The 56,739-nt window shown below is 46.5% G+C and overlaps 1 protein-coding gene across 3 annotated transcripts; it reads right to left on the bottom strand.

Annotated features, from left to right (window-relative positions):
* Positions 1-7,720: 7,720 nt before the first annotated feature.
* On the bottom strand, positions 7,721-55,776 carry LOC129713410 (zinc finger MIZ domain-containing protein 1-like). Of its 3 annotated transcripts, XM_055662450.1 has the most exons (21): positions 55,665-55,776; positions 52,489-52,594; positions 39,525-39,669; positions 37,943-38,060; positions 34,845-35,053; positions 34,545-34,743; positions 33,176-33,448; positions 32,136-32,318; positions 31,855-31,926; positions 30,229-30,400; positions 29,082-29,223; positions 23,879-24,089; positions 22,220-22,325; positions 20,256-20,416; positions 19,872-19,939; positions 19,388-19,456; positions 18,087-18,325; positions 17,324-17,484; positions 14,719-14,964; positions 11,738-12,526; positions 7,721-11,231 (listed from the first exon to the last, which is right to left on the bottom strand). In XM_055662450.1, exons 1-20 carry the CDS (start codon positions 55,677-55,679, stop codon positions 12,419-12,421), a joined length of 3,003 nt encoding a protein of 1,000 aa, XP_055518425.1. In that variant the 5' UTR covers positions 55,680-55,776; the 3' UTR covers positions 7,721-11,231; positions 11,738-12,418. The 3 variants fall into 3 exon arrangements, with proteins under 3 accessions (XP_055518425.1, XP_055518426.1, XP_055518427.1); XM_055662451.1 differs by lacking the exons at positions 7,721-11,231; positions 52,489-52,594; positions 55,665-55,776 and adding an exon at positions 49,948-50,095 and having other exon boundaries at positions 11,375-12,526; XM_055662452.1 differs by lacking the exons at positions 7,721-11,231; positions 52,489-52,594; positions 55,665-55,776 and adding an exon at positions 49,703-49,852 and having other exon boundaries at positions 11,375-12,526.
* Positions 55,777-56,739: the final 963 nt, after the last annotated feature.

The raw sequence follows: 56,739 nt of genomic DNA, 5'->3' as shown, positions 1-56,739 counted from the left end.
GATTAGGAAAAGGGGAGATGCAACGAGACCTGGGTGTCATGGTACACCAGTCATTGAAAGTAGGGATAGAGATATTCCTTCAGCAGGCAGTGAAGAAGGCGAATGGTATGTTAGCATTCATAGCAAAAGGATTTGAGTATAGGAGCAGGGAGGTTCTACTGCAGTTGTACAGGGTCCCTGGTGAGACCACACCTGGAATATTGCGTACAGTTTTGGTCTCCTAATCTGAGGAAGGACATTCTTGCCATAGAGGATTTGAGTATAGGAGCAGAGAGGTTCTACTGCAGTTGTACAGGGTCTTGGTGAGACCACACCTGGAGTATTGCGTACAGTTTTGGTCTCCTAATCTGAGGAGACATTCTTGCCATAGAATTTAGAAGATTGAGGAGGGATCTTGTAGAAACTTACAGAATTCTTAAGGGGTTGGAAAGGCTAGATGCAGGAAGATTGTTCCCGATGTTAGGGAAGTCCAGAACAAGGGGTCACAGTTTAAGGATAAGGGGGAAATCTTTTTTGAGGAAAACTTTTTTTCACACAGAGAGTGGTGAATCTCTGGAATTCTCTCCCGCAGAAGGTAGTTCAGGCCAGTTCATTGGCTATATTTAAGAGGGAGTTAGATGTGGCCCTTGTGGCTAAAGGGATCCGGGGGTATGGAGAGAAGGCAGGTACAGGATACTGATTGGGGATGATCAGCAATGATCATATTGAATGGCGGTGCAGGCTCGAAGGGCCGAAATGGCCTACTCCTGCACCTATTTTCTATGTTTCTCTGTTTCTAAACCAGCATCTGCAGTTCCTTCCGACCCGATAAGAAATAAAACAGGACATGATAGAGCCTGAAAGGACACCAAGTGAGGGAGTAAGTCAGGCAGCATCTCTACCCTGGGATGCAGACCACCAGACCCTGGGGATTTATCAGCCTTCAGTCTTGGTTTCTTGGTCCTCCAAATTATTCCAAATGGAATTTAAACTGGAGGTGCAAAGATTATAGAGGAGCAGCTCCTCTATAATCTTTGCTTCAGTCCCATCAGTCTACCCAACACCATTTCCTGCCTAATGTGGATTTCCTTCAGTTCCTCCATCACCCCAGATCCTCTGGCCACTACTATATCAGGAAGATTGTTTGTGTCCTCCTTAGTGAAGATGGATCCAAAGTACCTGTTCAACTCATCTGCCATTTCCTTGTTCCCCTTAATAAATAAATTCACCTTTTTTCGTCTTCCAACTTTGGTCTTAACTAAATTTTTTCTCTTCACATACCTCAAGAAGCTTTTCCTATCCTCCTTTATATTCTTGGCTAGCTTACCTACGTACCTCATCTTTTCTCCCCGTATTGTCTTTTTAGTTATCTTCTGTTGCTCTTTAAACATTACCCAATCCTTTTGCTTCCCGCTCATCTTTGCTATGTTGTCCTCACTAGCACGAGCTACTGGAAGCAATCCAGAGATAACCACCTTAGAAGTCCTGCGTTTCAGTCTTCTTCCTAACTCTCTGAACTCACGTTGGAGAACTTCCTTCTTCTTCCCAATGTTGTTTGTGCCTACATGCACAACTACTGCCGGCTGTTCACCTTCTCTCTCTCGAGGATGGTCTGAATTTGGCTCGTGACATCCTGAACCCTGGCACCCGGGAGGCAACAGACCATCCTCGCGTCTCGTCTGCCGCCAGAGAATCTCCAGTCTGCTCCTCGGACAATGGAGTCACCCACCACTATGGCTCTGCCCGACGTTGGTCTCGCCGGTCGAATACCATCCCTAGGATTAGAACCACCAATGTGCCCGCCGCTCAGACTGGAAACATAGTCTCCCTGGACAGTTCCCAAGGGGGCGTACTTGTTTTCATTAGGCACAGCCACTTGGGTATCCTGCACTCCACGGTTACCACCCTTTCCCTCCGTCACACACCTTGGTTCTTCCCGTAACCTCGGCGTGACTACCTCACTGTAGGTCCTGTCCAGTAAACTCTCATTTTCCCAGATGGAAGTCATCCAGCTGTTTCTCCAGTGCCCCAACACGGTCCTTCAGGAAGTGAAGCTGGACATACTTGCCACAGTTGTAGCAGCCAGAGGTTCCATCCGTGTCCCTGGGCTCCCACATTTTGCAAGACTCGCACTGTCTCATCTGTCCTGATATGTGTTCACTGCGTCCCGTCCTCTCCAGATTTTTGCATAGCCTCCTCTCCTCAGCCTCCTCGCCAGACTCACACTTTACTCACAAGGCACTTCCCTCCCCGAGCAGCCTTGCTTATATTGACTGATAATTGCCTAATTTACCAATTTACAAAACAAATGCCTCAGTTTTAAACTGTTTTTCCCCTGTGACTTACTCACCTTCCCCATGGGTTTCAGCCAATAAGCTCTTCTCCCTGCTTCTCTTTGATTGCTGGTTGTCCAAGATCCACATAAGGGTCATTGAGGGAGCACCGGACAGACCGAAGTTGAGGGACTGAAGGACATTGAGGGGGTGAGGGAACGCTGCTCATTGAGTGTCTGGTGGATGCTGAGGGAATGAGGCGTGCTGAGGTGATGAGGAGCTCTGAGGAACAGACAATCCTGAAGGATTTAGGGACGTTGAGGGGGTGAGGGGCCAACTCCCGAGGGTGACCCCTCGCACAAGGGAAAGTTCGCACTCCCAGGGGCAACATGAGTTTAGTGAAAAAAGATGTTGGCACTACTGCGTATAACACCAGCAATATTGGTTTATTCCCAAAGAACCGCAGATGCCAGTTTACAAAACAAGACACAATGTACTGGAGTAACACAACCGGTCAATCTACAACAAAAGTGCAGAGTGAGAAGCAGTTATTGCTCCGTCTGGTGGTGTAGATTTCTGTACCTTTCGCCTCACAGCAGCAGGTAGAAGAAGGAATGACCAGTCTGTTTGTTAAATTTGTTATAAAGGCCAACATGCCATTCACTTTCCTCACTGCCTGCGGTACCTGCATGCTTACTTTCAATGACTGATGGACAAGGACACCCAGATCTTGTTGTACTTCCCCTTTTCCTAACTTGACAACATTCAGGTGATAATCTGCCTTCTGTTCTTGCCACCAAAGTGGATAACCGCACATTTATCCACATTAAACTGCATCTGCCCACTCACCCAACCTGTCCAAGTCACCCTGTATCCTCATAGCATTGAGGACATTCCTGTTTTAATATGGAAGACTGCATCTTAAAATTTAGCACCCTACTCTTTTATATGCGATTGCATTATTTTCACCTTCCTTCCCGAAGCTCTGGAACGGTGTCCATCAGTAGTAGCTTTCAAAGATCATCCCAAAGAGGTATTGGCATATTATCACTAACCAAGTTCAAAGATCAAACGAGGAGGTTGCTCCGTCTGATGGTTGTTTCACTAGGTGGAATTCTTCTTTGGAAGCATTGCTTTTAAGTTGATAGTTTTATCAAAGAGCAGCAGTTCTCTGGTTAATATATGTTGCTAAATAAATATCACCCACACACAGGGCAATACAAAACTTATCACTCATATATTCCCATCAAACCTGATGCGGTAACCTTACAGTGGTTATCTTTTAATGAGGGAAATTATCCAAACCCAATAGGTTATGTTTAAGTAGAAAACTTAATGCTCTGCTTGAATTGTGATTGTGTAAACTAGTTTCTATGTTTGTCTATTTCTAATCAAGTAGGAGGTCTGACAACAATACATGCGCCTCAGACTGGTGTCACTGCATTCAATTGATCTTAATTGAAGGATAGTAAAGCCTCAGGGCGCTCAGCATCGCCACTCTCACCCCAACCATGGTTTTACCACAGGCGCTGGCCTCCGTTGCTGAAGGATGCACCTAGGGTGACTGATCACCACCCCCCCCCCGGACATTGTTTTATTCAAATCGTTTGCTATGTCGCTCTTCAAGGGAGATGCTAAATGCATTTCGTTGTCTCTGTACTGTACACTGACAATGAAAATTGAATCTGAATCTGAATCTTTATTGCCACGTGTACCGAGGTACAGTGAAAAGTTTTTGTTGTGTGCTAACCAGTCAGCAGAATGACAATACGTGATTACAATCAAGCCATTCCGTGTACAGCTGAAGCAGAGATGTAAAGAATGGAGCGATTATAATGTGTGATTGGTGATCCACTTCTAAGAGTGGCCTCGTTTGGGCGCTACCTTGGATCCAAGCTGTAGTTTATTTGATTATTCTCCACAGACGCAGCATTGGCTATCTGTCATGCTGGTCGGTCAGGTTGTCTGTATTTTGGTCAATGCTTCATGGTGCACTGATATGATGGTCTTGGCTCAATCTTACTCCCCTGACCTGGAATACCTGTTCAGAAATTCAGTGTGGCAGAAATGTTGATCGAGGACAAGGGCACCAGCTTCCGCATTTGGTTACCACATTAGCCTCATCAATTCCCTCGGAAACCACAACACCAGAGTGGAAGTAAGTCAGCCTCCTTCCTGAGCCATGGTTCTAAGGATAGGAAAAATCAGGAGAATCATGGAAGAACCATATTCAAGAATAAGTACATAGTTCCCTGAAAGTGGCGTGACAGGTAGATCGGGTGGGGAAGATTTTTGGCATGTGGGCCTTCATCAGTCAGGGAACTGTATAGACGTTGGGAGCGTTACGTTACAGTTGTACAAGATGCTGGTGAGTCCGCCCTTGGAGCATTGCGTTCAGTTTTAGTCACCTTGCTATAGTAAAGATGTCATTAAGCCAGAAATACTGCAGAGATTATTTATGAAGATACTGTCAGGACTCGAGTGCCTGCACTAGAGAGGTTGGGCAGCCTAGGACTTTATTCCCTCAAGTGCAGGAGTTGGGATGATATTATAGAGGTGTATAAAATAATGAGGGGACTAGATATTGTGAATGGTCAGTTTTTTACCCTTGGTAGGGGAATCAAAAAAAAGAACTAGAGGTGTGTGCGTATGCGTGTAAGAACTGCAGATGATGGTTTAAATCTAAGATAAATACAAAAAGCTGGTGTAACTCAGCGAGACAGCATCTCTGGAGAAAAGGTGATGTTTCAATAGACAATAGCTGGAGGAGTAGGCCATTCGGCCCTTCAAGCCAGCCTTCAATGTGATCATGGTTTATCATCCCCAATCAGTACCCCATCCTGCCTTCTCCCCATATCCCCTGACTCCGCTATTTTTAAGAGCCCTATCTAGCTCTCTCTTGGAAGCATCCAGAGAACCTGCCTCCACCGCCCTCTGAGGCAGAGAATTCCACAGACTCTCCACTCTCAGTGAGAAAGTGTTTCCTCGTCTCCGTTCGAAATGGCTTACTCCTTATTGTTAAATTGTGGCCCCTGGTTCTGGACTCCCCCAACATCGGGAACATGTTTCCTGCCTCTAGCGTGTCCAAGCCCTTAACAATCTTATATGTTTCAATGAGATCCCCTCTTATCCTTCTAAATTCCAGAGTGTACAAGCCCAGCTGCTCCACTCTCTCAGCATATGACAGTTTCGGACCTGAAACGTCACCTATTCCTTTTCTCCAGGGATATTGTCTAATCTGCTGAGTTACCCCAGCTCTTTGTGTCAATCTGAAGGCAGTTCACTCTAACAATACTTATCTACCAACAATAAGACATAATTAAATATATTTTAGTTGATACAAATGTGTTTTCATTTCTGTCAACAGTTTTAATGAAGATGTATTGTTATGTGAATGCACATTTATTAGATAAATATGTAATATCACCTAACTACATACAATTCCTTCACTTAGAAAACATTAAGATTTCTTTTGCATTGAGTATAGATGTAAGAAATGAACTCGATACATACAATATACGGACAAATACAACATTCAGCAGTTGCATGCAGGACGCACAATTTTTTTAAACTTTCATTTACTGTACAGAAATGCTAAAAGAAAAGATTTTTTTACAAAATATGAAATTTACACTTTCTTTCCATCCTAATTTACAATACATGTAGTAGCACCTCAGAAACACAGAGTTGGTGAGTCATGAGCTCATATACTGAATAGACATTACATTTTTCATTGCCTAGTAGCAATTGCTGGTTACTCTGCCAATACCTTGTTTGAGAAAGTTTAGATAGCGTCTTGTATTATGCCAAATTGCACAAACTAAATAAATTGTAATATATTATAATACAATATTGAAATAAAAGGAAATTAAATCCTGAAACAAATAAGGATATGTCAGATGCAGTGAGAAGGAATCCTGCAACATCTATTGAAACATTTCAGGTTTTTATAATTGGCTGTCGACTACTTATATTACCTCTGAGTAAAATTGAACTCGAATTTAATTGTATCTTTAATGATATTCGTGTATTTATACAAAGAACCATGGAATCTGTGTGGTATTATGACAGTTCTTCTGTGTAACATTCCACATCATTAAGGCATGTCACCCAAAGTCAATGCTTTTGAACTAAAGATGAGATTGGAAATATATCCATGATTTTATTAATGAATCCTGATGCTGCCTCATCAATAAATAATAGGATTCTAAAATGCAGTGAAGCTTTGAACACCGATCTATTTTTATAACCATTTCATGGTTGAGAATTGAAAGGCCATATCATTATGGTATAATTGGTGATTTAATCATTCTGATAACTAATCAACATGAGTTTGTTAATTATGTGAGTTTGACAAAAATCCACTGAGATTAAGGATGAGTTGTAAACAGCAGCTAATGGGTCAATGGCTAAAGTGAGTGAAATGGTATCTGTTCCATTGCAAACTCAGCCTTCAGTGGCTTCACAACCACCGCAACTGTTCCATTCGCAACTCTAGCTCAGCCTCAATCGGAGTTCAAGCTGACAGTGAATTGATTGAAGTTTAAATTTACTGTTTGGTATCAGGGAATCATTCACTCATTGGGTATTTTTAAGGCGGAGATTGAGAGATTCTTGATTAGTAAGGGTGTCAAGGGTTATGGGGAAAAGGCAGGAGAATGGGGTTCAGAAGACTAGATGGGCCAAATTCTGTTCCAATGACTTATGAACAGTGCCCATTCTGTTTTTATGTAGATATTTCAGGTTGGCTGATAATATGCAATTAAAGACATGCAATTAAAGTGAACATTTAAGCACCATTCTTTCTATTGTCTACCAATGAGTTTAATCTCAGAATTGGTATTTCCCATCTCCTAGATGGCCTGTGCACCTCCACAACCAGCTACTGGGCCAGCTAGTAAACACACAGGTAAAAATATTTCATAAAACCAACAGCCCTCCATTGAAGGGTGTAGATAACTGTATTAAATTTTATGGTAACATTTTCATGATCAAGTCTCTTTGCCAATTTTTAAGATATGTTGACTTAAAGTGAGTTGGGTTCAATCGATTTCAATGTTTCATGTCCGCGGTTACATGACTTCCTTATTTAAAAGCTCTACATTTAAGTAGTTTGTGTATTGCAGAGCGAATAACATCCATGTAACTGGGATTTAACCCAGATGACACAAAATACTAGGGTTGTGATGGAAATAAATGTGGGATGTTCTTATTAACACTGCCCCAGAACATATTACTGCTCCGAATATGCCATTCTTCCACACTAAATTACAATTCTCACTTGGTGGTCATAAAGACTGCTTTGGAAAATGCACAATGATCTGAATTTAGGTTGGAAAACTCTAGATGTAGCTTTATTTTATACTGTTATTTTACTGCTTTATGTGTACCAGATTGTTTGATCATTTATACTTTTATTCCTGATAAAATAGTAAGCAATTGACCTTGTTTTAACTGCAGTGAAATAGTAAGCAATACAGAACATCCAGACTAAATGTCACTTATTTTTGCATGGTGCCATAGGCTAGAAATGTTCCACCTTTATTCTGAAAGCAAAGATACTTGTCCTCCATTCCAGATCAGCAAAGCTGGACCTTTGTTAGGAGGTGGGAATGTTTAAAGGAGACTCCAAAGAGTCTCATGTTGAGCATGCATATAGTGAATTCAGATTAAAAATAAATAGAAATGTACCACAAGGGACAACTTCCAATATAAATGTAAACAGGGATAGGTAATTAGCATGTTAAGCAGTGTATCTGGAATTCTCTTCAGCATCATGTTAGTCAATTTTACTTGGGGAGAAAATTCGGGTATGACAATTGCTAAAGAATTCAGAGAAAATGAACTGCAGATGCTGGTTTATGAAAAAAAGGTAACTCAGCAGGTCAGGCAGCATCTCTGGAGAACATGTATCGGTGATGTTTTGGGGGTTCTAGGCAAGGGAGGGAAGAAATTAATGTACTAAAATAATTTGTTAATTACCATTTAATGTCCTCACCAATAAAACACGTCTATAATTAGCTTGTAAAAATTGCATAAAGTCGTTTTGAGAGGGGTTTGGTATTTAAGCCCAATAGAGAACTCTCAGTGGGGTTTTGTGTATTCAAGAGGTCACTTGTAGATAGTTGGTAGCTGGAGACTATGCCTTGGTTGAAGTTTACATATTGGAGAAAGAAAATGTTTAAGAAACTGTGATATATGTTGGACTGGAAGCAGAGTTTGAGATAAATCTGCAAACATGTGGCTCAACTAAGCTTTTCTATTGGTGCTAAAGAGTTTTAAGCATGTATTTAACGGCAACAATACACATTAACAGAGACCACCACAGAATATTATATACAGTATTAAGCAGGAGCATGCAAATCAGACAATTGTTTTGGTGTTTAAAAACAGAATTTGCTTGTATTTTCCATAGATAATCTGATGGTAACATTCTAAAGCACTCCAAACTTAACTTGAGCAGAATAATAAGAGGATCATTTAGGTATATAAAAAATAATTTTCCCAAAATCAGAAGTTTTACTGGCACTTGTAAAGTTATTTTCTTATAAAGTATTGTTTTACTGAAAATACCAAAGGATTTTATCTGCACACAGCATTTGGTGTATGTTCTACAGCCAGCCACACGCTGGAAACCAGGTTCAGCACAAGTATTTCTTGTACAAGAATTATTGTGGCATATTTCTTCCAATAAAAATAAACTACAGATGTATAGTGAAGAAATTACAGTGATAAATGTTAACAGATTGTGGAGATAACGGATAGCTGACTGCTGTTAGCTGTAAAATAAATAGCAAAGTCGCACTCTGAGGTGTGAATGTTTAAAGGAGACATGCACTATAGTGAATTCAGATTAAAAATAAATAGAAATGTACCACAAGGGAAGACTTCCAATGTTAAACTGGGATGTGCATTAATAGGCTTTATTAACATTCCATTAATGGCATAGTGAATCCAAGCTATGAGAGCTGAAACATGTTGAAAGCAAGCTGGGTCAAGCCTACATAATGAGAAAAGTGGCAGGCCATAGTCCTAGGAAGGACAAAGTGGAAGACCTGACTTGGTACATATATTTACATTTTAAGGTTGCTTTAAGAATATACATGTTTTGGAAGACTAGAAAGTAGAGATATGTGAATAATTTTTGAAGGGAAGACTCAGCTGTCCAGGTACTTACTGTGTATGATTTTTGTTTAAACCCAGAACATTTCAAAATAGACATTGATCTAAGGAAAGATAATAGAAGTAAACAGCCAAATTGCATTTTGGAATTTGCAGAGGGTGGTGGATATATGGAACAAGCTTCCACAGCAAGTTGTAGAGGTGGGTGGAATATTTTAAATACATTTAGACAGGTACATGGATTTAGAGGGATATGGGCTAAGGAATGACAAATGGGACTAGCTTAGATGGACAACGTGTTCGGCATGGATTAATTGGACTGAAGAGACTGTTTCCGCGCTGTATAATTAACTCTAGGGTACTGCAAATCTGTAAATATCTAATAAGTATTGAAATTGATTGCTCATTGAAAATGTTAAAACTACAAAATCAAAGTTTTGTAAGGCGCGGTTTGAGGTATATAGAATTAGTGGATAGATTTAGTCCAATGACTGGAAAGGCTTGCCTATTTTCCCCTATCTTTCTATTATCTTGAGATATTAAAACCTACAGCTGCTGATCCAGAAATCTAGCATCTTATTGAAGAAGATTTGCTTGGTCTTGGTGTAGATCTCTACTTTCATTTTAATTAAAACGCACAAGATATTGCTACTGTACTCTAATGTTCAAATATATGATGTAACCAGCTCATCAGATACAGATTATTACATCTTTCCACATTATAACACAAACAACATGCAAAGGCAGAAACTAGAAGATAAAATATTATAAATTAGTTATTCTGTGTAACCCTATGGCATTGTTAAAAGGCTAGAAGGATAATTGGCATGTTGTGATTGCTCAGAGAGCCAGTATCAGCTTGACAGGTTGAATGGCTTCCTATGTTTTAAGACACAATTAATATACGAGTTGGTGTGTAGTTGATTAAAAAACTAAACTTGGGACCTATAGATCACTTTTCCTTGTTTAAAACTTTCCTCTCGTTTTAGACCAGTTTCCCTCTGGGGATGAATAAAGTTTTATTGTATCTTTTCGTGGATTGGGTCTTATTTTCCACATTGCATGTGAACAGCATAGATAGGGTGGGTTTAGAGGGCTAATGGGTAAAATGCAAGCAAGTGGGACTGGTACAATATGCCAGTTTGGTTGGCATGGACGAGGTGGGCCAAAGGGCCATTGCTGTACACTAAATCTGATGTTTATGCATCTTTGATGTCCTCCTATCCCATCCAACTGTCCTAACATTCTACCACTTGTGCTACTGCTTTCGCTGTTGCAACCTTTGACATTTGCAACACCTTTCTGTCTATAGAATTAATTAGGATCATCTTAGTGAAAACTGGCACAGATATGCCAGTATTTCCCTGCTTCTCTTGATTTTGTGAGCTGATGAAAGAGTTCCACCCAAAGCTATCTTTCTCCAAATCACTTTCTGCATGTTCAGCATTCAAGACTTTATTGTGACTTCATCGATTTCTAATCCTATTTCATATTCCAGATGAGTGACATCACTATGTTGGACTGGTGTAGAAGCAAGACTTTGTGAATAGAATAATTTACGACATTTAAAGTCAATTTAACAGGAAACAACTGTTTAAAAATAAAAAGCTAAAGAAATGAAATAATGAGCTTTATTATCTTATAAATTTCAATACAACCCTATATAATTCTAATAAAGGGGATTATTTCAATAAACTTAAAATGAAACCTAAACAATTTTAATTTACTTATCTCAACCATTTTAAATAATCGACAGATATCCTGAACAGCTGTAGCCAAACAGGACTAAAAGGAATGTACATTTTCCATTCCCCTTTTCTTCACCCTTCACCCACCCTGAAAGGTTATGGAAGTAATCTGTAAATACAAATTTCAGGATGATGATTAATTTCTGCAATCATTGTATTGTTTTAAACAATCTTTCTCATCACAGTGTATAAAAGGAAAATGGGTTCTTTCACCTGTAATCGCTCATCATTAGCATTAAAATCACTAATAATCAGTGGGTGATGTTATTTAATTTGCCAATTCTACAGTACATTAGATATTTAAAAAAACTTTTGGTGCCACATGGACTTGGTACAAAAGACACAGCCTGTAGAACAGCATTGGTGTGTTCAGATAAGTCTACATAAAAAATGTGGAATGCTCTTTTTTTTAAATGAACAAAAATGGTAAAAGGGTTAGGTCAATTGAAACGGGGTAACAACGCAGAAATGTCATTTAATCACCTCTGTGTACTTTTATATTATAATAAACGACAACCAACATCTTTACCACAGGTTGTGAAATGCAGGCAGTGATACTGTTTCATTACAGCTAGAAGAAATCCTTTCTTCCCCTCAGTGCCGTAGTGTCCCTACCTTGGTCTCTAAGAATCATTTGTGCTTTTTTTGTTTTGTACTCGAGCATGATTTTTTTTTTTTTGATTTTTTTTTTTTGCATTTTCTTCAGTGATTTTTGTGGATGTAGTTAGTGTGTCTCCATCATCTCTGATGTCTGGGTATCCTTGAAAGTCATTGTACTTGAAAAAAGGGGAGCTCGCAAATTCTGTTGTTTTTCCAACTTCCTCATGGAGCGAGGCATTAAGTCCCGAGGAAGTCACGGTCCTTGCATCAATAGTGAACGTGGAGAATAATCCACAAGATTGCTGAACTGAATAACAAAACCGCAATTAGTGGCTCCAAGGCTAATTGCTGCATTGAAGTCTTCCCTTCCTTTTGCCTTCAAATGCCTTGAAATCCGGACAAGATTTGTGGCAAAAAATTATTCCGCCGATTCTTTGACAACTATTGGTAGAAATTAGATTTTCGTATTAGCTGGATTCTTCTAGTTTGTCAACATTTCAAATCTGTTCTGTGTTCTATCATTCTAAAATGTGATGGCATTTTACAATGGGGTTTGCAGGATCTCCTACCAGTACTGAACACAGAGATATCTGTCAATAGGTTTTCACTGTCAACAGTGCAAGGCAGTGTGGAGTCTCAATTGAGCTTCATAGACGATGAAGCTAGAGTTAATATGGTGGACAAAAGGGAAGAGTTTTAGTTGTTCTCAAATAAGGAGAGAAGGTCATCGTTGCTGTTGTTTGGCATGTCTGGTGGTCCTAGATAGGAAAGCAGCTCATCTGGGTTTGTAATCTCTGGAAGAAGCTGGAAAACAAAAGCAAGAAATTGTTTCTCATTTCATGACAATTATTTAAACTCTGTGGATTTAGAGATGAAACAGTTTACAGTTTTAAGACAAAAGAATACGCTTCAACTTTGAAATGCACATCTCGATTTGTCAGCTTTGCAGAGAGCATTATTCACAATTCATGATGAAATTCAAAAGGAAAGTGCGGGCGGTGGGAGGGGGCGGGGGAGTTACATTTTCATTGTTAATTCCGGAAAGCACTTCTGACCCCACAAGTAAAGTTTTGAGGCAAAGTCTCATTGCCTCCTGAGATCCAAACTTTATATGCCATACATAAGCACATGCATATCCTTGTCCTCACTGCAACAAGACGTTGTTGTGGTCCCTAGTTCTACTTTATTCTTTGTTTCATTTGATTCTGCAAGATTATTTTGTCCGTTTTTGATGCCAAAGATCGTAAACTGCAACTTTTCGATTCCTGACTGTTGTGCCACTTTGTTCCTCTGATCCAATCACTCCTTGCAGTTGCACTCCACACTGTGTGTTCATCATACCGTTTGCTCTTCTCCTTTCTGATCCTGAATGATCAGTCTACAGCTAAGGCCTTTATTTCGTCCCATCTCAATTAATTGCAGCCTGACAAGATGATGGATTCTTCCTCTGTTGCCTCTGCACCACCTTATTTTGGCTAGGTGTCCTTTTCTCAGACTGTGGATCCTTTCTTCCATCTCCAGAATTCCCAATCCACCCAGCCCCCTTCCTCTTGCCTCTTACCCTCTGTCTATTCCTTGCTAACTGCCAACCAGCCGCTTTATTTTGTCCACTCACTCTAACCTACTCACGTGAATGTTCAAGTCGACTCACCGAGAACCCATGCTGACATCAAACCTGCTACAAGGGTGATGCTAGTGTACTCTTGCAAACTCTTATCTTCATCTTGCTGTGAGGCCAACAATCAGCTCTCAGACATGTCCTCATATCTCCTTCTAGACCTTGAACATCAAGCTGCTGTCTGACTCACGTGAGCTCAATTCCTTCTCTCCACAGCTTCCCTTCTCATCTCGTACTGCTCATGCAGCACAGCCTGCTTCCAACTTATTCCCTAGATCCACAATCCATTATGCATGGGTAGACTCATTGTACAGCCTGCTCTTGTCCTATTGAACTAATCCCTATGCCAACCATTATAGACAATAGGTGCAGGAGTAGGCCATTCAGCCCTTCGAGCCAGCACCGCCAATCACTGTGACCATTCCACCCTGATCCTTGAATCCCAGAGAGTGCAGATTATCTCCACTCCTTTCCCATTCCTTGGTTCCAACCAGTTCTTCTTCACCATGGATGCACGTCTCTCTGCACTTCCATTCCTCATTGGAAGAGTCTTGAGAACCCTCCACGTTTTCCTTGACCAGTTCCTCTTCAACATTCTCATTCACTCCTTCAACTCCACTCACTTTCTACAGATCAAAGGTGTAACCATGGGCAGTACATGGGCCCAAGCTATGTCTGTGATTTTGAGGTATCTTTGTTTCAGACCTACTTGCACCCACTCACTCAACTCTTTTTCTGGTACATCGATATAAATATAATTGTGACTTTTTTTTCCTAGTGTAATCTGGCCTGCTGGGCATGTCCCACAGTTTGGCAATTAACAGTACGTTACAAACAAGGTATCATCTGATTCCTACCCCTATATCAAGTCATACGGTCTCTCCCTATCAAATGTTTCTGTCCTCCCCACCTTGTCTGTGACTGAAAACTAACTTGTTCCTCTGTCCCCATTGAAGGGACCCAGACCTGAAACCTTGGCTGTTTCTCCTTCCACAGATGCAGAGTAGTTCCAGCATCATCTGTTTCCTCAGTTAAATTTAAAACAATGTTATGTTTTAAACATTGCCTCGGACAGTTCTGGCCTCTGATTAAAATTAAAGCTATGATGCCAATGACTATTTCAGAGTCTAATCTGTACTTCTGGCATGTACCTTTCCAGAATGCTGTAAAGTGTGGGCTAAATCAGTTTTGATGAATGGTAATCATTCTTGCAATATTAATATTTTACTCCAGCATGTCCAAGCTGCTGAGTGATTGCTTTTTTTTTTTGCTCCTTTTTTAAATGAATATTCGTACGACTGATCTATTATCTATTATTCACTTAAAGAAAGCTGCTGATGGCAGATGTAAACATTCATGAAAATATTGCAGGACTTACTTCCAGAGAAGGCTCTGGAACATCAGCTGCTCCCTGACCTCCTGGTTGACCTTCCATCACTGAGGATGGATTGAAGGTTAATTCACTGTGGGAGTGGAGATTGGAGCCGGTTTGCTGGAGTTGCCGTGAGTGCTGGGCCAGGCTTCTGTGGTGCAGTAGCTGCCCTGACTGGTTACCAAGGTGGGCTACATGGACTCCTTGCTGCATAGAAGGGTGGGATGGGTCTATTGTAGCAGAATGCGGAATCTGTGGAGAAAAGATAAAATAATGAAATTTTAAAAATGGGAGATTTGAGAACCATTTACATAATTCAACAGACAAATGTAAAAAATGGAGCAGGAACAAATACACAAATATTTGCCAATAAATGTATTTGCACCAATTTTTTATGCTGCTGTACTGCTTTGACTTGCATAGAAAATGTATCACACCAGTAAAGTGTGTGCACAGTTGGTCAGGTAATAACAACAGTCTCCAGCCCTTAACAAGGCACTGTGTTTAGCAGCAACAGCTGCAGATGAGAGAGGCAGGAGTGGACAGCCATGTAGATAGAGCATGTTTCACTTACAAACACATTCAAGTACTTGTTGATAAAATGGAGGTGGCCATGCAACAATTCCATCTTATCAAGTGTGTGAGTTGGAGGGCGACAGCACACCATACACGCACGTACGCACGCACTAAATTAATTTAAAACAGCCTTGGGTTTACAATGAAACTATTTTCTTTCTATATTTCAGTCATTAACTGAAGGGAAGGAGGCAACTGGAATGGGAGAACTCATCCACAACAGCAGAGAAGGTCCTCCAAAGAGAATTGTGGTCAGATTCCCAAATGGGGGCTAGAACTGAGGAAACTCACTCACAAAGCATGGCTATGTTTTGCTCCTTGTCCACCCATCATTTGAAGTCTATGATCAATACAACTCACTTGTAAGAAAGAACTGCAGATGCTGCTTTCTGATTAGTGTAACTCAAACTGCATAAGTGGGTCCTTTTGTCCAGAAGCATCAAGATGACAACTTATTTGTCCAAATCTACTGTGATTTATCATTGTTGGATAGCCTGAGTGGGCACTTGTTTTAGGCGATCACGTTCTCCCGCACTAACTTAATCACCAGCATGGATCAGCAAGGCTGAAGACCAAGGAGACGATAATAACATCTCCCAGGATACTGTTAGCATAAAGTTGAAGACATTTTAGTCTGCTCAAACCTGGAATCATTGTGGATTTGTATGTTTAAGAAGGAACTGCAGATGCTGGAAAATCAAAGGAAGACAAAAATGCTGGAGAATCTCAGCGGGTGAGGCAGCATCTATGGAGCGAAGGAAATGGGGTCTGAAGAAGGGTCTCGACCCGAAACGTCGCCTATTTCCTTCGCTCCATAGATGCTGCCTCACCTGCTGAGTTTCTCCAGCATTTTCTGTCTACCGTGGATTTGTTTGGTCAGTTTGGCTGCTTGGGTACATGATGCCAGTATAATTACATTATTACGTATAACCTCCATGAAGTATTTGAAATTAAACGTTGCTTGCAATTCACTATAAGCAATGTTTATTGGTGATGGAGAGGAATGGCATGATGGCTGCTGGCAGTGACAGCAAGTCTGCAGTGATGTAGTGTCATCCTCTCCACATCAAAACAAGCTGAAACACACAACTAACTCCAAGAGGCAAATTGACAACCAAACAAAAATCGTAATAGGCTTTACCCTGCAGAAGAGTCTTAGTTTAGTTTAGTTTATAGATTCAGCGTGGAAACAGGCCCTTCGGCCCACCGAGTCCGGGTTGACTAGTGATCCCCACACACTGACATACCCTACACACACTGGGGACAAGTTATATTTATACCAAGCCAAATAACCTACAACTGTACGTCTTTGGAGTGTGGGAGGAAACCGAAGATCTCGCTGAGGTCACGGGTAGAACGTACAAACTCCGTACAGACAGCACCCATAGTCGGGATCGACACGGGTCCCCGGCGCTGCAAGCGCTGCACGGGAGTAACTCTACCGCTGTGCCACCGTGCCGCACAGTAATCTGACTTGCAATCGAAAACATGGAGAAAAATGCCAGAAATTGCTTGACATGCCGTTGTCAAAGATCCAGCGCATAGTATGCATTATATCATCATAAATATTTCTCCACAATGTCAGTTGCACACATTTAAATTTGCTGCCATCTCTATATACCTGAAGGTATCTACATCACTATTTATTTAGTAAGTAATCACCTGAGGCAGGTAAAAGAAAAATCAAGAAATAAGATTGTAGGGTGCTTTTTTTATTAATCAACTTTCTAAAATCATTTTAAGAATGATAAATTCAACATTGACAATAATGAGTTTTGATATTTCTAAGCGGTCAAAGTACCAAATAAAGTAAGACACAATAAACTGGAGTAACTCAGTGGGTCAGGCAGCATCTCTGGAGGAAAGGAATAGGTGACGTTTCTTCAGAAATGGTTTATCAGCATCTGCATCTTACCATATGAAGTTTCTGTGGATGATGGTCTCGGATTCCTTAAGTGGCTGTTTAACCTTCTTGGCAACTAATGTGAAAGGGGACAGCTACTAATACACAAGGCACTATGATGCAAAGACTCACCTGATCTGACATGGAGTGTCCAAGGGGTTTGTCGGGAGTCATATTAGGGATGTCTGATGGATAGGTGACGGGTGGCCCATGCATAAACTCGTTAATAGGAGTGTTGGTAGAATTGCCATGGGGAAAATCGGGAAAGTTCCCCTGCCCAGAATAAACCGAATCTGTTCAAAATAAAAAGTTACATTTTACCAGCTCTTGCCTGGAAAAGCACACTTAACCAAATGCACTGTAACTTTACACCACATGCTTCAGTCTGCTCTTGCCTGAAATAGAGGCCTGTATGAAGCAATACTTCACACCTGTTACACACTTCAAATATTCTTTCAATATAGCTTGCAACTACACACGTTTTACAGTCCATATTATCAGTTCTCCCCAAGAAACCTCGAGTTATAGAAAGTAGTAATGTAAAAACAATTGCATCAATGGGGAAACTAGATATTGCAAAGTAAAATAAAGTTATTCTTCAGAGCAGGATTTTCAAACATCAAGGTTATTTTATATGCCCCTGTTCCACTTAGGAAGCCTGAACGGAAACCTCTGGAGACTTTGTGCCCCACACAAGGTTTCCGTGCGGTTCCCGGAGGTTTTTGTCAGTCTCCCTACCTGCTTCCACTACCTGCAACCTCCGGCAACCACCAGCAACCTCCGGGAACTGCACGGAAACCTTGGGTGGGGCGCAAAGTCTCAGGAGGTTTCCGTTCAGGTTTCCTAAGTGGGACGGGGGCATAAGATGTATATAGATGCAGATATATATACTTACTCTGGTGAGTGTAGTCGTTGTTACTGTTGCCCCCCGGTGGCAGCGAGGGATAAGATGTTCCTGGACCAAGGGCTGCAATCATGTCCACCACATTGGGCATGATCATCTGACTGGGACTCATGGTCTTGCACCTTTTGGCCACGGGGCCATCAGGGTCATCCTTTATGTGGATGTCCGACTTGACTGGTACCGGCCTCCAGCTGCACGTAGGGTCGATGGTAACCTCCTCAAACTCCGTGCTAGCAAAATTAAACAGAAGATATTCCCATTCAAGTATTTTCAGCTTGCTGTATTCGTAGCATTCACTTCCATTAAGCAGCTCCTTAAAACCTACAATTTTGCCCGAGCTGTCGACCATTTGTTCTGATGCGGATTTTGTGCCGAATTTTGATAAAGGTTAGGATATTCCAATATATTATCAGCGCGAGTTGTTATGTCCCGGCATTCATAATGCATAATAACATCTTAACATCCTTTCACTCATTGCTTAGCTAATTAAAAATCTTCAGGGTTCCAATCCCAGAGTATAGAATCCACTATTCCTGACTTATTAATGGTAAATGTCCATTTAGAAACATAGAAAATAGGTGCAGGAGTAGAGGCCATTCGACCCTTCGAGCCTGCACCGCCATTCAATATGATCATGGCTGATCATCCAATTCAGTATCCTGTACCTGCCTTCTCTCCATACCCCCTGATCCCTTTAGCCACAAGGGCCACATCTAACTCCCTCTTAAATATAGCCAATGAACTGTGTGGCCTCAACTACCTTCTGCGGCAGAGAATTTACTCATATTGCTGTAAAATACTACGTACCATACAGTCTTTGTGCAAAAACCTGGGGTATAGATTGTGAAAAACAATTCTCACTGCTCGATTATTACATCAAAATCAGCAGAAATTCTATTTTTTTCAGACTTCCCCGTTTGTCAAAGTCTGGGAATAGATTCATATTCTGCCCTGTTCTTCCCCAAATTTAAAATGTTTCCATTCAGTTAATCATTGCTAGGAGTGGGATGAGCAGAAATGTCTTCATTTGGAATTCTTGGTCACTAAGGTTGTTCAGTATGTTTACAGTAGATTTTTGATCTTTAGGGAAATCAAACAATATGGAGCTTGTGCAGGAAAGTTCGGTTGTGGGGGTAGGGTAGACGATGACCAGAATTACACAGCAGAAGGCAGGATTGGAAGACCATATGAGCTGTTCCAGCTACTGTTCCTTGTGGCTGTAGTGGCATCCACACCTCCATTTTAAAGAAGCATGTCTAGGCTACAAACAAAATGGTAATATAGTTACTTACTTTTGAATGGCAGCCAAGATGCCCCACATATACTGGTCGACTTCCAGCCCCTCTAGCAGGGCAGCTTTACTGTAGAAATAAAGACTAAAGTTAATAAGGCAGCCTGGGTTAGGGTTTCGACCCAAAACGTTCCTTCGCTCCATAGATGCTGCCCCATCCGCTGAGTTTCTCCAGCATTTTTGTCTACCTAATAAAAATAATGCTTGTCCAAGACTGACTGTTATGTCGTGATCCATGGGGTGTGCAGATATCAATGGCAAGTCTGGGCCAGCGATGCTAGTCCCACTAACTATCATTAGTCATGGACAAAGCTAAGATACAACAAAAATGTTATGCACTCTAGAAATTCCAATGAGACAGAAAAGGGAAGGCTATTGAACGGCTTTTTGAAACATAATTAACTGTCAAATGTAAATGTTTTTGCATGGACAGTTGTACAATATCTTCCCACAGAACAAGTGAAGAGATTACACTTTGTACTCACTTGCAGACCGGGCATCGCCATGTTCCACGTTCACAGTTCAACTGTAGGTAGGACTCGAGGTCAAAGCACTGGTAACGAGAAGAAAGCAATTATTGATATCAGACTCAAGAAGGGCTTTGGCCCGAAACGTTGCCTATTTCCTTCGCTCAAAAATGCTGCCTCACCCGCTGAGTTTCTCCAGCACTTTTGTCTACCAGTGCAAACAAGATGAATGTAAAAACAATACCATCTCCCATTTTGTTTCTAACATGCACTCCAGGTCAATCAAAACAGGGTAGAGTCACAAAGACCTGGTTTGTACTTTTTCTCTTATTTTGTAGTCTCCTTTCTTTTTTTGTTTTGGATTTTACACCTCTCTTGGCCCAATTAATAGGTTCTACTGACCTGTATGTGTTTGCAGTCGTGACCTCGAGCTGGGAGTTGGATCCGTCTGAACGTAATCGGACATTTTAATGAGACTTTAATTGCTGTCTGTTCCACACCATCCTCCCCGTTCAGTCCTGGGTTACCGGAAGACACCACACCACTGTTGAAATTCCGTTTAACTGATACATGGGGAAAAATTAAACATAAAAATATTGTTCAAACTACTTGGATTCTGCAGAATAAATAACAGCAGATATAACTTGTCACTTGCTTGCAGTTTTGTAGTACTTCCTTGCATCAACCAGCTGATATTCATGCTAATATGTGGTGGGCAATGACTCATTTTCACAGCAGTGAGCGGCCAATTAGCCATCAAAGAACCCATCTTTAACATCCACCCACCAGGACATCTTTCTGCACCAGCCAGATAAATACTAAAGCAAGCCAGCGGTGTGAATATTGATTTCTCAAACTTCAAGTAATCCTCGAATCCCCTCTCCCTCCTTGCCACCCCCACCCAAGTTGAACCAGCTTCAAAGCTGTCTCGTTGAGTCTCATTGTAAGTCTTTTTCACCGAGCCCACAGCTAACAATCTGAATAACAATCTAATAACATTCAGATCGGTCTGAAGAAGGGTCTCGACACGAAACGTCACCTATTCCTTCGCTCCATAGATGCTGCCTCACCCTCTGAGTTTCTCCAGCATTTTTGTCTACTTACAGCTAACAATGGCCTATTTCCTTTATCATTGTTACTTTTTGCATATCTTTCATTAATGTGTTCTGTATATCTCCCTACATCACCATCTACATCTCTTGTTCCCTTCCCATCCAACTCTCAGTCTGACGAAGGGTCTCGACCCGAAACGTCACCCATTCCTTTTCTCCAGAGATAACTTGAAAGCCTTTCAGATGTTCATGTGTCTGTTATGCTGGGCAATGTAAAACTGTAATCCAAGCAATACTGAAGATACTCAAATGGAAAGCTAAAAAATTAGTACGTTTGAAGATGTCAATAGGAATTTTAAACATGTGAAGTATTAAATAAAATAAATTAAAGATAAATTGCTGCAGAATGAGAGTGGGGTGGATAATATAAACGGGTTCAGGGTAGTTTTTGGAGGGAAGAGAAAATAATTAAAATGATAGTCAATCGTCAATAGACAATAGGTGCAGGAGTAGGCCATTCGGCCCTTCGAGCCAGCACCACCATTCACTGTGATCATGGCTGATCATCCACAATCAGTACCCCGTTCCTGGCTTCTCTCCATATCCCGTGACACCGCTATCTTTAAGAGCTCTAACTCTCTCTTGAAAGCATCCAGAAAACCGGCCTCCACTGCCTTCCGAGGCAATGAATTCCACAGATTCACAACTCTCTGTGTGAAATAGTCACACTGCTCTGAAACAGACGCGTTGGCCCACCCCAACCATCAGTTTTTCATACTCCCCCCCCTCCACAAGAGTCTATCCATCACCTACACACAAGAGGATACTTAGTGGCCAAAACCCACCAAATCCACTTATCTTAGGGATCGTAGTTCTGTGGAATAAAGAGACCAGGGGATTTTAGGAACCAGTGGCTATTTCCTACAGATGATTATACTGGTCTTGAAAAATTGGGCAGCACGGTGGCGCAGCGGTAGAGTTGCTGCCTCACAGCGCCGGAGACCCGGGTTCGATCCCGACTACGGGTGCTGTCTGTACGGAGTTTGTACGTTCTCCCCGTGACCTGGGTGGGTTTTCTCCGAGATCTTCGATTTCCTCCCACACTCCAAAGACGTGCAGGTTTGTAGGTTAATTGGCTTGGTATAAGTGTAAATTGTCCCTAGTGTGTGTGTAGGATAGTGTTAGTGTGCGGGGATCGCTGGTCGATGCGGACTAGGCAGGCCAAGGGGCCTATTTCTCCGCGCTGTATCTCTAAACTAAATGAAACAATTCTTAACCACATGCTTCCCCCTTCAGAAGCCGAGAATGACTCACTTTTAGTTATACAATGCTCTGCAGGCAGTAGTCTCTTCTTCAGGAGGCCTTGTAATACTGACCGCACTGATGGCCTGTGAACCAACTGTAGCACAAATAGATGTGACTGCAAGATAAAGAGAATAAGCATCAGTTAACAAGAGGAGACTTACAGCTGGTTCAACCGGGATTGGATTCAATCAAATGTTTATTTTAGTGCTGCAGTTTATATTAGAGCTGCATGATTGAAAGTGGAACCTTTTCCTGAATGCAATAACAACTATTTCCTAGTTTGTCCACAACCCTTCCTGGCTTGTTCAAACGAGGCAACTTCCACGTCAGCCCAGCACCAAATCAAGGCAGACATGTTTAGTTCGCCTCTTGCAATTGGGAGCAGAATTAGACCAGCCCGGCCCTCTATGGATTAAGTTTGCGGATGACACCAAGGTTAGCTGGGGTCCCAGACTGTCAAAGTGTACAGAAGGATATAGATCAGCTGCACAAATGGACGGAGAAACGGCAGATGGAGTATAATCTGTGCAAGTGTGAGGTGTTGCACTTCATGAGGTCAAATACAAGGGAGAAATATACAATGAATGGCTTGGAGCCTCTACAGCATCGATGTACAGGGGGACCTTGAGGTCCAAGTCTATAACTCCCTGACTGTGGCAACACAAGTGGACAGAGTGGTACAAAGGCGCACGTGTGTGCTTGGTTTCATCGGTCGGAGCAAGTCAGGAAGTCACGATGCAGCTTTGTGGGACTTTGGTCAGGCCACATTTGGAGTATTGGATGCAGTTCTGGTTTCACCCATTACAGGATGTGGTGAAGGGGGGTCACCAGGGGGTGAGGGGGTCACCAGGGGGGGTGAGGGGGGTCACCAGGGGGGTGAGAGGGGGTCACCAGGGGGGGGTGAGGGGGGTCACCAGGGGGGGTGAGGGGGGGTCACCAGGGGGTGAGGGGGTCACCAGGGGGGGTGAGGGGGGGGTCACCAGTGGGGTGAGGGGGTCACCAGGGGGGTCACCAGGGGGGGGGGTGAGGGGGGTCACCAGGGGGGTGGTGGGGTCACCAGGGGGGTGAGGGGGTCACCAGGGGGGGTGTTAACTACAGCGAGCAGGTGGCCAGACCAGGATTGTTTTCTCTAAAATGTCGGCAGTTGTAGGGAGACTAGATGGAAGTATTTAACATTATGGGAGGCATCAATAGGGTGGACAGTCATAAACAAAGATCCTATAGCGAGCAAGATAGACCACTCGATGAAACATACGTAGTGCGGTCATGGGCAGATTCACGGTTCATTTTCGGCCCCATTTCCGTAACCGGCTTCCGTCTCCGCACCAAAGATCCCGTAGCGGAGCAAAGATACTAGTGCGGAGACGGAAACCGGTTACGGAAACATCCTCGTAAAAATAAAAGTTATTTGGTAAAAATCTTCTCCTCATTTTCAGAATTTTGATTTATTAACACAAACTGTTCCCCTGCAACGTTGATTACACTGCGAGTCGGGTCGGGTTACGGAAATGGATGAAAAAAAAGGCCCACGTTCCGATCCGTTCCTACTGCACGTCAGCCCGTTGCGTTTAGCAGGAGTGGTCTATCTTGCTCCGCTATAGGATCTTTAGCCATCAGCTCCACAAGCTGGGACAGGGTGTAGATGATGGAGAGAGTGCTGGTACTCACACAACAGCAGGCGGTAACAGTGATTTGGATTGTGTTCCTCCCAGGCTGACACACGTGCTTCAGGTACAGCGGCTTGTGGGAGCTTTTATTGTCACCTCGTTCAATGCAGAGAGGAGTGGCGTTCACGCTGACCTGGACCGAGGCTGGCCAGTTAGTGTTCATCTGTCGGTCCTCATGGTGGTAACACTTGAACTGAAGCTCCAGGTCAGGCCTGAAGGAAATATTTGAACAAGTTTGCTTTATAACACATCTCTTAAATTGAATAGTTTAATTCTGAAATCGGAAAGATGAGCAAATGAACACACTCTATATGTAACAATCTCTTATTTCTATTTAGAGTTATATTGGTTTTACTTAAAAAAAAACTTGTACTTGTGAATTTCCAATCCAGCAACATATGGGTGCCCGTACAAGGAACAGTGCGTTTCACATTCAGAGTTCCTGATGTCAGCATCAACCATTCCATGTGTTAAAAACAAGCAGGGCCCAGTACCTTCCCACACACCCACACTAGATCCAGCATCACCTATATACTGAAGATAGACACAGAGTGCTGGAGTAACTGAGCGGGTCAGGCAGCATCTGTGGAGAACATGGAGAGGTGCCGTTTCACAGAGTGCTGGAGTAACACAGCGGGTCAGGCAGCATCTGTGGAGAACATGGATAGGTGACGTTTCACAGAGTGCTGGAGTAACTCAGCGGGTCAGGCAGCATCTGTGGAGAACATGGATAGGTGACGTTTCACAGAGTGCTGGAGTAACTCAGCGGGTGCAGCAGCATCTATGGAGCTAAGGAAATAGGCAACGTTTCGGGCCGAAACCCAGAAGGGTTTCGGCCCGAAACGTTGCCTATTTCCAGAAGGATTTCGGCCCGAAACGTTGCCTATTTCCTTCGCTCCATAGATGCTGCTGCACCATAACTCAGCGGGTCAGGCAGCATCTGTGGAGAACATGGATAGGTGATGTTTCACAGAGTGCTGGAGTAACTCAGTGGGTCTGGCAGCATCTGTGGAGAACATGGATAGGTGACATTTCACAGAGTGCTGGAGTAACTCAGCAGGTCAGGCAGCATCTGTGGAGAACATGGATAGGTGACATTTCACAGAGTGCTGGAGTAACTCAGCGGGTCAGGCAGCATCTGTGGAGAACATGGATAGGTGACGTTTCACAGAGTGCTGGAGTAACTCAGCGGGTCAGGCAGCATCTGTGGAGAACATGGATAGGTGACGTTTCACAGAGTGCTGGAGTAACTCAGCGGGTCAGGCAGCATCTGTGGAGAACATGGATAGGTGACGTTTCACAGAGTGCTGGAGTAACTCAGCGGGTCAGGCAGCATCTGTGGAGAACATGGATAGGTGACGTTTCACAGAGTGCTAGAGTAACTCAGCGGGTCAGGCAGCATCTGTGGAGAACACGGATAGGTGACGTTTCACAGAGTGCTGGAGTAACTCAGCGGGTCAGGCAGCATCTCTGGAGAGAAGGAATAGGTGATGTTTTGGGTCGAGACCTACAGACTGGAGTCAGGGGAAAGGGAGATATAGACTGTGATGTAGATTTGATTTAAACCTGCATCTGCAGTTCCTTCCCACACATTAATATTATAGACTTCCAAATAAAGAACCTAATTAAGAATGGTCCTCAGCTGAGAGTCTAAACTATTAATGTAAACTTCTTGAAGGACGGGGGGGAAAAAATTGGCACAAATAAACACAAGAGCACTGAAGATATTCCTGGATGTGTTGGCAGCAGTAAACGGCAGGAGTTTGCAAGTGAATAAAAACTGTGATTCGTAATTCAAACTCAGAGATTTTAATACATACAGTTCCTGTCTTGTTAGTGTCAAACTAGTGTGCAGTTTTGCAGAAAGAGCTTGTGGATGGCTGGCTCGTTGCTGTGGTATGCCAGAAATAAAGAGAATGGCATCAACTCCCACACCCGGAGATGTACCTCTGTGTCATCTTTGATTATTCAGCTAATTCATTGCTTAGCCCTTGCTTGTATAATGAGCCCATTGCCAGGACTGCAATGCAGCAAAAAACAGCCTTTAACTCAAACCAGAAGCAAATTCAGTGCAGTAATGAGATCAAATGGCTTCACTTCACTGGCTGTAAAACACTGCCTTACCAATGTTGCCCACCTTCTCCTGGACCCTAATGTTGGCTTAAACCTCTCAAAACCCCCGCCATCTGCACAGTGGCATCAATATTTGGAATGGCCTTGCACACAGAAAACAATATTTAAAAAATGTTGCACTGTAGAAATAAAGACAATAAGTGCAGGAGGCCATTCGGCCCTTCGAGCCAGCACCGCCATTCATTGTGATCACGGCTGATCGTCCCCAATTAATATCCCGTGCCTGCCTTCTCCCCACGTCCCTCGATTCCACTAGCCCCTAGAGCTCTATCTAACTCTCTCTTAAATCCATCCAGTGACTTTGCCTCCACTGCCCTCTATGGCAGGGAGTTCCACAAATAATGTTCGAGGCAGTGGAGGGCAGATATGAAGAGCTCACCACCAGAGGCGAGGACAGCACAGAGATGGTCGGGGGAGGGAGAGGAACATTTACAAGATTTCTTGGTGTCTGTGAACTGGGCAATGTTAAAGGACTCGGCAACGGACCTGAATGAATACGTCACAGTCCTTACAGCCTTCATAAGGAAATGTGTTCCAAAATAAAACCTTCTGTGTGTTTCCTTGGATGAATCATGAGATCCACATTCTTCTGAAGACCAGATCACAAGCATTCAGGTCTGGTGACGCAGAGATCTATAAGAAGTCCAGATACCACCTTGACAAGGCCATCACAAAGGCCAAAGGGGACTTTTGCTCCAAGCTGGAGGATGAGACGGATGTCCGGCAACGGTGGTAGGGCTTGAAGGCCAGCACCTCCTACAAGGCAAAATCAGGAGGCAGCTCCAACGACAGTGAAGCATCACTCCCTGACAGAGCTCAATGTGTATTACGCACGCTTTGATAGATGTGCAAGAAAGTTACATAACACCATAAAGAATGTCTTTATTTCTCCCCTGCAAAGGAAGGGCCAACCAATCGCCTTGTGATGAAGATTAATCGTAAATCACTTTGGGGAAATTCATTTCACGAGGTCAACGTACAGCTGGTCTGTTTGGGTTCCTTTCACAGAAATAAACCAGCCATTGGGGATTGCAAACGTGGTTAAATGTGACCTTTGATTAGACGTGAAATACAGTGAATTCAGCATTGGGAAATGTCACAGCAAGAAATAAAGTTGCCCCGAGGGTGTATTCATATTTGGTGCTGTTCAAGAAGAGACTATAGTATCTCGTCTATTATACGTTTACGTCAGTCACTGACAGGACGTTAACATGATGTCCGAGCAATTCCTGCAAACTGGACAGGCGTTGCATCCGGGAAGTTGCAAACTGCAACAAGTCTCAATGAACGAGATACACAGAGTGCTGGAGTAACTCAGCGGGTCAGGCAGCGTCTGTGGAGAACATGGATAGGTGACGTTTCACAGAGTCTCTGGAGTAACTCAGCAGGTCAGGCAGCATCTGTGGAGAACATGGATAGGTGACGTTTCACACAGTGCTGGGGGTGTAGTTGGATTCACGGGAGGTGGTCTTGGAGGGGAGGATGCTCGGCAGTTTGAGGAGCATCTCCAGACAATACAGCTCACAACCCCTCCATGACTCAGTGGTCAACCTGAGGAGCACCTTCAGCAACAGACTGTTTCCACCAAGATGCAGCACAGAACGCCACAGGAGATCCTTCTTCCCTGTGGCTATCAAACTGTACAACTTCTCCCCCTTCTGTTGTGACGTAGACCGACTCCCCCAGACCCCTCCCCCAATCCTGGACTGCCCACTCGTCACTTTAATTTCATGTTTCGTGTATCTTGTGTTTTACCAATTTCCCTCGCGAGATAAAGTCCTATCGTTTGGCATCATACGGAGCACCAGCCACAAGGATCGTTGCAGTCTACTTCCTGCACTGTTTACTTCCCTTGTCCTGCCCATGGAGCTCCTGTGTGAAGTTTAGTGCCTCTGAGTCAGTCCAAAATTAACCTTATTCAAAATTCAAAATGAGGTACTTTCCAATGACTGATGTACTTTAAAAATAAATCCTTAAATATCAAACTAACCAGTGTCTTCCTTCCCCTCCTCCCCCCCAACAACTATGTGCAAAAGGCTAATAATCAACCAGTAATATTATTATTATTTAGTGTGTGGGATGATCATGAGATCATAAGTGATAGGAGTAATTTAGGCCATTCAGCCCATCAAGTCTATGCCACCCAATCATGGCTGATTTCTCTCCCTCCTAACCCCATTCTCCCCATAACCTCTGACACCCGTACTAATCAACAATCCATCTATCTCTGCCTTAAATATATCCACTGACTTGACCTCCACAGCCGTCGGTGGCAAAGAATTCCACAGATTCACCACCCTCTGACTAAAGAAATTCCTCCTCATCTCCTTCCTAAAGGAACATCCTTGAATGGCCACGGTTGTTGTCCGAATCAATTTCAAGATCCTTCTTTATGTCTACAAACCCCTTAATGGGCTTGCCCCCAACTACATCAAAAGTCTGCTCACCCACCACACCACCTCCAGGTCCCTCAGATCGGCCGACTTGGGGTTACTGAACATCCCGCGGTCTAGGCATAAGCTCAGGGGCGACCGCGCCTTTGTGGTTGCAGCTCCTAAACTGTGGAACAGCAGCATCCCTCTTCCCATCAGAACTGCCCCCTCCATCGACTCCTTTAAGTCGAGACTTAAAACTTATTTCTACTCTCAAGCGTTTCTTGAGGTTCTCTGAGGGAGCGCTGTACGTATGTATTTATGTATGTGTGTATTGTTGATCTATGTAGCACTGTATGTATGTATTTATGTATGTATGTATTGTTGATCTATGTACCACTGTATGTATGTATTTATGTATGTGTGTATTGTTAGATCTATGTACCACTGTATATATGTATTTATGTATGTATGTGTGTGTTGTTGATCTATGTACCACTGTATATATGTATTTATGTATGTATGTGTGTGTTGTTGATCTATGTACCACTGTATGTATGTATTTATGTATGTATGTGTTGTTGATCTATGTACCACTGTATGTAGCATGTTAGTACCTGCACTAATGTAAAGCACTTTGGTCAATGAGAGCTGTGTTTAAATGTGCTATAGACATAACATTGCCTTGACATGACTGACCTCCACATCAGCGTCTGGTGCACAGAGTGGCGGAGGTGGAAGACGTGGTTGCTGACAGCTAGATTGTGTTCCAGGCGGAAGGGTTCCAGCACCACACCGTCACGCACCGGGAACGTCAGCCGTAGCTCATCTACCGGGTTTGCTGAAATCAACACAAACGTCGCATCGTGATGTTTCTCTTCCCAATATCGTTCCATTTTCACATCAGAATCCATGGTGTTAAATGACACCGACCTCTCATTGTGTCTTTGATTCCAACAAGACCCCTATCATCTCAATGTGTAGGAAGGAACTGCAGATGCTTTAAACCCAAGATAAACACAAAAAGCTGGAATTACTCAGCGGGACGGGCTGCATCTCTGGAGAAGGAATGGGTGACTTTTCAGGTCGAGACCCTTCTTCAGTCTGAGGAAACGTCACCCATTCCTTCTCTCTCCAGATGCTGCCTGTCCCGCTGAGTTATTCCAGCTTTTTGTGTCTATCCCCACCATGTCAAGCTGCTCCACCTGGTACTGTTCACATTATCTAAAGGGAACTAAGCACAGTGCAGCTTCATGCATCAGAAGTCCAATGACTGCTTTTCAACCTCGCCCGCCTCCCCAATATTATTCCGGAGGTTGGGATGACTCAGGCAGCTTTCATGGAGAACTGTCTTCAAATATCTTGCACCTGCCTCTCCTCCAACAAAAGCCTCAGCTTTCTCCATTTCTAAAACTAAGATGACTTCTACCATAGAGATACAGCGCAGAAACCGGCCCTTTGGCCAACTGAGTCCGCATCGACCATCGATCCCCGCACGTTAGAACTATCCTACACACACTAGGGATAATTTACACTTGTACCAAGTCAATTAATCTACAAACTTGCATGTCTTTGGAATGTGGGAGGAAACTGGAGCACCCGGGGGAAACTTACTCGGTCACGGGGAGAAGGTACAAACTCCGTACAGACAGCGCCCGTAGTCGGGTCAAACCCGGGTCTCTGGCGCTGGGAGGCAGCAACTCTACCGCTGTGCCACACTCTTGTTTACTCTTGCTATTTACTTGAGTTAAGCCTGATCACCAATCTTCTTGCCGTTGCTGTGCTCGGCTCGGTCCAGGTTGTACCCGTGTTAGTGCGTGACTGTACGATAGAGGCCGGTACTCACATGCTGGGGGAGGTGGGAGACTGTTCAGGTTAGGCTTGATGTCGGGGAGAAAGGGTGATTTGACATCCTGGGTTGGTGACATGTAAGGAGGAATGCTGTTTCCCGGAGTCATGGGCGGGGTTGGGTTGCCCGAGATGGGGGAGCTGGGGTAACCAGGCATAGATCTTGAAGGCTGCAAAATAAAAGTGGTTTAAATATGCAGCATAATATTCACAATGCATAAACCCTTCTAGAGGGCCAGAGACCTCAGTTGTTAGCATCTGCTGGCAACCATGCTCCTCTTTAACCTCATCCAGCAGAGTCAACAATGTCCCAAAGTGCCTTACCTCTCTGACATCATTCCTCTGCCTCTGCTCCCCCAACAAGGGTTTCTCAAATTTCTCAATAAAAAGTTTATAGACTTCAAAAAAAGTGAATTGCTTTTGGGTCAGATTCCTGGCCCTGAGTTTAGATTTGTAGTTGCCACGTGTACCCGAGGTACAGTGAACATCTTTCTTTGCAGATAATACTATACATAAATACAATCAAATACCCTGTCTGAGTGTCTCTTACTGTAAACTATGTAGACAGAGCCAATCATAGACAACATGCTGGAGTAACTCTGGGCAGCACCTGTGGAGAGGACGTTTCGGGTTGAGATCCTTCTTCAGACCCGAAACGGCACCCATTCCTTCTCTCCAGAGATGCTGCCTGACTCACTGAGTTACTCCAGCATTTTGTGTGTATCTTGGTGCGAACTAGCATCTGCAGTTCATTCCTGCAGGTAAAGCCAGTGTTAGGTGCAGCCACTCTGCTCTGCAGTTTTATGGAGCCTAGTAATGATCAGCAAGTCTACAGTCCATGTTTGAGGATCACTGGCTGACAGGTTAGAGGCACTGACACAGCCGGCACTGTCAGCAGGCAAGACCCTCTCTGGGATCACGGATAAAACTGGACGTGCAGCAGTTTTAAAAGACCGATGAAAAGTGTATCTGGTTTTTGCTACAGATCCCACGGTGTGTATGCAGTTGGTATGTGTACCAGAGGACATAGGTTTAAGGTGAGGGGGGGATAGATTTAATAGGAACCTAGGGGGCAACCTTTTATACATATAGGGTGGTGGGTGAATGGAACGAGCTGTTGGAGGAGGTAGTTGAGGCAGGGACTATCACAATGCTTAAGAAACATTTAGACCAGTAAGTCAAGTCAAGTCATTCTACATGGGTAGGATAGATTCAGAGGGACGTGAACCAAACGCAGGCTCGTGGGACTTGGTGTAGATAGGACATGTTGGTCGGCATGGGCAAGTTGGGCTGAAGGGCCTGTTTCCATGCTGTATGTTTTTCTATGCTATATAACGGTGAAGCTCAGAATGTAAGCAGTTTACTGATAGCTATGCACTTTGATAAATTGTGTCCATATGTTGCTCTGATTATGCAATGTTTAATTTTGGTTCATTCACTTGTAAAATAATATTTTACTGCAGTAATTCCACCAATTTCTATTCTTTGAAACTTCTAAATTATACGAACAATCTGTGCGATGTACAGACAATGTAACTCCTGTGAATGCTGAGCCTTGATGACTGTAGACAGAGCTGGACTGTTTATTGTTGGCCTTTGCTGAAAGGTAGAAGTACGTACGTACCCCAGTAATGTTGGCCGGGCTGTAGCTGCCACACATGAAGCTGTTACTCTGCCCGTTATATTTCTCAGATGGCTGTAAAACACAAAACCCCAACAAATGTGGCCATCAACAAAAGCAAACATTCCAGTACAAGCCCTCTCACTCAACATCAAGCTGACCAGTGGCACAGGGTTCACTGATTAGTACCGGGGTCAGAGGTTATGGGGAGAAGGCAGGAGAATGGGGTTAGGAGAAAGCACATTTTGAAGGGAAAGTTGGGAACGTCCAGATTCCGTTCCTACCTTGTAGTACTGGCTCATCGCTGCTGGAGGCACTGGGTACTGCCCGCTGCTTTGCTGACTTGACATCCTGTGTGCTGGGTAGTTGGGGGATGGGATGGACCGCTGGGGGTTGGAGGGTGGGTACTGGCTGGGCTGGCTGGGGTACTGACTGCTCGCCACGTACTGTTGACCAGGGTAGCTTTGCTAAGGGCACAGAACACAATCGCCTCAGTCACTTTGCCCCGCCTCTCATCAAAACAATTGTTCTGTGTAAAAAAGCTTTTAAAATACAAAACATGTTGCAAATTCATGATGGTCTAACAATAAGTAAAAGATTCACTTCATTGTGATTTTAAAAAAAAAAAAAAAAAATTCAACTAGAACCAAGAATTCACATAAAATGTTTTTGTTAGGCAGATGTGTCTTTCTGTGACTCAGGTACATGCTATTTCTGAGTATCGTCCAGTATCAGTCAGTCCTGTTAGACACCTAGTTATAAACCAGGTGTGTTTAACATCCAGCTAGTAACTAGGCTGGCCACTCATTATTATTTTCCAATTCATTACACCCTCCACATATCAGCCACCACTCTGGACATAAACTTGAACCTTTTTGGTTTACAAGCCATTTGCATAATGGAAACTTACCCTTACTGAATTCACAAATTACAGCCCAATAAATGGAGATTTGGAATCAAATCCATGTGCATGGAATTCATGTAGAAAAATCAGCAGCATGTCAAGAGAGAGACCTTCCTTCAATAATATCCAAGGCAGTGAGTCTCATTGGGAACAATTACCTGGCCCGAACCTTGGTTCCCTTCCCTCAAATATAAATGCTTTGATACATCACATTCTTAATCCAACGAGAGCACAACTTCTTTTGGCATTTGGGATTTGCAAGGAGCTGGGAGATGGAACAATGGCCCCCGGAACTACAGCAGAGGGTGGGCTGCACAACCCCAGCCCTGCATGTCTGACATGTGAGTTGTTATTGCCCTTTACCCAGATCAGGGCGTGCAGGAACAATGATCAGGACAGCAGCATGAATGTCCTCGTTACCTCACTGATGTATGGCCTCTTGACTCCTTGCCCAGGCATCTGCTGTGCGCTTCTGGAAGCTCCGTACCCAGGCTGGGGAATGCGCTGGCTTTGGGCACAGAACATGGGATTGATACCAGGAGATCTGGAGTGGCTCATGGACATGTGTGGGATACTCGACGGGCCCATCGTTCCAGCCATGCCTCCTGCGGTCATCCCTGTGGACATCTGCGGTGAGCCGCGGGGGCCGGAGTGATTCAGGTATTGGTTATTATAAGACTGCGCTGCACTTAGCTGAAACAAAAATCAAATGAAACATCAGGCAAGTGTTTTGCTGAATGTGTGAATGTCAAGTAGGAAGGCTGACATTTCTCAGCCAGTTAATGAGTCTCTTTGTCCATAACCACAGGGATAGGTTCATCAATGTCAGACCGACACTTCCTTGATTTGAGTTTTTCCCCCCCCGATGGTGTCAGACAACTGAACCATCCTATCAGCAACTCAACAGCAGCCCTGCCCTGTGTGGGATGGAACTGCAGATGCTGGTTTACACCGACCATAGTCACAACATCTCTGGAGAGAAGGAATGGGCAACGTTTCTGGTCGAGACCCTTCTTCACACTGGTGGGCACAGGTTTAAGGTGAGATGGGAGACATCTAAAGGAGACCCAAGTGTTTCCACAGATTCACCACCCTCTGAATAAAGAAATTCCTCCTCATCTCCTTCCTAAAGGTACGTCCTTTTATTCTGAGGCTGTGCCCTCTGTTCCTAGACTCTCCCACTAGTGGAAACATCCTCTCCACATCCACTCTATCCGGGCCTTTCACTATTCAATGCTGAATTGGACAATTCAGATAACCAGCCTTTCCTGTTTCTGATAGAACTGGCCGGTCTGATGTAAGATTATGATGTTATTCTCTCCATAAATGCTGCTGGATCTGCTGGGTATCACATAGAAACATAGACAATAGGTGCAGGAGTAGGCCATTCGGCCCTTCGAGCCTGCACCGCCATTCAATATGATCATGGCTGATCATCCAACTCAGTATCCCATCCCTGCCTTCTCTCCACACCCCCTGATCCCTTTAGCCACAAGGGCCACATCTAACTCCCTCTTAAATATAGCCAATGAACTGTGTGGCCTCAACTACCTTCTGTGGCAGAGAATTCCACAGATTCACCACTCTCTGTGTGAAAAAAAATGTTTTTCTCATCTCGGTCCTAAAATATTTCCCCCTTATCCTTAAACTGTGACCCCTTGTTCTGGAACATTCTACTTTGTTCCAGAGTTCCAGTGACTGTTGTGTGTCTCTCACTATGCCAACATTCTCCCCCTCTCTCCCTCCCTCCCTCTCCCTCCAGGTCAGGCAGAGGTACGCTGCATCTTACCGGTCCATACTGGCTCATCTCCTGGTTCTGCTTCTCCTGCAGAGCAGCCACAGTGGCGGTAGCAGTGGCTGTAGCAGTGGCTGCAGCAGCAGCAACAGCGGCAGCAGCAGCAGCAGCAGCGGGCTGCGTGAAGTGCGTGGGAGGTCGGGAATGCGATGGGATTCCCATCCCACCCGAACTATTTGGGCCAGTGGAGTAACTAAAAGCAGAGAGAGAGAGGGAGAGAGAGAGAGCATTAATGAGAAAGTCGGCGTGTATGATGCTGGTTTAAAGCAGAGTGTGGCTGGTCTGGTTCATCACCTTCCTCCATACGCTGCTCCTGCCGGGTAGTTTGGTCGTCCATACATACTTTGCTGCATGTATGCTTTGCTCGAGGCCGTCTCTGTGGCTGGGAACGCCTGCTGTCCCATGTACGGCGGGGAGTTCATTCCCGGACCGTTCCCGGGTATCCCGGACGTCATGTGATTCCCGCTGGAGTTCCCGCCCTGAGGCATAGGAGACCCTAGGACCTGTGGCAGGGGCAGCAGAGGTTTAACACAAGTGGCCATTCGGCCCTTCCAGCCAGCACCGCCATTCACTGTGATCATGGCTGATCATTCCCAATCATTACCCTGTTCCTGCCTTCAGTATATCAGTACATTCACAACATTCCTGACAGCCAAGCCTCAATTCTTGCTTACAATGACCCACATTTTCTCCACGCCGGTCACTTTACTGAAACTCCTCTTTGTGATAACTTAACAATTAAACAGATAGATCAGAGAACAGATTAGTTTAATTTAGAGATACAGCACGGAAACAGGCCCTTCGGCCCACCCAGTCCGTGCCGACCAGCGATCCCCGCACACTAACACTATCCTACACACACTGGGGACAATTTTACATTTACACCAAGTCAATTAACCTACAAACCTGCACGTCTTTGGAGTGTGGGAGGAGACCTGAGCACCCGGAGAAAACCCACGCAGGCCACGGGGAGAACGTACAAACTCCGTACAGACTGAGCCCTAGTCAGGATCGAACCCGGGTCTCCGGAGCTGTGAGGCAGCAGCTCTACCCGCTGCACCACCTGCATTGCTACCGAGGCAAATAAAACTCCGGTAATCCAGACGTCCTCTGGTGAAGGACTGGCAGATATCCCAGACTGCTTGACTTTATTCCAATTAATACTCCTACACACATTTAATTGATTTTGTTTATATAACATTTCCAACAAGCCCAGTAAATATAAATTGAGACTGGGAACTGGGGCCGCAGTGGGTGAGGTTTGGGAGATAATCAGCATGGGGGGAAGACAGATGTGGAACAACCCATAGTGGATCATCATGGCTTACTAATCTACACAGAGTAATGTCATAGAGTGTGGAAACAGGCCCTTTGGGCCAACGTGCCCATGCCAGCCAACATGCCCCATCTACACTAGTCCCACCTGCTTCACCTTAAACCTATGTCCCCTGGTTCTAGACTACCCCAACACATGGTGAGAGACTCTAACCACAGTAGAACCCTTCTGTTTTACTCCAGCACCCTTTCAGAAGGCTAAAAACACATTTACAATGTGACCTTTAGAATTACAATGTAGTTTCTCAGTACAAGAACTCCGAGATACAGTAATCTCACAACATTTAATATTCTGGTTTGCTATTCTTCACACCAAAGTGACAATGCTAACATTATCTTGTATCTGCGTACACCTCTATGCAGACCGAGTTTCTCCACAACCTACTTTCCTGCTTTTCCTTGTATTTAGACGCAACAAAGTTCGTTATTTTATCTGGATGATTCATACAGGCTAAACAGCTGATGTCCCGACACTGATATCTTTCCCATCTCTCCAGTTAGTTTGTCAATTCCCCTTGACCCTTGCCCAACCCTCCTTGCTCCCACCTCGCCCACATCTCTTCACTCTGTCATCGTTACTCTTCTGCATATCTTTCATTATTTGTTCTATATCTCCCATTTCCCTCTCCCCTGACTCTCAGTCTGAAGAAGGGTCTCGACCCGAGACATCACCCATTCCTTCTCTGCAGAGATGTTGCCTGTCCCGCTGAGTGACTCCAGCTTTGGTGTAAAGCAGCATCTGCAGTTCCTTCCTACACTATTTTGTCAGTGTTTTCTTTGCCAATTTTCCAATCTGACGTTGGGATAAGTGGCCTGTGGTTCCCTGCTGTCTCCAGCCCTTCCCATCGACTGGGACCTGAGCAGAACCAGGGCATATGGGGAGGTCACATAGATCACACCCACATCTCTCCAGCCAAATGCTGCAAGTCCTGTTGCTCCATTAGCCCTTCATCCCAATCACTGGTCCAATTCACTCCCTTCATTGGGTGGGCTTGCTTTACATTCCTCCCTGTGTTTTGTCTGTGATTTCCTACTTGTTATGGAATCTTTTGTCTTGTCTAACATGATGACAGATGCATAATATTCTATGCTGCTGCTATTTCCTTCATATCCACTTCCACAATGATGCATTTCCTTTGTTGTGCTGTATCTCTAACCGTATTCCACTGTGTGCTTCCTGAGCCAAGACCATTTCCCACAACTGTCCCTTCAGTCATAGTTCCGCCCACCTCCTCTTCCATTGAGCTGTGGCTGTTAAACATCAAGAATAGGTGACCCAAAACGTCACCCATTCCTTGTCTCCAGAGACGCTGCCCGTCCCGCTGAGTTACTCCTGCATTTTGTGTCTATCTTCGGTTTAAACCAGCATCTGCAGTTCCTTCCTACACATTTCATCTGCAACCTCTTTGATCCCATTCCCACTCCACTCCACCCCACACACTCGGTTTGATCCCATGCCCAGTTACTCACTACCTGGCCTTTCCCAGAGAACACTCACTGCCTGTGTGGTTTGGTTGTATCATTAATTCCGTTGTGAAGTGGATATTTTAAATGTCCGGCCTGCCATGTAACATGCTTGTTGGTTGGTTCGCTGTTCAACGTGGTGGGAGAGATGGAACTGACAACTCCTGACAAGGTCTAATCCCATTGCTGGTCATGAGGAATAAGAGTAGAAATTAGGCCATTCGGCCCATCAAGTCTACTCCACCATTCAATCGTGGCTGATCTATCTCTCCCTCCCAACCCCATTCTCCTGCCTTCTCCCCATAACCCCTGACACCCGCACTAATCAAGAGTGCGTGGTGAACTGGCCTCCACATGAGTGATGCTCACTCTCACAACTGAAGAGCCTGGTCTTCACAGAGGGCAGAGCTGGAGCAGAACGGTGGGAGTGAGGAGAGGAGAGGCGACTGCTTGCGGGGGCTCTCCCCCCTCCATCACTGTCGATACTCTGACTCTGAGCGTTGGGGTGGTCAGCGTGTGGTGGAACAGTAACGCGGGCTGCAAGGAAACAGGAATAAATATCCAGGCCAGCCCAGAAAGGGAGTGAGTTTTACCTGACTCTGGGAGGTGTTATTGACTCCCCATACTGTCGTTACCACAGAGAGCGAGGCTGGAGGCTGAGTGGAGCTCTGTTGCCAAGGAACAGAATCATTGTATGTGAATGAGCCATCACTAGGGAAGGAATGGAAAAGACAACAGCTGTCAGTGTGTGAGCAAAGCCTCTCTCTCTGTCTTGCAACTAGAGACAGAAAAACAATGTGCTTACATCTAGCAGCAGCAGGGTTATAAAACTCCAACACAATTCCGTTAGTCTATCTTCAGTTCAGTGTAGTTTATTGTCACGTGTACCGAGGTACAGTGAAAAGCTTTTTGTTGCGTGCTAACCAGGCAGCAGAAAGACAACACATGATTATACCCGATCCATTTACAGTGTAGAGATACATGATAAGGGAATAATCATGCAGTCTGAGATAGACACTGTGTGCTGGAGTAACTCAGGCAAGCTGCACAAGCAAAATATGAGATGCTGTCCCTCCAACTGGTGTTTAGGCTCACTGACAATGGAGACCGAGATCAAGTAGCACCTCATATTTCGCTTGGGTAGTTTACACCCCAGTGGTATGAACATTGGGTTTTCCAATTTCAGGTAGTCCCTGCTTTCTCCCGCCTTCCCCTCCCCTTCCCTCCAAACCTGTCCAACTGTTTCTTAAACATTGGGATAGTCCCAGACCCAACTACCTCCTCTGGCAGCTTGTTCCATACACCCACCACCCTTTGTGTGAAAAATCCTATTAAATCTTTCTCCCTTCACCTTAAACCTCTGTCCTCGATTCCCCTACTCTGGGCATGAGACTCTGTGCATCTACCCGATCTCCTGCCTTCTCCCCATAACCCCTGACATCCGAACTAATCAACAATCTCTCCACCTTAAAAATGTCCAATGGCGGCCTCCACAGCCTTCTATGGGAATGAATCTCACATATTCACCACCCCCTGGTGAAAGAAATTCCTCCTCATCTCCTTTCTAAAGATACGTCCTTCTATTCTAAGTCTGTGACCTCTAGTCCTAGACTCTCCAACTAGTGGAAACATACTGCCAGCCTCAAAAAGGCTGGCAGTATCATCAAAGACCCACACCATCCTGGCCACACACTCATCTCCCTGCTACCTTCAGGTAGAAGGTACAGGAGCCTGAAGACTGCAACAACCAGGTTCAGGAATAGTTACTTCCCCACAGCCATCAGGCTATTAAACCTGGCTCGGACAAAACTCTGATTATTAATAACCCATTATCTGTTATTTGCACTATCAGTTAATTTATTCATGTGTTTTGTAGGAAATGCCTACTATGTTCTGTTGTGCTGAAGCAAAGCAAGAATGTCATTGTCCTATCAGTGACACATGGTAATAAATTCACTTGAACTGACATCCTCTCCACATCCACTCTATCCAAGCCTTTCACTATTCGGTAAGTTTTAATGAGGTCTCCCCTTCATCCTTCTAAACAGCGGTGAGTACAGGCCCAGCGCCGACAAACGCTCCTGGTGTGTTACCTGGCGGCGTGCGTGCGTGTGTACGTGCGTGTGTGCGTGTGTACGTACCTGTGCGTGTGTACGTGCGTGTGTGCGTGCGTACCTGTGCGGTGTGGGCGGGAGCGAAGGCTTCATGGAGTTCATGGAGGGCGGGCCGGGCTGCTTAACGGCCGAGTTGTTGGAGCGGCTACCCTGGTGGTGGAGGAGGAGAAGTCTACGCAGGTCCTCGCTCCACGAGGTGAGCAATGCTGGAACGCAAGCAACGGGCAAGTCAGTCAACACCAACACAAACCCAAACACAGGCCACCACCTCCATAGACACAGCACTGAAACAATGCAGCAACAACACACACACACACACACACAAACAAAGTACATGCAGCGCCTACTCAGAACACACCCAATGGGCCGAATGGTCTAATTCTGCTCCCGTGTCTTTATAGTCTCAAAGTACTGGCCTACATTTTATACCTCAGCGGGTCAGGCAGCATCTCTGGAGCGAAGGAAATGGGCAAAGTTTCGGGCCGAAACCCTTCCTCAGATGCATCTCTGGAGAAACGTTTCAGGTCGAGACCCTTCTTCAGGCTGAGACTCGTGGGTAAGGGAAATGAGAGGCATGTCCCAGTCTGAAGCAGGCTCTCGACCCAAAATGTCACCCATTCCTTCCTTCCAGAGATGCTGCCCGTCCCGCTGAGTTACTCCAGCATTTTGTGTCTATCCTCGGTTTAAACCAGCATCTGCAGGTTCTTCCCACACAACCTGCAAGTCTTTGGAGTGTGGGAGGAAACCAGAGCACCCGGAGAAAGCCCACGTGGTCACAGGGAGAACATGCAAACTCCGTACAGACAGCACTCTGGTGCTGTGAGGCAGCACTGTACGCACAGTTTCAATATCTATTCACGGAAGCACTCCGTACTTTGAAGTTGTGTCGTTATTTACACACCTTGAGCTATTGTGTTTATCAGACTGAGGTCTTCTCCCCACGACCTCCTGGCTACCAAGCACAGATATATGGACCAGCTCGCAAGGTGGTGCCCGACCCACCAACTCTGTGGCAGAACCCCAGGTCAGTATCGAAAATAGACACAAAATGCTGGAGTAACTCAGCGGGACAGGCAGCATCCCCGGAGAGAAGGAATGGGTGACGTCGCGGGTCGAGACCCCTCTTCAGACTGAGAGTTAGGGGAGAGGGAGACAGAGATATGGAAGGGTGAGGTGTGAAAATGAGACATGAAAGGGGAGGATGTCAAGAAAAATGTGGAGTAGACCATTGTCAGGTATGGGTGACCATAGAAACATAGACAATAGGTGCAGCAGTAGAGGCCATTCGGCCCTTCGAGCCTGCACCATTCAATATGATCATGGCTGATCATCCAACTCAGTATCCTGTACCTGCCTTCTCTCCATACCCCCTGATCCCTTTAGCCACAAGGGCCACATCTAACTCCCTCTTAAATATAACCAATGAACTGTGTGGCCTCGACTACCTTCTGTGGCAGAGAATTCCACAGATTCACCACTCTGTGTGAAAAATGTTTTTCTCATCTCGGTCCTAAAAGATTTCCCCCTTATCCTTAAACTGTGACCCCTTGTTCTGGAAACCATGAGTGTTGACAGAGCTTGTCTCTGGCGCTGTGAGAGAGGCAGCAATTCCAACTTTGCTGCCTGTAAGGATTAAGGAATCCTCCAACATGTAGCAGGTGTACTGTAGTGCACCAGGTGAGGTCAGGCTGACACAGTGGATGGAAACACACAGTATCTCTCCTCAGTCACATCTACTCAGCTGTCTGTCACCACAGGCCAACCCCGCCCCTCCCCACATTCCCGAGGGCAAGTCACATGCTGTATCAGTCACGGGAGAGCAAGGAAAGGCAGCTCGTCGCTGCACCTCACTCACTCCTTCCCTTAATTACCCACTCAAATGAAAAACAAATCACTGCCAAGAACCAGGGAGACAAACGCCCCATTTCCGGTGCTGCTGTTTGGGAAAACTCAGATTATTTTACACCGTGTAGAATTTGTGACATATCTTCTTTTTTAATCCTCATCTGAAGATACAATTCAACCTCTGCAGCAAAGTGTATGTTTTTTGGCTGTGATTCTGACCTGCGAATGTATGCTGACTTTGCCGACTATGAGTCACATTTACACAAACAAAGTGGTTCCACCCAGGGAGGAACATGGTGTTTCCTTTGTTCCTGGCTGTTCCGGTACATGTGGTCCAGAGTCCAGGCAGATATCAGTCAGATGGTGTGTACACTAATGTGCTCTCTGCTGGAAACACTTTGGTTCTGCAGGGCCAGGGCAGATATCATGGCCCACACAATGATCCATCACCCAGATCTCTGTCCAGACTTATAAAGCAAGACAGACACACAGAGTGCTGGAGTAACTCAGCGGGTCAGGCAGCATCTGTGGAGAACATGGATAGGTGATGTTTCACAGAGTGCTGGAGTAACTCAGCGGGTGCTGCAGCATCTATGGAGCTAAGGAAATAGGCAACGTTTCGGGTCGAAACCCTTCCGGGTTTCGGCCCGAAACGTTGCCTATTTCCAGAAGGATTTCGGCCCGAAACGTTGCCTATTTCCTTCGCTCCATAGATGCTGCTGCACCATAACTCAGCGGGTCAGGCAGCATCTGTGGAGAACATGGAAAGGTGACGTTTCACCGAGTGCTGGAGTAACTCAGCGGGTCAGGCAGCATCTGTGGAGAACATGGATAGGTGACGTTTCACAGAGTGCTGGAGTAACTCAGCGGGTCAGGCAGTATCTGTGGAGAACATGGATAGGTGACATTTCAGGTCAAGACCCTTCTTCTGTAGACCCAAGCCGAATCTGAAGAGGTTTTCCCCCTCTCTCGTGAGAAATCTGCAACGCTCTCTCTCGTTGCTCGCCCCTCTATGAATCCTCCTGCTCTCTGGTGCTCTCTCATTTTCACACCTTACCATTCCTTATCTCTAGACTGATGAAAGGTCTGGCTCTGAACCATCACTTATTCCTTCTCTCCTGACCGGCTGAGTTACTCCAGCACTTTGTGTTTGTCCTCGGTGTAAACCAGCATCTGCAGTTCCTTCCTCCACAAATACTACTGGCTTATGTTTGCAGACTGGGGCCCATAGAGTGTCAGAGTGGCTCCGACAGTGGCTATCACTGTCTAGACACGACACATACAACGACTGTCCAGTGGCCACACAAGTGGTGCAGCAGCTGGATGTTAAGGCAGATGTGAGGAGACTTGGCCCTCACCCAATGACAATGACATCCCTCTGTCTGCCAACAAGCCCGATGTCCAGCACCCAGGGGCATGACTACACAAGGATCAGCACCCACACATCCAGCTCGCTGGCCATTCCCTGACATGCCAAACTTTCTCATCACCAACAAAAACTGTCACAATGAAACATCTAAAGCTCAGCACCAAACCCAGCAACAGTCTGAAGAAGGGTCTCCTTGGCTCCACAGATGCTGCCTGTCCCACAGAGTTACTCCAGCACTTTGTGTCTATCTTCGGTTTAAACCAGCATCTGTAGTTCCTCCGTTCAGCATCTAGAATCAGTTATACAGCACAGAGAGAGCTTTACCTCCCACATCCCAAGGTTTATTGTCACGTGTACTGAGGTACAGGATATTGTTGCGTGCTATCCTGAGTCGGTACCAACAGTGGTACAATGATAAACACACACAAAAAAATGTAACACAAACATCCACCACAGCATTCATCACTGTGCTAGAAGGCACAACATTGGCCAGTCCTCCTCCATTCCCCACCGTGGTGGGACCTCAACCCTCCACAGTTGCCGCTGCTGTGGGCGTCCAGTGTATAGATACATAATCAATTAGTGCAAGGTTTGTAGATGAAGTGTGGACGGTAGAATCAGGGGGCAATTGTGGGGCGGAGCCACTGCCTCACAGCATCAGAGACCCAGGTTCAATCCTGAGCTTGGATGCTGTCTGTGTGGAGTTTGCACGTTCTCCCCGAGTGCTCTGATTTCCTCCCACATCCCAGAGACGTGCGGGTTTGTAGGTTAATTGTCCATCTGTAAATTGCCCCCTAGTGCGTAGGGAGTGGATGAGAAAGTCGGGTGGATGAGTGCCTCTGTTGTGTGTTAGCCAGACTCAACTTGTCCACGCTGCATCTCTACACTAAACTCATTCAGAGGAATAAGGAGCAAGTCAAAAACTTCTGAAAATACATTTTTACAATCTCTTTTATGCTTTGCAACCATAGATAGCTGATCGATGGAAGACAGAGGCTCAACTTCTGCAGCCAGTGGATGCATAAACATACGTACGTACACAAAGCCAGCAGAGTTATTTGATAATTCCTAATATGGAGCAACAGAGCTGTCGTCAATGAGCTCACTGTGGGGGGGGGGGGGGGGGGGGGGGAAGGAATGGCAAATATGTCCGGATGATATTTCATATAAACAGCTCCACAACAAGTAGCTGAAACATTTGAAATGGCCCTTTCTTTACATAAAGTTCACCGTGTGGCAAAGTCCAAACCGAGACACGACTGATCAAACACCAGTCCATGTTTAATTCATGACACTTTGCTGTGACTTGTCACAGTGCGGAGATACCCAGGTAACAAGCGTTCTGCCCCAGTAGGTTTTGCATTGCAAATTCACCTGCTCTGGGCAAATGGCAAACAAGGATCTCCTGAAGTTTCCAACAGGTTTTTTTGACCTATATTGTCAAGTCATGAGCGTTTTATTGTCAAATCTCCAAGTTAGAACAATGACATTCTTACTTACAGCAGCACCACAGAATCAGGTCATAAGGAATAGGAGCAGAATTAGGCCATTCGGCCCATCAAGCTTACTCCGCCATTCAACCACGACTGATCTATCTCTCCCACCTAACCCCATTCACCTGCCTTCTCCCCATAACCCCTGACACCCGTACTAATCAACAATATGCTTCAAGAAGAATATGCTTCTGTTCTCAGCATGCAACCACTCCCAGCTGCGTCACACACCGTGTTTAAGAAGGAACTGCAGATGCTGGAAAATCGAAGGTACACAAAAAAGCTGGAGAAACTCAGCGGGTGCAGCAGCATCTATGGAGCGAAGGAAATAGGCAACGTTTCGGGCCGAAACCCTTCCGGGTTTCGGCCCGAAACGTTGCCTATTTCCGAAACGTTGCCTATTTCCTTCGCTCCATAGATGCTGCCTGACCCGCTGAGTTACTCCAGCACTCTGTGAAACGTCACCTATCCATGTTCTCCACAGATGCTGCCTGACCCGCTGAGTTACTCCAGCACTCTGTGAAACGTCACCTATCCCTGTTCTCCACAGATGCTGCCTGACCCGCTTAGTTACTCCAGCACTCTGTGAAACGCCACCTATCCATGTTCTCCACAGATGCTGCCTGACCCACTGAGTTACTCCAGCACTCTGTGAAACGTCACCTATCCATGTTCTCCACAGATGCTGCCTGACCCGCTGAGTTACTCCAGCACTCTGTAAAACGTCACCTATCCATGTTCTCCACAGATGCTGCCTGACCCGCTGAGTTACTCCAGCACTCTCGCCCACACTTGCTCCACCCTCCCCTAACCCCCACCTCTCCACACCAATGTCCAGCCAGAATCACAAGAAGAACCACAACAGGTGCAGAATAAACCGGCAGCAGATGGGATTGTGATCTACGATGAATAAAGTAACACAATGAAGAGCAAATGCCTTGTGAAGCTCTGTGTGCATGGCCCAACCTAATCTCACCCTGCATGGCCCAGTGTCAAACTGCAGCTGATATTGACACCGATTACTACACTAGACAATGCTATTTAAATAACTGCTGCTCCAGTAGCTGTCAGTGGTTGGTGGGGGATGGAGGCTTTTACCATGTACAGCCAACAAGCCCCACCCCTCAGCAGTGGCCCTAGAGCGATCGTCCACACCCACCCGGCCTCACACATGGACCCCAGAAGCAACTCACACGTCCCACAGTATAGATGCACACTCCCAGTGTGTGCACTTGAAGCTTGACACACTTACCGGCCCCGACACACTTACGTGCCTCATCCCTGACACTTTCACCCGCTCCTGGCCTTTACACACTTACCCACCCTTGCCTTTACACACCTACACCAGTCCCACCCTGACACACTTACACCTGCCCACTCTGACACACTTACACCCGCCCACCCTGACACACTTACACCCGCCCACTCTGACACTTACACCCGCCCTGGCCCTGACACACCTACACCAGTCCCACCCTGACACACTTGCACCCACCCTGGCCCTGACACACTTACCCTTACACCCCCCACCCTGACACACTTACACCCACCCTGGCTTTTACACACTTACACCCGCCCACTCTGACACACTTACACCCGCCCACTCTGACACACTTACACCCGCCCACCCTGACACACTTACATCCGCCCACCCTGACACACTTACACCCGCCCACCCTGACACACTTACACCCGCCCCACCCTGGGAGATGAGAGAATGACCAGGATACGAGTGGTCTTTCACTCTTGGTTGTGAAGGTCACCACTAACACCAGCCACAAATACATTCACAGCCAGCTCAGTAAAAGCAGCAACACCTCCCCCTGTCCAACCACCCATTTTACACCCAATATTACATTAAACTGTGCCCCACAGTGTGAAATAAGAAAATACTGGAAATGCCCAGCAGTTAGAGCAGTACCCGTGGGGCAGAGAGTTCAGGTCAGTGACCCTTCCCTCGGATGTAAGTTCACGGAGCTGCAGTCTTCCTGCTGTTCCTCTCGCTATAGAGTATAATTAATCCAGTCACGCATGTAAAAATATATTTGGATTGATAGGGCAGGTTTAGGTACATGGTTTAGGGGGATATGGGCCAAACGCAGGTGGGTGGGACCGGTGTAGATGGGGCATGTTGGTCAGTGTGGGCAAGCTGGGCACACACAATCCCGCTGGACGTCCAAATGTTGATCAAATGATAGTACCTACATCAATATCCAAGGTGCCCTAATCTTGACATTTTATCTTCAATCTTCACTGGAGCAAGCTGACCCTCAACTCTTACAAAAGGAGTCTGTTAAAGGAGTGAAAAGTCAGGTCCTAACTTACACCTGTAATTTCATAGAAACTAGGAACTGCAGATGCTGTTAGTACACAAAAGGACACAAAGTGCTGGAGTAACTCAGCGGGTGCAGCAGCATCTAAGGAGCGAAGGAAATAGGCATCGTTTCGGCCCGACCAGTGGGTCCCGGAGGTTTTTGTCAGTCTCCCTACCTGCAACCTCCAGGAACCGCACGGAAACCTTGGGTGGGGCACAGAGTCTCCAGAGGTTTCCGTTCAGGTTTCCTAAATGGGACAGGGGCATAACTCATCCATATTGACCTGAGCTAATCCAGTTTGAGGTGCAACCCCTTTACAACCAGCAACACCGCACGGTTCTCCAGTGGAACTCGCATTGGGGCGAGCGCAGGGGGCCCAACACAACACTGTCACATCACTGGCCCAGAGGTATCGCAGTAGGAGGGAGAGGGCTGGAAATCATTCACCTCCTGGAGCTGCAACAACCCTCGGCTGGAACCAACACCCCCCCCTCCCCCCCCCCCCCCCCCCCCCCCACACTCTGAAGAAGGGTCTCCACCCGAGACGTCACCCATTCATTCTCTCCAATGATGCTGCCTACTGTCCCGCTGAGTTACTCCAGCATTTTGTGTCTTATCTGATTTAAACCAGCATCTTCTGATTCTTTCCCACACACCCCCCCCCCCTCCCCCTCTCCCCCCCCCCTCTCCCTCCCCCCCCCCCTCCCCCCCCTCCCCTCCCACACTTCACCCGCCCCCCTCTCCCCACCCCTCCCACTCCCCCTCTCCCCCCCTCGACAGCAAGTTGTGCAGCCTACACTTGACTTGACCTGGCGGGAGCTGGGCAGAGAGCCACCTGTACAGGTAAGTAGCAGCGGGGTTAAAATTCCACTGCGATGTGTAAGTTTGGGTGTAGCCACTGACTGGTGTTAATGAGTAACAAGGGCCCAGTGTCACCATGTCACCGATACAGGGAAGCAGTAAATACCCGGCGGGTGAACAAATAAATCACTTCATGCAAATCTACCCGATAACAAACTGAGGACCAAGCCCAGAACAATGGAATGGAGTAGACTTGACGGGCCGAATGGCCTATTGCTGCTAGCTGGCCAGAACAATGGCAGCTTACAATGTGAACTGTACCTGCGCACACCACCCAATCAGCAACACAACCACAAACAGCAAAGAGGGGGGGGGGGGGGGTGGGATGTTCCCCACTGATGCTGCCTGACCCGCTGAGTTACTCCAGCACTGTGTCTTGTATTGGTATGAACCAGCACCTGCTGGTCTACAAGAGCAGAGGTAGCAAATTAAGGCCATTCGGCCCCCATGCCCACTGCATGATAGGACAGGAAGGGCGGGAGGGCAGGGAAAGGGAGGTATAGTGTGAGGAATAGGTAAATGCAGAGGAACAACATTATCTCCATGTCCACCTCAACAAGCCCCTTACACCGACAGACACAGAGTGCTGGAGTAACTCAGTGGGTGCAGCAGCATCTGTGGAGCTAAGGAAATAGGCAACGTTTCGGGCCAAAACCCTTCCGGGTTTTGGCCCGAAACGTTGCCTATTTCCAGAAGGATTTCGGCCCCGAAACGTTGCCTATTTCCAGAAGGATTTCGGCCCCGAAACGTTGCCTATTTCCTGTGAATCCCGCTGAGTTACTCCAGCACTCTGTGAAACGTCACCTATCCATGTTCTCCACAGATGCTGCCTGACCCGCTGAGTTACTCCAGCACTCTGTGAAACATCACCTATCCATGTTCTCCACAGATGCTGTGTGACCCGCTGAGTTACTCCAGTACTCTGTGAAACGTCACCTATCCATGTTCTCCACAGATGCTGCCTGACCCGCTGAGTTACTCAAGAACTACCAGCAGTTTGCTGCCTCTCAACATCATTGACCAGGTTCCATTCCCGAGTGCTGTCTGTGTGGAGTTTGCACGTTCTCCCTGTGACCGTGTGGGTTTTCCCCAGGTGCTCCGGTTTCTTCCCTGATTGGCTGGTGAATGATAAACATGTGGGAACTGGTTAGAGAGCTGGGGCAAGTTGGTGAGAGCGCAGGGAAGATGTACGAGGATGTTGCCAGGACTCGAGGGTCGGAGCTACAGCGAGAGGGTAGGCGGGCTGGGACACTATTCCGGGGAGTGCAGGAGAACGAGGGGTGACTTTATCAATCTTATCATTGGCTTCTGTAAATTGTGTGATTTCACCGGGTTGTGAGTTAAACAAAGCATTTCACTCGGTACATGTGGCAAGTATCATTGGATCATTGATTGAATGGGCAGAGCAGAATCGATGGGCCGAATGGCCTCATTATGCTTCCATGGCATGGTCTAACACATCAGGCCAGCCCACCCCTAACAATGCTGCCCGATACACACACACACAACTCAGACACACACACATACACGCAGAGACACACACAGATACACAACTCAGACAGACACACACACAGACAGACACACTCACACGCAGACAGTCAGACACACACACACTGCCCAATACACAACCACAACCCCCTTCCCCCCACACACACACACACAGACACTCACACACAGACACACACCACTCACAGACACACACCACTCAGACAGACTCACACACACTGCCCAAAACACAACCACCACACAACCCCCTTCCCCCCACACACACACACCCAGACACACACAAATACACACACACACACACACCCACTCACACAGACACACACACACACACACACTGCACACACACACACACACACACACACACACACACACACACACACACACACACACACACACACACACACACAGACACACACACACACACAGACACACACACCAATACACAGACACCACTGACAACCTGGTCTGAAATGCTGACGATGAGTTTAAATGGCATTGAGGATTCAGGCCGGTTTGACGTTGGAAACAAGGTGGAGCCGGGAATGGAGCAGCGGGTGCGGGAGCGACTCACCTTCACCGCCGCCGCCGCTGCAAAAGTTACACACCCAGGGCCGCACATCCCCGAGGGCAGCGCGGACCCCGCGGCACCCTGCACCCCGACACCCTGCACCCCATGTCCCTGCACCCCGATACCCCGCCACCCCCCCACCCATATCCCGCACCCTGCATCTCGCACCCCCTTTTGTCCCGACCCTCTGCCCGTGTGTGTGAGCCCCGGCCCCGGCTCCCACCCCCTCCCTCCCCGGTATCGCGGCCACAAGCCCCGGGACTCACTCACTCACTCACTCACCCGCCCAGCGGCCGCTGTGTCCCGGGGCCGGGCCGGTGTCAGCGCTGCTTCATGGCCAAAGCCGGGGCCCGAACCGTGTAGACCGGGGGCCGGACAACAAAGGACCAAAGCACCCCCCCACTCTCCTCCCCCCTGTCTGTGTCTCTGTCCGTCTGTCTGTGTCCGCCTCTGTATCTGTATCTCCCTGTCTCTGTCTCCCTCTCCCTCTCTGAGCCGCTCCTCAAGCACCGCGCTTACTCACCAACCTGCAACCTTTGCTCCCCCCCCCCCCCACACACACACACACACACTGGGAGAGGAGCAGAGATCCATGCGGCTCATCGCGGGCGGGGCGGGGGGAGAGACGGAGGGAGGGTGGAGGGGTGGGGTGGAGAGAGGGAGGGAGAGAGGAGGGGGGGAAGGTAGAGGAAGGGAGGAGGAGAGGAAGGGAGGAGGAGGAGGAGGGGGATCAGTTTAGTGTTACCAGACTCTCACCGTACAGCTGTGCCCTCTAGTGTTGGCCTCTCCTCCCTGTGAAGGAGGGGTTCTGACTGTCGACATTATCCACCAATCTCCGACACTCAGATCTCCTCTCCACCTCCAATATTCCAGAGAAAACAATCCAAGTGTCCAATCTCTGAACCTCAGCAACATTCTGTAAACCTCCTCTGCACCGTGTCCAAAGTCTGCACATTAGTGTTAATGTAACTAAAGCAGTGTACCATCATGTACTAACCCAAATACCACCAACCCTGGTCGTGTGGCAAATACAGATTCTATCTATCTATCTATCTGTAATGGGGGTAGCCAGAACTGCACGTAATACCCCGACCATCGTGACTCCCTGTCTCTTGTACTCAACACCCGGACCGATGGAGACAAGCCTAGCCCAACGCCTTATTTACCCCTCTACCTGTGATGCCACCTTCAGTGAGCAATGAACTTGTACCAAGATCCCTCTACAAATCAATGCTGTGCTGCCCTTGGTCTCATGGTCTTGCCATTAACGGTACACTCTCTCCTTACATTGGACATCCCAGCGTACAACCTCGCACTTATTCGGGTTAGACTCCATCTGCCATTTCTCTGCCCATTTCTGCAGAAGATCTACAACCTGTCCACCTTCCTCACTGACCTCAGCTCCTCCAATGATGGTGTCGTCAGCAAACTTGCTCCCCGACCATCTGCAATTACATCTGGGTAATTTCAATGCTATCTCTAACACCAGAGGTCCCAGCACAGATCTCTGCACAACTCACCGACCTCCAGCCAGAAGATCTGCCTTCCACCACAACCCTCTGTCTTCCACGACCAAGCCAGTTGCGAATCTCAACCAATGCATCGTGAGATCCATATGTCTTAATCTTCTGGATCAGTCTACCATGAGGGACCTCAACAGCCGTGCGAAAATCCATGTAGACAACATCCATGGCCCTACCTTCAGTAATCTCCTCTGTCACCTCTCACAAACCTCAGTTATTGCGACACGACCTCCCGTACACACTACAATGTAGAATAACCCTAATTAGCCCATACTCTTCAAAGGGGAGTAAATCCTATGAATGTATCTTCGGTAAATGTGACCCCAGCACATTCCCGCCTCTTGATCCGAGCCTCACTGCTGTGTCAACCAACCTCTGTAAGAAGGATGCTGTTACTCTAGAAATAATGCAGAGAAGATTCCTAGAATCCAGGCAATGTTTAGATGCCAACCCAGGCATCTGCAGCCACTTCCTATCAGACCCAGGGAGTAGGTGAGTGGTCCAGGGGACATTTGCTGTGCCTCCTATCTCTTGTTCAGTCTCATTCTCCCACCGTGTAGTTTTGCCTCAATGATGCTGCCTCTTTAGATTCAGATGGAGGCACACAGCATGGAAACAGGTCGTTCGGCCAAACTTGCCCATGCTGACCCACATGTCCCATCTACACTAGTCCTGCCCCTGTTTGGTCCATATCCCTCTAAACCGTTCCTATCCATGTACCTGTCCAAGTGTCATTGTTATGGTCCCTGCCTCAAATACCTCCTCTGGAAGTTCATTCCATACACCTACCACCCTCAGTGGAAAAGTTGCCTCTCTGATTCCTGTTAGCTTTTTCCCCTCTGACAAACCTATGTCCTCTGGTTCTTGATCGGGAGTCTCTACTCTGGGTTAAAGGCTCCGTGCATTCACTCGATCTGTTCCCCTCATGATGTTATCCACCTCGTTGAGATCACCCCTCATCCTCCTGCGCTCCAAAGAATAGAGTCCCAGCCGAGCCAATCTCTCCCGAGAGCGCGGGCCCTTCAGTCCTGGTAACACACACATAGATCTCTGCATTCTTTCTAGATTAACTGCAGTGGGACCGGATCCGTCACCTATCCATGTTCTCCACAGATGCTGCCTGACCCGCTGAGTTACTCCAGCATTCTGTGAAACGTCACCTATCCATGTTCTCCACAGATGCTGCCTGACCCGCTGAGTTATGGTGCAGCAGCATCTATGGAGCGAAGGAAATAGGCAAAGTTTTAGGCCGAAATCCTTCTGGAAATAGGCAACGTTTCGGGCTGAAACCCTTCTGGGTTTCGGCCCGAAAAGTTGCCTATTTCCTTAGCTCCACAGATGCTGCTGCACCCACTGAGTTACTCCAGCACTCTGTGAAATGTCATCTATCCATGTTCTCCACAGATGCTGCCTGACCCGCTGAGTTACTCCAGCACTTTGTGTACTTTTTTATAACCAGCCTCTGCAGTTCCTTTTCACTACAGGTGTTGGTTGTTCCCGGCCTCACCTGTGACAGGTCGGAGTCACCTCCAGCACCTTCCTTACCTGCACACTTAGGGCTGAAACGCTCCCTGTGGCCGGTGCAAACCGCCAGCAGCCGGTATCCCAGCTCCACATCATAGCCTTGCTGTGTCGACACATGACTCACAACCTGTTGACAAGGAGAGCAGTGGATCAGTGCACGGCCACAAGGCTAGCACAGCCTGGCTGGTGAAGGCAAGGATGGGCCGAACAGCCTCATCATGCTGCACTCAACAACACCCTATGTTGCTGCCCAACCAGACATTACTGAGTTTAGATTCAGTCATCATTGTTGCGTGTACAAGGTTCAGCTTTTAGAAACATAGAAACATAGAAATTAGGTGCAGGAGAAGGCCATTCGGCCCTTCAAGCCTGCACCGCCATTCAATATGATCATGGCTGATCATCCAACTCTGTATCCCGTACCTGCCTCCTCTCCATACCCCCTGATCCCCTTAGCCACAAGGGCCACATCTAACTCCCTCTTAAATATAGCCAATGAACTGTGGCCTCAACTACCCTCTGTGGCAGAGAGTTCCAGAGATTCACCACTCTCTGCGTGAAAAAGTTCTTCTCATCTCGGTTTTGTTGCGTGTGTCGACCAGTCAGTGGAAAGACAATACATGATTTACTGTGCTTTAAACTTTAGAGATACAGCGTGGAAACACCAGGTCCGTGCCGACCAGCGATCCCCGCACACGCTAACACCATCCTACACACCAGGAACAATTTACAATTTTACAGAAGCCAATTAACCTACAAACCTGCACGTCTTTGGAGTGTGGGAGGAAACCGGAGCACCCGGGGGAAACATGCAAACTCCACACAGACAGCACCCATAGTCAGGATGGAACCCGGGTCCCTGACACTGCGAGGCAGCAGCTCTACCCGCTGCACCAGCGGACTGCCTCGCCTATTAGTTAAATTGTCTGTCAGTACACAGTGTGTCTGGGTGGTATCAGCATGGATTTATGCTGCTTCACCAAGGGATCTACAGGAGGTGCTGCCTCCATTATTAAACGAGAGAGTCAAGAATGATTTATTGCCATCCGGTCTGAAACAGAACAATTACATTGTAATTCGCAGCTCCACAGTTCAAGGCATGGCACGGTGGCGCAGCGGTAGAGTTGCTGCCTTACAGCGAACACAGCGCCGGAGGCCCAGGTTCAATCCCCACCACGGGTGCTGTCGGTACGGAGTTTGCACGTTCTCCCCGTGACCTGCGTGGGTTTTCATCCGAGATCATCGGTTTCCTCCCACACTCCAAAGACGTGCAGGTTTGTAGGTTAATTGTATTTGGTGTAAATGTAAATTGTCCCCAGTGTGTGTAGGATAGTGTTAGTGTGCGGGGATCGCTGGTCGGCATGGACTCGGTGGGCCGAAGGGCCTGTTTCCACGCTGTTTCTCTAAACTCAACTAAACTGAAGAAATGAAACAACCATGTGTTTGGTGAAGACACAGGAGCTGCGGATGCTGGAACAAGGAACAATACACAAGGAACTCATTGGGACAACAGCCTCTGTGGAGGGAAACAGTAAAATGAAGGTATCGCAGACTGCAAATTCTGGAATCAGCCTGAAGAAGGGTCTCAACACAAAACATCATCTGTTTATTCTCTCCACAGATGCTGCCTGACCCGCTGAGTTACTCCAGCACTCTGTGAAACGTCACCTATCCATGTTCTCCACAGATGCTGCCTGACCCACTGAGTTATGGTGCAGCTCATCTATGGAGCGAAGGAAATAGGCAACGTTTCGGGCCGAAATCCTTCTGGAAATAGGCAACGTTTCGGGCCGAAACGTTGCCTATTTCCTTAGCTCCATAGATGCCGCCTGACCCACTGAGTTACTCCAGCACCTGTGAAACGTCACCTATCCATGTTCGCCACAGATGCTGTGAAACGTCACCTATCCATGTTCTCCACAGATGCTGCCTGACCCGCTGAGTTACTCCAGCACTCTGTGAAACGTTATTTAAATGGGCTTCCAAAAAGCTGTCAATGATGGTGGTCGGAGGGAGTTACTGACTCCGGAGGGAGCTCCTGGAAGTCATAAGGTCAGAGGTTATGGGAGTAGAATTAGGCCATTCGGCCCATCGCCATCCTGTAACCCCTGACACCCGGCTGCAGCACCTTACTGCCCTGGGCACAGAGTAAGCTGAATAGGAGACAGGCATCATGTGAGTTGTGTTGTTCCCTGTCCTCACCAGCTAATCACTCACCGCCCTTACTAGTGAGTCAGGAGAGGCCACGTAATCTGTGACTCAGAGCCAGGCAGTGTTGTAAACTGTGGTCCTAAACATTACATGACAGAGATATCATTCGAGTGGGAGAGGGCAAAACTCTGGCTAGTGGATCAACAAATAATGGGGATTCAATGCAGGGAACTGTGGTCTTGTAAGTCTGTGGCAGTCCTGAGATATCAAAGGCTCAATTGATGGTCCGTGAAAAAATAGTCAATGATAGAGAGTGAAAGGGCTTTACGCCTACAGGCCTGGACCAGTACTGAGGGCAGGCAGGGGGTGAAACAGGCCATTCGGCCCGCCTTGATATCCTATGATATTCCTTCTTTCTTTCCCATCCACCTTGGTCAGTGTGACTGTGGGGAGGTGATACAGTCCAGGTGTGCAGGGCCCAGGTGTGGTCACAGCTGGAGTACAGAGGGCACCTCTGCATCCTAGTCCAGACCACAGAGGGCGAGTTCTGTACCTCCATCATGGGGGGGTCGAAGGAGGGGGGGGGGAGAGAGGGGGGACAGAGAGGGGGGGGGGGGGGGGGAAGAGGAGGTGAGAGGGAGGAGACAGAGTGGGGGAGGAGGGGGAGCAGAATTAGGCCATTCAGCCCATCGAGTCTGCTCCACCATTCAATCATGGCTGATCTATCTCTCCCTCCTAACCCCATTCTCCTGCCTTCTCCCCATAACCCCGACACCCGCACTAATCAAGAATCTGTCAATCTCCGTCTCAAAAATATCCACTGACTTGTGGCCTCCACAGCCTTCAGGGGCAAAGAGTTCCACAGATTCACCACCCTCTGACTAAAGAAATTCCTCCTCATCTCCTTCCCAAAGGAACATCCTTTAATACTGAGGCTGTGCCCTCTGGTCCTAGACTCTCCCACTAGTGGGAACCTCCTCTCCACATCCACTGTGTGCAGGCCTGTGTGAATGAAGACAGGTTTGAGTTGTCATCTGTGGCCGTACCGATAAACATCCCATCAGACTCTGCTCAAAGGCTCGTTGGAATGCACGTGGATCATCACACCAGTCCAGCAGTTCCTGGGCAGCGGTCTGGAAACTTGCAGGGTTCTGTAGATGCTGTGAGAGAGAGAGAGAGAGAGACAGAGGTCTTCAGCAGCGACCAGACCATTTATTACACAGAGCAACACTTCCTGTAATTCGAAGGTACACACAAAACGCTGGAGTAACTCAGCGGGACAGGCAGCGTCTCTGGAGAAAAAGCAGTGGGTGATGTTTCGGGTTAAGGCCCTTCTTCTGATTCGGTGAACACCCGGTGACAAGTCTCCACGTATTCAGGGACAGTTTCTTCCCGGCTGTTATCAGGCTGTTGAACCGTCCTCTCACCAACTAGAGAGCGGTCCTGACCTCCCATCCACCTCATTGGAGACACTCGGACCATCGTTAATCGGACTGAAGGAGGGTCTCGACCCGAAACGTCACCCATTCCTTTATCTCCAGAGATGCTGCCTGACCCGCTGAGTTATGGTGCAGCAGCATCTATGGAGCGAAGGAAATAGGCAACGTTTTGGGCCGAAATCCTTCTGGAAATAGGCAACATTTCGGGACGAAACCCTTCCGGGTTTCGGCCCGAAACGTTGCCTATTTCCTTAGCTCCATAGATGCTGCTGCACCCGCTGAGTTACTCCAGCACTCTGTGAAACGTCACCTATCCATGTTCTCCACAGATGCTGCCTGACCCGCTGAGTTACTCCAGCACTGTGAAACGTGACCTATGGTTCTCCACAGTGCACTCACCCGCTGAGTTACCTGCACTCTGTGAAACGTCACACCATGGAGCCGATCGTCTGTTTGCTGGTTCGTGCCTGTCCCCAGGGAAGCCAGGATCGTGTTTTGCATGGTCTCCTGTCCAGCTGGTGTTCATGGTCTCGGCCGCTGTCCGCCACGCGTCCACTCTCTCCTTCACAGACCAAGGCTCACCTGAAAGTGGACAGCCAGGGTCAGTCACAGTCACGGAACAGCGATGTCCACACGCAGGGAACAGCAATGTTACAGCAGCACACACGCTCACTTTGTTTAG

The sequence above is a fragment of the Leucoraja erinacea genome, chromosome 35, assembly GCF_028641065.1.
Source record: "Leucoraja erinacea ecotype New England chromosome 35, Leri_hhj_1, whole genome shotgun sequence".
Lineage (NCBI taxonomy): Eukaryota > Metazoa > Chordata > Chondrichthyes > Rajiformes > Rajidae > Leucoraja > Leucoraja erinaceus.
This window is presented reverse-complemented; position numbering and strand designations above follow the sequence as displayed.

Excerpts from the sequence above, each read along its gene's own strand:
- LOC129713410 (XM_055662450.1), bottom strand. Across the intron at positions 34,744-34,844 it reads GGAGCAGCGTATGGAGGAAG|TTACTCCACTGGCCCAAATA; the intron begins GTGATGAACCAG and ends CTCTGCTTTTAG. Across the intron at positions 33,449-34,544 it reads AGATGAGCCAGTATGGACCG|CTAAGTGCAGCGCAGTCTTA; the intron begins GTAAGATGCAGC and ends TTTTTGTTTCAG.